Here is a 72,089-nt window from a genome sequence, read left to right on the forward strand (position 1 = left end):
AAACAATTTTGCTGTATACTTCTGTCAGATACTGTACACTAGCAAGACATACAATGCTTATCTGCATCCATTTAGGGCACTGATTATTACAATGGAAGCAAAGCTATCTGATCTCCAGATCCTTATCATCTGCTCCTTGCATCATCCTTATATAATGTGCTTTTGGGAGTTATTTCAGGTAAACAGTTTAAAGAATACAGTGGCTCAGACACATAGTTAGTAGCACACCTCCTAAATGCCCCTGTTTTGGAGAGGCAGTCCCTATTTTTGACCCACGTCACTCCATCCCTCTTTGGATCTTACATGTTCTTCTTTTTGGCCTTGGAAATGGATTTGCATTCAAAAACTTACTATATTGATCCATTAACTAACTGTATGGTTCCTAACTTTATCTGACACCCCAATTTGCATGGTATTTCATCATTTGGTGCAATTTGAATAGTAAACATTTCTATATTCCAATGATTTTTCTGCTAATATTTAAATTAAAAGCATTCAAGTGTATAGATAACGATGGAAAAATGGATCTATGACAAAATGAACCATACGTGTCCCTCTTTGACCATCCATAAAGTTGGGTGGTCTGCTTATGCTTAGTAGAGTTGAAATTGGCACTAGTGTATATCAGTAGTAAGCTCCACACTATTCTTGGACCAGAATCACCCATTCAAGTCAATGGGTACATTTAAAAATAAAAAAGGTGCTTTTTTCACCCCATTGACTTCAATGGGAGTGTTAAGTTCTATCAATTTGGCCACCATTAATTTTTGACATGTGTGAAAAATGGATGATGCTCTGATGCACATTGAAAAATGAACTAAATGTATGTAAAACGCACATACAGCCACAGTGAAATCGGTCACCTATTCACTGACCGAAATTGCACTTGCACACATGAATATAGCCTTACACTCTTAAAATGTTAGTGGTCATCATTACTAAGGAGTATGGTATGTATTGAGTAGTATAAAATTACTGTTCAGGTCAGTACAAGCAATATTCAGTTATATATGTATAGGACCCCCTGCTGATAAAAAGTGGTAGCCAATAGCTTCAGAAATGTGTGGGGGGAATTGAGCATCGTTATAGTTTACTACACAAATGTAGTACTATTGTCCAAGGTGCAAATTGTATTTCTTGGGCACCAATGAAAAATCATGTATCTAATACAATACAGGTGTATTCTTATGTCACAGGGGCATCTTTAGGCCTCCTCAGACAACCAACGCCCTAATGGAGCTACTACATATATACCCATTGTAGCTACACTCTTGACAATTGTCTTACTACATACAGTACAACGCAAAAAATAAGATTCTTCAGTGCTTATTGACCCAAGAAACATGTGAATGCCAAAAAGAGTAAATCATAGAAACAGGAGCTCAGACAGAAAGAGGAGCTCAAACCCACTATTGTTTATACTTATTTCAAAAAGTTGAAAAAATTACTTAGAAAATGTATCTAGAAGCAGTTGGTGCCTTACAAGTAAGATCTTTCCATCTTACAAAGTTTAGTCAAGTGCTGTATTGACTTGACTACTTGGGCTACTGCCCAACTTTATCTATCTTCAAGACCTACATACCCCCTGTATAACCATATAAGGCAAATAACTACGACAAGCATCATACAGATAGTTATTTGGAATATAAGCTCGGTAAGTCGGTATTTTTTTTTTTTAATATATTGTTCATTTACCAAAATATTTCATTGATAAATATACTCTTAAAGAAGAAAGAGAAAAGGCAATGAACCTAGACCTGAAAACCTCTGTGAACCAACACAGTTCTAATACCACATTCTTGCCCTTGCGTAAAACACTAGGGGTTTTGTATATCTGTTTCTTTAACAACTAGCTTTAGACTTCAATTACTATCAGGCAAGAAGAATTAATATAGACAGGGTTGTTTGAATTGCTTGTGAAATTTTGAAGCTCGGTCTCACGTATGTGTGTGGATTTACCCCGCACCACAAGAACTGAGTACATTTTAATTGGGACCATGTGTGTATAGACCATTCATAATAAGAAAGAACAATGTTAGTATTAGCATTCTGTAATTGCCATTAGATAAACCTTGAGAAAGTCAGCCAGTCCCGAAGAGCTTGCAGACATTTTATTAACTCCTGGCTGTTTTTTTTCCCCCTTTCTTTTCAGTATTTAGTGTTATCTCATTATTCCTTTAGCTTTTTCTGTATTTATTTGCATTTGTTCCTCTATTAGTTTTTTGCTGTATTTTTTTTATTTCATTACTTTTATCATAATAGGAGGCAACATTAACACAATACTCAATCCGTTAAACCCACACAATAACCCAGTCACTTAAAGCAATGGTGTGCAGAGAAAAGAGGGGGTGTCATAGAAAATATAAAAATGGACCCCTTATTTAGGTGCTGGATTTTAATACCCTGCCAAGAAGGTGTCCATCCCCGCCCCCCCCCCCCCCCCCCGCCCCACTCCCTTTCCATACCCCTTAGAAAAATTCCAATTGCTTTCAAGTAATTCTGAAGGGAATTGTTCATTGGTTCCAGCCACCTAGAAGAAAAGAGGTTGGGACCAAATATCATTAGGCCCCCTCTATCTATAGGCTCCATGCTTCTATGGTATGTATGCCCTTGGCTTAAAGGAAGTCTGTTACCAGCAAGTTATCGATAAACCTCTGCCAACAGTATATTGATGCTATGGGTCATATGCCTGATCGTAACTCCTATTTTTTCTGCAAGTGTAGCTTTTCAAAAGATATGAGCTTGTACATGTTCCCCGTGCTCTATGTAAATCATCTTTAATTTGTCCCATGGGTGGTCTTGCAGCTTATTTTTTTCCAGGCTGTCTGCTGCTTGGTTTTTCACTGCCCATTGCATATTTTTGATCATTTCTGAAATAGTAGCTGTAATAATCCCTAGCCAATAAAATCTGTAGGATCCAGAAAGAAACATCTGAGACACCACAGAAGGTTGTGTTCCAAAGTAGTGTCAAAAAAAGAGACAGCAGTGTTTTGACCCAATGGCTCTTATGGGTTCTTTGATGGAATAATTACATTATTGTACTGTGGTGCCAATGGCAAATTCGGAAGTGAGGTCGGTGAGACTTTGCATCCAAATATAATGCACATGGACTTCTTTTGGAGAAGAAAATGTGTAGCCATTAGAGATGAGCGAATCTACTCGTTTAGGGCGTTTTTGCACTCGAGCAGCGCTTTTTCCAAGTAACTGACTACTCGGACGAAAAGATTCGGGGGCGCCGGGGGTGAGCGGAGGGTTGAAGAGGGGAGTCGGGGGGGGGGGGGGAGAGAGCTCCCCCCTGTTCCCCACTGCTACCCCCCGGCGCCCCCCGAACCTTTTCGTCCAAGTAATCAGTTACTCGGAAAAAGCACTGCTCGAGTGCAAAAACGCCCTAAACTAGTAGATTCGCTCATCTCTAGTAGCCATGTCTGATACATTTTCCAACTGATAGATTTCAACTGGTTGGAGACCAAGAACTATTTCACATAATTTATAACAAGTTTACATTTACATTATGTACAAGAGTGTAGCTCTAGGGGGCACAGAGGTAGCAGTTACACCTGGACTCTAGTGTCTAATCGTACCCAGTGACACCTTCTGCCACAAAGGAAAACAGCAATTTTTTAAATGGCACATGTTAGGTGATTATGCAAAACCTAATGCAATACCCTTTTAATGTCATAATGTACTTTTAAAGGCTTAGCCACATGGGCGCATTGCAGGAAGGAGATAGCCGCACTTCAGGACAGAATTCTCTCTGCAGCGCCGGAGGAAAGAACATGTGACCGGCTTCATTGCCGGTCATGTGTTCTTTCTTCTGTTCTGTGGGGAGTCGTCCGTCCTGAAGTACGGCCGTCTTCTTTCTGCAGTAAGAGCACAGTCACACGGGCGCATCGGTGCCGATGCGCCCGTGTGACTAAGCTCTAAAGCAAAATTATATATTTTATGAAGGCAAACATAAAAGTATATTGCATGTATTAGAAATAAACTATGTGGTAGTTTTCCTATAAATACATTCCAAGTGTTCACTGAGGCCATTGTGTGGTAAAAATTCAGAAGCGCCTGTCATAGGTTCTAATGTTGAGCACTCTAGACCAGTTGATCACTGTTTCTGGTCAAACTGTTCCAAATAGTTTGGTTCAGTATGAATTTGAACCGAGCTTTTAGCAAAGTTCTAAACGAAACAGCATTCTACAGTTTTTTTTTACACAACAATAGTCTTGAACACTGATGTATAATATAGTCTGAGAGCCATTTTCAGTGTTATACAGGGCCTTTATGGCTTTTAGAAAGTGTTATACACCAGTTTTAAAGGTTTGGGTGAACTTCTGGTTTGGTTCAAAATAGTTCAGACCAAATTGAATTTTTTGCATAAGTTCGGCAAACCAGCCAATCTGAACTTTTCAAAAGTTTACTCATCACTAATAGGTAGACAGATTTCTATGTTGTTACATTCGGGACACTTACTGTATGTTAACAATATTTAAGATTCAGCAAATTTTTATTTGATATTTCTGACATCAAATGCATTGAAAATTTGAAGCTAAAGTTTGCTGCATCATGGTGTATAATGTGTTACATGTCCAGTTAAAGTTTGCTTCATATGTATTTAAACTTTTGTACTTCGAGTTTCAGGTAATATTGGAAAGCACATAGTTCAACTCTAACTAGAAAGTATATACTAGCGATAGGGGGTGCAGAACTAGCAGTCATGCCTGAGCCTTGATGTCTGTAGGGACCCAAAGCCTCCTCGCCTACACACAGATGCAACAAAATGACCTTGAGTGTGATAGCTTGGCTCAGAAAGTTATTTTATCTTGACCCATTAAAAAGCTATTGTTCTCTTACCTTAACACTACAAAACCCATTGTCAAGTGTCACATCGTGACATCACATTACTTTAAGAGTCAACTAAAGGCCCTTTTATATGAAATGATCGGTCACAAAAATGGTTCAAAAGAGCGAAAGGGAATGATGATCATTCAGTCTGAACAAAGCCAATGATTGAACAACGATCGATAAATTGTTCACTTTTTGTCTGTCATTCATTTTAAGTAGGCAAAAAAAGTCATCATTGGCTCATTCAATTCTTTCTTTTCCATGCTCCGATAAATCGTTCAGATTCCCACAACCAGAGGGAATCTGAACAATTCTTGTTTAGTATAAATACATGCCCAAGTGCCCCACGAATGAGAATTAGTTCGCTTCTCATTCGTTGTTCAGTCTCTGCATGCATAAAACTCAACAACAGATCAGTTCCTGAAAACAGGCAGTTGTTGACTTATGAACAGCTGCCTGTTCATTGCGAATGGAGGCAGGCGGGCCAGAACGATCCTCAGCCCGCTCGACCTCCATTCACTAGCGATGCTCAATGGGAACGATTATCGCTGGGATGACCTATCGGGAATCTATGCCTGACAAGTTGTCCCATGTAAAAGGGCCCTAAGGAAAAATACATCTGTAGGAAGACACTAGCATTATAGATACGTTGGGCTCCGATTTGCTGTCTAGCATTTTTCCCGATATGCATAAGATACAGTATCGGGATTGAACACCTTCTTGTTACAGTCTATGGAAAACTTACATATATCACTCTAAACTCCATACTCTACAAAATCCGAGTGGGTGGCAGTCTCCCAGGGAATAGGTGGACCAAAGAAGAATTTCATATAAATCTGTTTTGCTGAAACAATGCAACAAACATAGATCACAGAATCCAGAATAGGGCAATGTAGAAGAATTATAACCTGTCTGGTGGATTTTAGTTTGCATATGTTGCTCTTTTGAAAGAACAGGTAGACATCATTTCTTTTAGTAGTTGCGTTCCTCTGTCTTTTCTTTCCGTTACCAGATCGTTTTCATGCAATGCAAACTCCCTGCAGAGCTGTGCTAAATGAGACACACATGGGGGTGTAGGTTTTAATAAAAGAGAAAGCTTCGGAATGTATTTTTTTCCTCGCTGCGCAGGTTTTTTTTCTCTGCAGAAACATCTGTGCAGCTTCTGAGTGAGACGGGCTTGTGCCATAGAAAGACTGAGCCTTTGAGTGCAAACCTGTTGAAATATTATCAGAAGGCACAATTAAGGTTGAAACACATGAAGTAACCCAGATTTCTCAGGCACCGTGCCAAAGTTTACACACCTGTGAGCCATATGGGATTCCAAGGGGGCTTTCTTTATTTAACATTTACATCTCAGTTTTAAAAGCACTAATAACTTAATCCCTGAAATTACTTCGTATTGTGCTTATTGCAGGGAGATTGAATGTGGAACTAATCCTATATCACAGTCATTTCAGCACCGTGGTATTCTCTACAATAAGTCGTATGTGGCCTGTATTTAATCTACATTCACAGCGACTAATGCATAGAGTCCGAAAGAAGAATAGAGCTTATGGAAATGTCTTCCTGTTTGGATTGTGAAGGAACAGAAAATCTACACCGCAAATAAAAATCTGGTGATTTTAAAATATATCTGGAAAGCTGCATTTCCAGGACCAACCATATATTAAAAAAATGAATAGGGGCATGCAAAAGTATAGGTTGACTTCTTAGGCTACAACCCTTTCATAGCATGAGTGACCACGGATTCTAACCTTTGTCCAATGCTGAAATGAGCTAGACACAGAAGACTCATGCACATGTAAAGTAAATGCAGGAATCTATTAAAGTGGGTATGGGGCAACAGGACTCTGTTTTGCCTTCTATTGCCATGGCATTTTCTCCTAGTGGTAATGCTTAAGTTAATGCTGGCTTTTCGGGAAATATTGGAGAAGCTATTCCGACAGGACTATAACTTTACATATGCCTTATTAGTTGATATGTAAGCCACATGGGGTCCCCTGTTTAAGATCACCAAAGTCACTCTTGGTCTGGCGATGTATTAAACAGTCACCATTTTAAATGGTAATACGACATTTCCCCTCCACTGTAAAAGGAATGCATAGCTATCCACCGATTCTATGAGTGACAACCAGGCTCATAGGCTCGGGTGCAAAAGTTTATCTTGGGGCCCCCCATCATCTCTTAACCCCTTAACGCAGAGGCTTACCTTGAAGCTCCTGGGCTCCAATGCAAAACCCGTAACAGGGCCCCAAACTATAATGCTTTATTCATAGAACTGGGCTCCTTCTATGGAGAAGAGAGGCCTCATGTGCCCCCCAAGGCTCCTGGGCCCGGATGCAACTGCATCCTCTGCATCCCCTATAGTTACACCAGTGGTGACAACAGTTGATTGTTGGGACTTTCAGAATTTGGAAAATGCACCAGACAATAGGTGTCAATAGGAATCAATGACACTAAAAATTAACAACCCCTACTTAAAGGGTAACCAAAATTTCTGCAACATCTGACATATCATAGTGACATGTCAGAAGTCTTGATTAGTGGGGGGTGGGCAAGTGCTGAGACTCCCTCTGATTGCTAAAACAGGTACAGAAGCAAGCATTTAATCGCTGTAATCAATGAGTGGTGTACAGACTCATAAGCCTTTTCTTGAGCCTGTACAGCTCTTTGAGCACAGACTGAACACAGCACCTCATTGAGCACTTCTGCCCCTTCAATTAAGCAACTGGTGGGACTCTCAGCACCAGGACTCACACTGACAAAAATTTCTAACATGTTAGAAGTTTGGTGAAACTTCAGTTACACTTTATATATACACTAACTTTTCATGCAACTTATGATCATTTAACGGCCTGTGTATCATCAAACTTGTAATATACATCTATTGTTTTTCTTATTTTACCACTGAAAATTAAATTTAAAGTGGCTGCCACTAGGGGGCTCCCTTCCAGCACCTTTGCAATCCATTGCCTGTCATTAGGCTTTTAGCTTCTCTAGTAGTAGGGACATGGGGACACATCTAGTTACTACACGTAACAGAGGAGCGAGCACTCAGATGCTGCCTTGCTGCTGATTGGGGCAGGGCTATGCAAGGCAGTATGGGAAGTGTGGCAGAGGAAGTCCCAGGCAGCACAATACTGTCAGTATTGCTGCTTAGGACAACCTTTATCTGTAAGTGGATTGCAAACAGCAAGACAGCAGAAAAAAAGGAAAATCTACATGGAAAATTGAACTCATAGAGCTCAAACTTGGTGCAAACAGCAACCAATGAAGACTTTGCCTACTTTTGAAATTTTTTTTAAAGCTTAGGTATGCTTTAAATAAACAGAGGATGAACATTTTATGCATTTAGTCTTTGTAATCTACTGCCCCTACTTCATTATCCATTCTTGTGTAGAAGGAATAACTTCTACAAAGTTCGACAAATGACATTGATGAATACTAGATAGCAATTTTACAGAATAGTGCAAAGTTTGAAATCTAGAGGGGCTTACAGCATTTAATGACATTTAACATTTGATTACATTAACCCCCTGAAAGCTTAATCTGTGCAATGCACTCTGTTCTGGATGCATAGTCGCCCGCAAGACCAAAGAGCAATCATTTTTTTAGTCGGCTTCTTCTGCACAGGGCCAGATTTCTATTGCATAGATTCATTGTAGAACACAATTAGAAATCTATGGACTCCTATTGTAACTCCCATTGTCTGCATTCTCCCCTAGAGGCAATGCTTCTAAAGGAGAATACGGTGGCATATGTAGACACCAGACAGTGGCATACAAAGTGCCTACGGCTCCTTTATGTGGAACCACTGGGACTTAGAGGACTAGAAAGGAGCTGCGCAAAAATGTTCAGTGGAACAAGTTATTTAGCTTGAAATATAAATCAGTCAGATGTGCAATATTTTTTTTCTAAAGGTGGTCAAAATCTTCTTTTCTTCCTGTGCTCACAATGTCCTAGTAATAGACAGTAATAATAATTATGCAAGTGCAGACTGCATTGTTTACTGAAGGGGAAGGAGACATTTCAATGCCTTTGATTTCGCAGCCAGTATTACCTGTATGCAGCTACTTCAGTCAGCTTCAAAGAGTCTGAACATATGAAGCACTTGTATTCAGGCGCTTACAAAACCCTGAAGTATAATCAATAAGATATGTATTTGGAGTTAGGACACAGCAGCAAATTGGTGTATTTTTTCTATTCTGTTAAAACATAATGGTACAATCCAATATCCACGTTTTGGCCATTTTTTGCAAGCTCGGTGCACCTATTTTACAGAGACTACTGATTTTATTTATGAGCTGTTCAGAGGAAACCAATCACATTATACGCCGCAGAATAGATTACAATGGCAAATTAGGTTTTTCAGCTTTTTTGTTAACATTTTTGCATGATACATTCGTATGGTATTACTACACGTACAGATTAGTTAAAAGAGTATCAAAGTTTTTAGACAGAGATGCAATCATCAGCTCTACATGCTGTAATGTAGGTGCAGTTTTAGGGAGTCTTAAATACTATTTCCAAGTTGAATGTATCAAATTGTTATATTTATCCCATTTTCTGCTCAAGTAGATCTCCCTTCCTTCTTCATTTCTGCATGGATGAAAGAATTCCTACAATTGTGGATGCCAGGTAATGCTGGGAATAGTAGTTCTGAACAGCAGGAGATGCACATTTTGGACACCAGATGGAACTGCAGTGTCCAAGGAGCGGGGTAGATAAAGGCCTTGTCACGGGGCTTTACCATCTCCTGGGGGTAGCTCGGGACCCAACCAAGTTAGTGCTGGGGGAGGTCACGGGGGAAAGTAACTGGAGGTTACCTGTAGTCCTCTTTGTCACTCGTGATGCCACTGTTCCATCCTCTACAGTGAACCTTGACAGTAGAATAAAGTAGTCCACACACAGGAAAACATTCTGGACAAACCGGGAACGGTCGGAAATGTGCATTTACTGTAACTTCAACAAAGTCCACTTTGCAACAATGGTTTGGCACAATTACAACAAGAGAAGGTGGTGTGACAGTGAGGATTCTCAGGGTATTCCAGACAATCCGCAGTCCTAGTTATCTGTATGATCCCGCTCCTGGCGACTCTCTCTCTCCAACTCTCTACTGGTCAACACTCACACTTCTTGTGCCTTTCTTCTAGCCAAGCAACGGTCCTTCTCTCTCACTCAGTACTTAGTGGTAGCACTGGCATATATTGGGTAGACCTGTCCCAGGCCACGCAGAAGAGAATAGCTCAGCTTCCTCCTTTTACTCTACACAAAGAACTCTACACTGTACTGGACTCCTGTCTAGCATCCTTGCAACACATATATAAGACATAGTCACATGACACACAACATGATATATTTTCCAGACATAACCCAGACATTAATTCATTCAATCCTGTAGAGGTGTAATACACATAACTTCAATGTACTCCACAATTAAGACACTGACAAGACAATGGCACGAGACAGACATTCATTCGGAGAGAGCTGTCTGTGATTGGCTGAACACGTCAGCCAATCACAAACAGCTCTTTCAGCAGGCAGGGATTTTAAATCCCCGCCTGCTGATAGATCAGCACTAGAGAGCTGGGGACAGCTAGGAGAAGACACGGCTGAGCCCCGGCAGCCGAAGGGAGGTAAGTATGGATTTTTTTTGTTTTTTACAGCACTTTTACTTGATTTTCAGGGAAGGGCTTATATTTAAAGCCCTTCCCTGAAATCAATTGACAACAGCAGAATCCTCTACCGCAGCTGATGTGTGAAAACTGCGGTAGAGAATTGAAGAATTCCTCTGCTGCATCTGTCACAGATGTGGCAGATGTAGCAGCAGGGAATTCTTTTAACTAGCGGGGATGAAGGAAACATCTGCCTGCATGTGGCAGATGTGTTCTTCAACCCTGCGGGGGTCACGACAGCAACGGAGAGGTAAGTATATATTTTTATTTTTTTGCACTAAAATTTTTCTTTTTCAGGGAAATGCTTATATGTAAAGCCCATCCCTGAAAAAGAATGCAGGGGTGCTGGCAGAGCATTGTTTTAATGGAGCCGCCAGCAGCAGACACGGCTCCATTGAAAACAATGCACAGACCTGCATTCACGCGTGTTTTTGCACGTATGTGGGTGCGCACCTATGTACGTGCAAAAACATGCTCGTGTGAAGCCACCCCTCAGTGAGAATTCTCAACTGAATGGAAAAACAATGACTCCTTTTAGATGAGCCGATTCTCATTTGGACGAGCAAGTGACATCACTGCTAGCTTGTTCATTCTCATGCTGGCTTTTTATGCCTGCATCAAATGCATGACAAGCAAGAAGTGAACGATTCTCATTCATCGTTCAGTCGTTGACTCATGTTTAGACTGAACGATTATCGTTCACTTTCGCTCATTTGAATGCTGATCATTACATCTAAAAGCAACTTGTGTGGTTTCAAACATCATCGGCTCTATACTAGTCAAGGCCATTATCTCGAAAACTAGCAACCTTGGAGAATTCTCTTGCGCAATACCATGAATATACCATGAATGCTGAGATTGAAGAAAAACATCCAGTGAAAGGGAATCTTGTAGGCATAAATAACTTGTGACAAAAGGGAGCAGAGGAGGGTGTCAAGAATCGTTATAAAGAACAGGCATTGCACAGTCACTGGTGCTCCAACTAACAGGTTCGAATGCATAACTCATCATTCCTTGGCACAGATGGGCTATAACAGTAGACGACCAGTTCCAGGGCCATTACTAGCTAAGGCCTTCTTCAAACAAGCGTAATTATTCTCGTGAGAAGAGGATGCGATGCACTCTGAATGGAGCGCTATCCCATCTTCTGGCGTGTGGATCTGCTGCCAGCCCTGCTCATATTGGCGGGAGACTCACCCACACCATGTTTAAATAGGCGGGGCATTCTAATGAGTAGGCAGGCCAGCCTAATTATTTGCTGAGGTTAGAAAAATTGAAAATGTTTCATTATCTGTTTTTAATCAATGCAAACAAATTGGGTGATACAGTCCCTTTAAAGATTTAAAGGGATTTTCCAATATTTCAATAATCTGACAAATCATTTAGACATGTCAGCTGATTACACTGGTGGGTGCTCATAAACTGGAACCCCCAATAATGTATTTCATGCAGTAAACTGCTGATCCCCTTTGACTAATATCAATAAATGTTCAGCATGTACAAAGTGTTGACTTAGTTTTTGTTGCATGTGATATGTATGTAGACACACATATATGCCACGTTGTATTTCACGGATAATAAATGTCATTTAACATATTTGACGGTCTCATATTTAGGGATTGACAAAATCTGTTTTGTTACCTTGAGAGTTTAAATTAAAGAGGAAATAGCCATTTGCTGCCACCTGTCCTGAGTTCCTCAAACCACTTCAGATCTCAAATGACGTGTCTCAAACACATTTTGTGAGCATGCTGTTCTATTGCAGCGTGTCCTATCAAGATGCCGCTGCACATTTGACTTCATAGGGGAAGGGGCTTTAGTCTAATTGAGGTCTGGGAGCACTTTGGAAATGTTATTAAATGAAACAAAAGAAGTCTAGCAGAGTAACAACAAGGCTGCACCTGGTGTCAGGAGATAATTGTGCTATACAGGGGACATGCTAGTCAGTGGTACTTTGTTAGAACTTGATTTTCTTCCACTTACGCAGCCTTATCAGTCACTTCCAGGGTCAGGTTACCCAAATGACCAGTTTGTTGGCTTTGTCGCGAGGGGATGAAGTTACATTAACTTGAACGTTTTCACTTTTGTCTGTCTGGTATCAGCCCTCGAAATCTGGCCGACTGAAACTGTTTCTGACTGAGTGATATTCTAATGGAGACAAATTAGCATGATACGCTTGTTTCCTACTTGGCTATCTGGAAAGGATAAACAACGTGTACTTTGTTCCCGCTAATGAAATCCATCCAACATGTATCTTGGACCTCCTTCCAGACTGATGGCAGGCAGATTAGAACATGTGGCCACATCTGGATTAGAAGTACCCATTCCCCCTCAGCAAAGTTTAATAGGCAGGCAATAAAGACTATGTGTGTATTCACACCTTCACTGCCAAGTTTAACTTGTGTCTAGAATTTAAAGCATTTCTAATAGCCCTTTTTGTTTCAGACCTATTCAAGTCACAAACTGAACAAGGAAAATAGAATTTGACACTGTGTAGACATGTTATATAATAAATAGCTAAAAACAAGACCAAAATGACCTCTTTTACTAAATGATCAAAAATGAAATGTATTTACGTAAAAAAAAAAAAATTATTTATAGAGAGGGGGAAGAGACGGATTTACCTGATGCAAGCGGAGAGGTCCTTTTGTGGGGACCAGAGCGCTAGCACCTGCAGTCATGGTGAGCAATGAGAAAACCAACACTTCTTATGTCCCGCAGGGCATGCGATGGGTAGGAGAGTAGCATAAAAAAAATAAAAAATTGATATATGAACAGAAACGCATTGTATCTTAATCTGCTTCTTGCTTTGGATTAAAGAATTTTACTACTGAGCATTGGATTTCTCGCTGATGTGTTTTGTCTGAAGGGAAGGGTATTCTCTAACCAGGGTCCATTTCCCCTCCTCTTCATGTAAGTGGCATTATTCCTAATTCCTCTTCCTACTAACTGTTATGAGCGCAGAAAATTGTTCTATTCTTTGTCTTCACTTTTACTAAATATCCTATATTGTCTTGCTGTTGAGCAGTGGTGCACAACTTTTTCAATCTGAGGGCCACATTGTAAGATTGTACTACTTCAAGGGGCCGCAATAAGACTTGATCATTATGTGCCCTCCCAGAAATCTATTTTATTTGGATTGCACAAATCTTTGACTCAGAAGATACTATGTACAGTAATTCTAAAGAAGTGGGTCCCATGCTCCACAGATTAAAGGGGTTGTACAAAAATAAACAGTTATCCCCGATCCACAGGATAGGGAATAACTTTATAATCGGTAGGAGTTCAACCTCTGGGACCCCCACCACTAACAATAACTGTAATCCTGACTGTCCCAGCATGAATGAAGTGGTGGTCTCACATGTTGGTCACTACTCCTTTTATTTCAGTGATAGCACTGGAGATTGCTGAATACTTGTACTCTGCAATTTGCTGTGCAGTCATTGAAATGAATAGGGTGGTGATACACATCTGTAACCACCGCTTCATTCATCCAGGGACTGTTGGGACACCGTTCTCGAGATTGGTAGTGTTCCCAGCAGTTGGATCCACACTGATTATAACTTTATTCCGTGCCCCTATGATTTTGGTCTAGTGCCACGTCCTGATTTCACAAGACACATCGCGCTCCAGTGACACCACCTGATCCCATTCAAGGATCTTTGACACAACTCTGATCTCCTCAAGCTCTCAAATCCATTCAGGATTAACATTACCACCGCTGTAGGCTCCAATTCAATCTCAACAACCTTCATTGACAGGCTGTGGGATTCAAGTTCAGAGGAGGAGGATCTGTACACTGAGTGTCAACTGCATATATATATATATATATATATATATATATATATATATATATATATATATATATATATAATTCGAACACGCAAGGCCACACATTTGTCAAGCATCAGCTCGTATATTGCCATTATATAACTAGGTACGCTTTTGTAGCGCCGCCAGTGGCTGCATATTCACACCTTGTCATATACAGCTGTTTATATCTGAACATGTACATAGGGTACAATGGACTCTTACTCCTGTAGGCCCTGTGATCATCAGACACAGGTGATTGATTGCCTGAGTGACCAGCTGTGTGTATGTTTAGCAGGACGAGGTCCAAAAGTAAAGGTAATGTGGACCTCATGTGGCCCGTGGAAAACAGGCAATACATCCTTGGAACAGACACTCAAATTAAGCCTAGTCTCTAAATTCAAACTGCAATAGAAGGAACAGATTTCTGTCAAGGTGGCAAAGCCTACAGCAGAAAATTAATGTAATAAAATGATTAAAAGGCTTTTCTAGAACTTAAAAAAAAAATACACCTAAAATGGCATAAAATAGAGATAATAATGCATATTCACCTGCTCCTTGGTCCCTGCTGCTCAGAACTCAGATACAGCTGATGGGTGGTCATGTGTTATACATTGTGCATGGGACTGCTCAGCCAATCACAGGCTTCAGTGGCCAAGAGAGAATCATCAATGAAGTATGCGATTGCTGAGTGTACACGGGCACAAGGAACTTTATGTGACTGCTCTCTGGCTTCTTCAGCATTCTGAATGAAGGTGAGACAGTTCCATAGAAACTTTAACACTCATAATATCTAACAGAAAAAAAACGTTGGGCCAACTTCCATCAGATGCTGTTTTATGGAGATATTGTACCCTATGGGCACCATGCAACCAAAGTCTTCTCCAGAAGGGAAAGATAAGTAACATAGACAGGTTTTCATAGGTCTATAAACGTGGATCAGAAAGATCCACCCAGCCAAGCCAGCAACCTGCTGCACACTAATAAGGTGCAAAAACCCTTAAACAGTCTGTCTGTACATGGTTATCTTTTCCTTCTAGAGAAGATTTTTGCTCCTATTCACAGTCATTGTTACAAGGCTTGTTAAATGGTCTGACATTGATTTGAAGGAATGCTGCCTTCCAATAGGTGGTGCTGCAGGTGTATTGTTCCATCTTTCCATTTGCATACATTTCTCAAAGGAGCGTGCTTGGCCTTATAAGTCTCCTCACACCTTCTAGGTGCTCTCCATAAGGAAAAACAATGCCCTTCCTGAGCCACATCATAGCCCTTTTACCAAGTCAAGCCAGTAACCTACTGCACACTACTGACGGGTAAAAACTATGAAACAGCCTGTCTATGCTTGGTTAGCTTTTCCTTCTGACTTTGGCTCATATTCCCACTCATTGTTACAAGGCTTGTTAAAATGTTTGACATTGACTTGCAGGAATGCTGCCTTCCAATAGGTGGTGCTGTAGAGGCATTGTTCCATTTTCCAATTTGCATAAAAGATTGATTAATTACATATAGAATGCAAAGTTACTGCACAATTCAAGGCTTAAAGGGGTGACAAATTTTACATATATCCCCAATCCACAGGATAGGGGATTAAGTGTTTGACCACTGGGCATTGACTGCTGAACCACCACCAGTCATGAGAATTGGATACTGTATCCCATGTATGAATGCAGCAGTGGTTGAAGATGTGCACTGCCATTCCATTCATCCCTATGGGGCTGTTGAACATTGCTGAGCAATGTACTTGGCTTCTCTTCGGCAGTCCCATGGAAATGAATGGAGCATGCTCAGCTGTTGCTCAGTTCATACGGGAGGATACGGAATCTCCATCCCCTTGATCAATGTTGGTTGCAGTGTCAGACCCTGACCGATCAGACACTTTTCCCTTTGTTGGGTAAAAGTGTGAAACTTGACACAACCCCTTTAAATAGAAGAGTTAATCCTCATATGGATATTATGGCAATTTTATATAGTATTTGGTAAAGCAAACGCGCAAAATAGAATTCCCATTTCTGAGTTTAATGATCATATGCCACTAAATAACAAAGTACTGTATAATAACCAATTTACCGGGCTAGAAATGTATCTTCCTCCTTGAATCATACCACTGAAGAAGAAGACAGAAATAACACAAAAGAGTCTGTATTATTAGGAATAAAACCCTTCTTAATTGCAAAATCCTGGAGCTATTGATTGCACTAAGATGCATTAGGGATCAGTGTCACCCTAACCGCTAATGTCCAATGTTTAGTGAAAGAGCATCAAAGGACATTTTAATGTCATACACTTTCTCAGGGAATTTTTAAAGAATGTTTCTCATTGGCTAGCCTATGAGTGAAAAGGACAGCGTGCAGACAAATGTAGAAACAAATGGGATAACAATTTTCCTCTAATCAAACCCTACAAGAGATTGATTTTTAGGCAAAAGTTTACGCCATATAGATTTCTCAGCCCCACCGACATTTAAAAGTCAAAGTGTATGCCGCCTGTATGCATGAAGCCTGACATGATGGAATGAGGTGTCTCCAGTGACAAAGCAACATGGCCTGTATGACTGTCACATCTGAGAGTGCCTATTATAAGGCTACATTATAACAACAATTGCCTTATTATCCATCTCAAATCTGGAAGGAAAACATGTAAATAGCTAAAATCTATTTCCATCCAGGAATTGGCCTAAAAGTCCTCAAAGAGCAAAAGTACAGAGCAGCTCACGATGATCTCCGCTCATTACTCTGGTACTATTTCTAAGCCATCTAAAGGCGAGCTATGAATACTTAGCACATTTTTAAACAATACTGTTTTCAATTGTAAATGCTTTTTGTAGACAAACGGATAGATAAATAAATATGCAGATGCAATATAAGTTGCTCCATAACCAATCAAGATGATCTATAATTAAAGGGAACTTGTCACGTCCCCACAGCAACACAAAAAAAGTTATGGTGCTGTTAGGGAAAGTGACAGGGAGCCAGGTGATGTATTTTTTATACTCACCCCCTCCGGCCATCCAGCGGTGTTACCCTCTGAAGTCGGCACAAGGCACAAAAATCTCACTGTTTTCTGAATTCCATGCATGCTCTGTCCCATGCAAGTCTATGGGAACACTATGTTGATGGACTGCATTGAAGTGTCCAATTATCATGGTGCCACTGCCGCTGGTTTCTTTTGTGTCTTGGGATCGGTGCCAGGGAGACATCATTAGGTCAGTTTGGGATTAAGTGGTGCGTTTGCCAGCACACAGATGTTTCAGTCATTCCAGGTAATCAAGAGGTACATACTAGTAATTATTAAGAAATTATAGTACCAGTGTGTCTGGTGGTGCAATGCGCCACACAGCTGTGCTGCATGCACGTCACACGCACACAGCTCTACTACATGCACCTCACACACACACAGCTCTGGTACCTGCACATCACACACACAGCTCTGCTACATGCATATCATACACAAACAGCTCTGGTACATGCACATCACACACACACACACACACAGCTCTGCTACATGCACGTCACACACACACAGCTCTACTACATGCACCTCACACACAGCTCTGGTACCTGCACGTCACACACACACAGCTCTGCTACATGCATATCATACACACACAGCTCTGGTACATGCACATCACACACAGCTCTGCTACATGCACGTCACACACACAGCTCTGCTACATGCACATAACACACAGCTCTGCTACAAGCACGTCACACACACAACTTTGCTACATGCACGTCACACACACACAGCCCTGCCACATGTACATCATATACAGCTCTGCTACATACATTCTGCATTCCATACAACAGGGATCACAAGCAGCACAGCGGAGTGCTGCACACATGGATCACCCCCTGGTCATGTGACCCCAGACTCTTCCCACACAGGTCCAATCAATAGAAAGAAATCTGCCAGCAGCACAGCTTCCTCACCACAGTATGGTAGGACAGGTTTGCAATGCCCAGTCACCAAAGGATCCGATCCCAGGGTACACTTCATCCATAGGAAAATAGAAAGTGGTGACAGCATAGGTGGTGCAAATAAAATGTTCTCTTTATTCCTCCATAGCTTACATGCAACGTTTGGACTCAAAAATACTCTTTTTGAGTCAAAACGTTGCATGTAAACTATGGAGGAATAAAGAGAACATTTTATTTGCACCACCTATGCTGTCACCACTTTCTATCTTCCCACACATGTGACTGATCACATGCTGGTGACATCATCACGGCTGCTGTCCGGCTACGTGGTCGTTAGTATTCTATAGCAAATGAGGCCATAATCTGCACAGGGATGAAGGACCTGTGATGTTACCGGAATATCTCATAGATGGATCAGCACTCAGGAACTTAGTATCAAAAATAAAAAAATCTTTATTTCTCAGCACTGTGCTCTTATGCTTCGAGATACGTTGGCGAATCTCCATCGTGGTCTCCCCTATGTACAACAAACCACAGGGGCAGACCACCATGTAGATAACAAAGGAAGACTTGCACGAAAAATCTACCCCGTATCTTATTCTTCCGTCCAGTTTGTGGATGGGTAAAGATATCACCCTTGATGAGATTTTCTTTTCTGATCCGCTCTTTTCTCACTGTAGACACGCTAAAAACTCTTACTGTTGTCCTCATCCACTCTCGGCTTGATTATTGCAACTCGTTGCTGATCGGCTTCCCCTGCACCAGACTCTACCCTCTCCAATCCATCCTAAATGCGGCAGCCAGGCTCATCTTCCTGTCCAGCCGCTACTCGGACGCCTCTGCCCTGTGCCGGTCACTGCACTGGCTGCCCGTTAAATACAGAATTCAATTTAAACTCGCCACCTTCATCCACAAAGCCCTCCACAGTGCCCTCCACAAAGCCATCCACAAAGCCCTCCACAGTGCAGCGCCTCCCTATATTGCCTCCCTCATCTCAATCCATCACCAAGCCCGGGCTCTCCGCTCTGCTAACGAAACCCGACTGAGCGCCCCTTTAATTTGAACTTCTCATTCCCGCCTCCAAGACTTCTCCAGAGCAGCACCGGTCCTCCGGAACGCACTACCAAAGACTACCTGGTAATCCAGGACTCGCAGAACTTCAGGCGTGCTCTAAAAACGCACCTCTTCGGGGAGGCATATCGCATTCCCTAAACAAACCCCTCTGTACTCCGCCTGATAACATGCTCCCTGACCTACTGACTGCAATCCCTGCTAGCCATCATAAACCGCTTCTTCAGTCATATTTTTTCTGCCGTCATGCGGCCAAATATCTGACCCTTGTCTATGTGTATAGCACCCCTCACTCTCTACCTCGCCATACTGTGCACATCTGCAGCCCCTTTACCTTCTGTATCACCCCATTATCTGTAGTATGTAAGCTCGTTGGAGCAGGACCCGCACCCCTATTGTTTCCATCAACTGATTACTATGTAACCGTGGTTCTGTAATTTTTGTACTTTTGTCTCTCTGCATTCCCCCTGTTTATGTAAACGCTGCGGAATATGTTGGCGCTATACAAATAAAGATTATTATTACTATTTCCACATGAAGCGCAGCTCAAACAAGGGGCCACCGGTATGGTAGAGGTTTATAGTATGGTTTTTTAGTGTGGGATACTTTTAATTATTAGCCCCTGATGGCGGACACCTGTGCCGTATGGATCCGGACCTATGACAGCCTGGATGGTGGAGGAATGTCTGTCTTTATTGGTGTATTCTTTTATATACATACATGTGCTCTTTTTTCTTACTGCATGCTTGAAAAAGACTGCACAGAGTTCGAAACGTTGCAGTTCAGTGCTAAGAAATAAAGATTTTTTATTTTTGATACTAAGTTCCTGAGTGCTGATCCATCTATGAGATATTCCAGTAACTGCAAAAAGGGTCTTTAAGTCTGGACCTTGCTTCAGGATCATGCATCACTCCCTGTTTCTCCCACATGGTGGTTTTCTGGTGTGCTGTTGTCCAACTATCTATGATTTTGGACCTGTGATGTTGTCACCATCATGTGATCAGGGGCAGAGCATGTAACTCACTCACGGACACAGAGCTCATCACAGGTCCTGTAAGCATATGGCTGCTGTCAGGCTCTGCATGTTTTATGTTTTAGGACCTTTGATGACATCACTGGCATGTGATCAGGGGCAGATCATGTAACTCACTCACGGACGGACAGGTGGTTTTTAGTATTTTGATTAGAGACCAGTGATCAGTGGAATAATCAGATCATGTTGGGATCAGGCCAATTTCACCAAAATCTTTGTGAATCGGGATGGACGATTGCAACTCCTATTAAAGTCAATGGAAGTAAAAATTGGCTTCACTAACTAAGTGGGTTCCAGAAGATTCCCAATGCAGCCAAAGCCTTCTAAATTGCATGAGAATGAAGCCACATGTCTAGGGAACTCTGTGCTCCTCCCAAAAAATGGTAAAAATAGTGCAAAGTGGTGTGGGGGTCACTCATAGCATAAGGATGTCACTGTAAACAAAAGAAGGCCCACATGGCATCTCTGAGTTAAACATTACACCAATGGAGATTGCAGGTGTGTTGTATGTTTTAAAAGCTACGTCATAAATTTTCAAAGGACAAATTCTATCAGTTGAATAGAACACCCAAGCACGGGCCTTCTGCAAGAAGCAGATGTAGAGCTACCAAAAATTACGTTAAGCAAGACAGCAGGTGTGGTACTTGTTTTACAATCAATGTCATAAATTTTGCAAATGACAAATTCTATTAGGTGAACAATACAGCCAAGCACGAGCCTTCTCCAAGGAAAAGCTGTAGAGCTATGGCTGTTTCTTGGGCTTTAGAAAATCCTTGTTTTGTGGGAATGCGGAGGAAACATAGAGGAAGCAGGAGATGGAAAGCAGCAGCAACAACATCTTGAGCTCCTTGTGGAAACTATAGCTCTGTATTTCCATATTGACAGATTTTAAATTTTCGGGGATACTGGGAGGAGGAAACATGGTGGAAGCAGGAGAAGGAAAGCAGCAGCAGTTCCACCACCACCACCAGCAGCAAGACTACATTAGGGCAGAGTTTGCTCGTCATGAAAAAATGGGAGCTGTAGCTCTGTATTTCCATAATGACATATTTTTCATTTAGGGGTGGGAGGAATAGGAGGAAGAAAAATAGCGGAAACAGGTGAAGGAGAGCAACACTACAACTACCACCAGCAGCAGCACCTTGAAGGCACAGTGTCGTCTTTGACATAAGTCTATGCTCAGTCATATGTAATTAAAAATTGCCTGCATGTTAACTAATTAGCGGAATCTGCCATGGGCTGCAGACATCAGGTGAAATCCTGATTCATTTTTCTAAACGTCAAGTGATCCACATTGTCTATGGACAGGATCAGTTATCTCACCTTCAATGCCATGACTGAGTACATCCCTGCGAGAGCTGACATACTCTTGGACCCTCATAGTTAAATGCTGCCTGTGACTGTCAGTCCTACCCTGTGCTGTTGCTGCTGAAAAAAACCTATGCCACATCTCTGTTAGACTTCCCCAGCCACCGATGATGGTGCTGCTGCGGCGGCTTCCTGCTTGTCCGCCATGAGCCGTAGTGCTGCAAATCTATTGCAGATGCATCTTATCTGCTATGGAGAAATGCTCTGATCAAGCTGTTTAACAATCTATCCTGAACTGCTGCATTTTGTGGACACTCTAAACTGCCAGAGTGAGATTTGTCAATTTGGTCTTGTAGTGGGGATCAAAGAGGGTAGCCACCCAGTAATGCTTTGATGTGGGCTATGCGACAATCTTTCTGCAAGCACTGCAGCATAAAAGCACTCATTTGCCTAAAAGTACATAATGGTGATAGCCCACATTCTTCTGGGTCAAGTTTAAGAGTGTTGTCTGGTTGGTCCCGCCAACCATGTAGAATAGTTAGCGTTAGTGATGGTTGGAAGGAACATTGCATAGCCCCTTCCCCAGCCTCTGGACTTATATTATTCCCCTTCTCTTCCCCCTCTTCTTTTTCACCTTGCTCATCCTCCTCACATGGGTAGAGAAACATGTAGGAGAAGACGCCCTTCTTTCTTACCCAAAACCACTCTCTAAGGCCTCATGTCCACGGGGAAAATCAGGCCCGCTACGGATTCTCCATGGAGAATCTGCAGTGGGTCCCTCCTGCCCCGCGGACATGAGGGCTGAAAATAAGAATAAATAAGAATAAACTCACCTTTCGCCCACTCCGGATCCTTCCTTCGCCGCGGCGTCATCTTCTCTGCGTCACGGCCGGATCTTCTTTCTTCTGCCCGGCGGATGCGCAGGATGACGCCTGTGACGTGCCCCGCGCATGCGCCGGCCCGAAGAAAAAAGATCTGGTCGCGATGGAGAGAAGATGGCGCCGCGGCGAAGGGAAGAACCGGAGCGGGTGAGTAAATTCCGATTTTTGTCCCCCGCGGATCCAGACGGCTTCCATAGGCTTCAATAGAAGCCCGCGGGAGCCGTCCCCGCGGGAGACCCGCACGAAAATGGAGCATGGTCCAGATTTTTTCATGCTCCATTTTTTTTAAAATCACTTTTATTGACCATACGCGGGTATCTATCTACCCGCGGGTGGTCAATGCATCCCTATGGGGTGCGGATCCGCGGGCAGGAGAAGAGTTAAAATCCGCTGCGGATTTTAATTCTTCCTTTGCCCGTGGACATGAGGCCTTAGTGGTATCGAATAATAGTTAGTTGACTGTCCAGACATTTGGGAGATTGATATCCCTTCCTCTTGTGACAACAACACGTCATTGTCCCTGAGGCCCTCTAGTGTCTGTTCAGCAGGTAGACAACAGATATGGGCAAACTGATTAGTACATCATCACAACTGACCATTTTGGTTGCTTCTTCAAAGCAGGCTAAAACGACCCACGATCTGCAGCCACTCCACTGACCTCAATAAAGCTCTTGCTAATGGAATACACCATCTGGTACTCCATGATCGCTCTCTGCTGCTGGCTAAGCTTCTGCAACATATGCGATGTGGAATTCCACTGCATAGGCACATCACAGATGAGGCAATTGAGTGTTAGCCCGAACTCTCGCTGCACTCCGGTCAGACATAAGGTGGCTGGGTGTGAATGCCAAGAGTGTGAGTATAGTTTCCTGGCCTTTACAAGCATTGGATGTAAACCTGGGTAATTATTTAGGAGGCACTGCATCACCAGGTTTATCACATGAGCCAGGCAAGGTACATGTGGGAGATTTCCAAGGCGAAAGGGTGGCAGCTAGAGATGAGCGAGCATACTTGTCCGAGCTTGATGCTCGTTCGAGTATTAGGGTGCTGGAGATGCTCGTTACTCGAGACGAGCACCACGCGGTACTCGTCTCGATTAAACGAGCACTGACCATTGAATTCAATGGAGCCGGCAATACAGCCGGCTCTATTGAAAGCAATGGGCTGCCGGCGTACGCTGGATGAATTGTCGGGAAGAGCTTAAATATATAAGCCCTTCCCTGCAATTCATCTAGAAATGTGTAAAAATAAAAAATATATATATACTCACCTGGTCCCGGCAGAACGATGTTAGCCCATTGAATTCAATGGAGCCGGCAATACAGCCGACTCCATTGAAAGCAATGGGCTGCCGGCGATCGCGGGATGAATTGTCGGGAAGGGGTTAAATATATAAGCCCTTCCCTGCAATTCATCCAGAAATGTGTAAAAATAAAAAATATATATATACTTACCGGGTCCCGGCAGACGGAGTTCAGCGCGGCAGGCTGCAGTTCTCCTGAACTGCTCTGAACAGCTGTGAGTAGTATTCAGCAGCCGGGGATTTAAAATCCCCGCCTGCTGAATGAGATGCCTCTGATTGGTCACAGCCTGACTAATCAGAGGCATCCCTCACTCACACCCATTCATGAATTCATGAATGGGTGAGTGAGGGCTGCCTCTGATTGGCTCAGGGCTGCCTCTGATTGGCTCAGGGGCAGCTCTCAGCTGTCCCTGCGCTAAGCCAATCAGAGGCAGCCCTCACTCACCCATTCATGAATTCAGTGAGCCGGCTGTTACAGCTGTGGCAGAGGAGAACGATCTTTACGCTGACAGTGGGGGGGGGGGGGGTCTCACTCTTGCCGCTATTGTGGCTTAATAGTGGGACCTGGGAACTTGAGATGCAGCCCAAAATGTAGCTCCTCGCCTGCCCTATTCGTTTCTGTGTCGTTTCCATCACTTTCTTGTGTTTTGCAGATTTTCACAAATGAAAACCTTAGCGAGCATCGGCGATATACAAAAATGCTCGAGTCACCCATTGACTTCAATGGGGTTCGTTACTCGAAACGAACTCTTGAGCATCACTGAAAGTTCGACTCGAGTAACGAGCACCCGAGCATTTTGGTGCTCGCTCATCTCTAGTGGCAGCAGATTCGCCCAATTGTTACACATGACCTTACCCGGCTTCAGATTGTGTAGGATTAGCCACATGTTAGCCTGGGCCTGCAGAGGCATCAACTGCTCTTTGGTTGTGTGGCTGCGCTCCCCTAGACATGAGTTTTAGGACAGCATGTTGGCATTTACCACATGCAGTGCTATTTGGAGGCAGGGTTTTGTCACATAAGGATGTCTGTGCCAATGTGGAGAGTGTAGAAAGGTGGTATGAAGAGGTGGAGAAAGAAAAGAAAGAGGAGGATGCGAGGGAGAAGGCAACAGAGAAGGATGAATGTCCCAGAATTTTGAGGGTACTATCAAACGTGGGCCATCACTTTCGACTTCATGCTCCACCTTCTAAGAAATGGCATTGGATCTGCCTCACTACCTACAGATAGTGGAGCTGTTGCTTCAGTGGGAGCCACTTAAAGTGCCAACTTGGCTCGTCCTCTACTACCTCCACCAGCACTGCTAGCTGTGTAAAGCCTGTAAATAATTTGTAGTAACCGACTTTGTGACTTTGAACAATGTCTGAGACTCCTAACATACACTATGTCTTTTGCTGTTTCCCTGTTTAAATTTCTTGCACAATATCTCTCCGTAAGTGCAGACCACGTTTTGCACAGGCATATAATATATGTTGCAGCTTCTCTGACCTGTGCTCAGCCGTAAAATGTCCGCTGGTTACATTGTGCCTATGTTATGTATGGCTAGGTCATGTGATACAGGTGATCAATTAAACTGCTGTCCATATGCAAAATGGAAGACACATTTGGTGACATCATCAAGGTGCCCTGGATGGTGATTGATTGCGCTCTGACCTCTGTTTGCGAAATTTAACTTTCCCTCGATAAGTGTCAAAATCAGGTCAGACTTACCCAATCTGATGTGGCGAAAATCGGGACAACTTTACCTCCTTGCCAATCATGAAGAGCAATACTAGAAAACACTTCCCTGCAGATCTTTAGCTAAAGCGTTGGTTGGCATGATTGACAGCCCAGTCAGCCAGTATGCTATTTCCTTATGATATATAAACCAGCTCTTCCTTGCTGAAAGCATCAGTTATACTTTTAGTATTCTGGTCCTGCAGGACTATTAGCATACCTGTATCTTAGTATATCTGTCTGTTGTCAGTTGTCAGACTTAGTTGTCAGCATTCAGTGCTCTGTGTTCAGGCCTGCTGTAGTCCCAGGTCCAGTTTCCCTGTTCCTATTTGACTTCGGAGCTTGTCTTGTAGAAGCAGTGGGGTCGTCCCTCTAAGAACAGATGCTCCGCTTTGAGGTGGGTTCAATCAGGGAGGTTCAGGGTGTTCTGATCAGAAATGTACCCCTGTGTTCAGTCTATTCTTGCATCTAACTTCCATCAGTCTCCCATATACAGGCCTGTCCAAACTTCTCTGGTATCCTGCTCACCCCAGTTTCATCAGCTGTCTCGAACAGACGTGACACCAATGAATTAGATTTGAAAATCTTTACTCTTAAGGTGGCCAGACAGCTATTCCTCCTGACTCCCCATCTTTACCCCCACAGGACTGTACATTGGCCTTGGCCAAGTGTACCCAATCACTGCATTAGAAACACCCCCATAAAAACATAAGTTATTGGATTAAAACCCAACTTATCAATAATAATGCAATGATGGCAAACAAATTTTGATAACAATAAGTAGATAAATAAGTAGGTAAATACACAAGAGTGCAATATAAATATAGCAACGAAAATCGAAACGATAAGGATAATGACTATTCCATTGTTAAAGGACATTACCCGATGTGGGTTTATACATCTTAAGGACCATTTACACGCAACGATTATCTATCAAAATTCGTTCAAACGAGCAAAAGTAAGCAATAATCTTTACATGTAAACACAAAGCCATTGTGAACTATTCCTTCACTTGTTGTTTATCGCTGAGTTTCAGCCTGCATAAAAATAATTGCTAGTTCATTCGCTTATCATTACGTTTAAATGACATGCTTCAATCTTTCAAAGGACTTGAGGGGAGGGGTGATTGTTTGTCCAGCTAAACACAATGACTCATGAGGCACAATGACTCATGTGGCTTTTTCTTTACGCTAATGGAAAACCTCCTGGTCAGAGATTCCTTGCATAAACGCACGCCCGCCTAAATAAACATATAAGTGTTTACTTAGCTAATGAGGAAAATGGATTTCAAGCAACTATCATTTTAAAACAAAAGAATCGTTCATTCAATCAGCAATCATTGATTAAAAATAGGGCAGCTGTCCTGTCTATCCTTTGCAATCTCTAGATCAAGGAATGTAGGTTTTGTGAATCTAAAACTAACATTATTACTATTCAAGTGTGCCTAAAATGATCTAAAGGACTCATTGGAGCCATTCCAGAGAATAAAGACATCATCTATATGCCTCCCCCGGTAGAGGATCCAAGAGATACACGGCGATTCATCATCATTGAATACCATAGTGTCCTCCCACCAGCCCACGAACAGGTTAGCATAAGTGGGGGCACAGGGACTCATCATGGCTTTCCCTCTGAGCTGATGGAAGAACTTGGCATTCAATAGAAGTTATGATATTTAGTCCAAATTCAAATATACTAAAACAAAGTTGTTGTGTGCAGAAAACTGAACCCCACGAGACTGCAGAAAGTATTTAATAGTCTCATGATATAAGATGGAAATTCCATAACAAACATATTCCCAATGGAGAAAGGGGAATAGGTCACTGTCAGATACCTCTGGCAAAGGCTTGCGTCCTGTAAGAAAGAAAGATGGGGCATATTTAAGTCCAATATGCCCAGTCTTTCTTTACTGTGATATCTGCTGTCATGGAGGAGTCAAGATACTTACATACACATTAGATGATTAGAGTATGACACACAATCAGGTGAGGGGAACAGGAATGGATAAATATGTTTTTGCCAGAACGGCCCATTAAAATTGGAAAGTGACATTACAAAAAGTCTTTATGTAGCCCCAGCCTAATCTGCATAAAATCTGCACAGTTTTACAAATGTTTGCTTTACTGCTGTTCACTCATTTTACTTTTTAACTGTCTAAGTTTCTATTCCATTTTTCCTTTTAGATCAAGACATTAAATATTCACCCTGCAAGAATATCTACCTTGTAGCCCAACTCATTCGTACATGAATACCTGATTTAGACACAGTACCATAAATATAAATATTTAACCACAGTGTGTAAATAATGTGTTAAAATGGTTATCCAGACTTTAAAAATTCTTGGGTTATCCTCAAGATAGACCATCAGTATGTGATTGGCGGAAGTCTGCTGCCTGGGAACCCCACTGATGAGCTGATTGAAAGTACTGTGGTGCTCTTGCGAGTTCTGCAGCCTCTTCAATGTGTACATCTGGGTATAATCATGTGAGTACTCAGAATGCCGTATTTTATGTTGTGGCTTTTCTCAGTACTGGAAGCTTGTCCCATTAAAGTGAACAGGACGAGCTTGCAATACTCAAAATGGCACTATAAAAATACTACAAAAATTACTGCATTCAGAGTACTCACAAGAATGTACCCAGATGTAAACACTGAATAGACTGCCGCACTCACATCACCATCACAGCCCCTTCAATTAGCTGATCATAGAGGATCCCAGGTGGTGGGCCACCACTGATCAGATATTGATGGCGTATCCTGAGGATAGGTCATCAATTTTTAAAGCCTGGTTCACCACTTTAACAAACTGGGTAGTCATATCTTAGGTTTTTTTCACATTGCGTTGTTCGATCCAACTCCAGTTCTTTTAATGCTCTCCATTTCCCATGTAGAAAAACTGGATGGGGAGAAAAAGTAAGATAGAAGCAAGGGTGCTGCTTTTCTATCCAGAGTAAAAGACTGACAGGGAGGAAAACTATGTGAGAAGGACACCAAAGAGTTCTCCATCTCACATATTCAACTCAATGGTGCTGTCCAGGTTCTATCTGGTTTCCATCCCCATGCAGTTTTCTACATGGAAAACAGAAACCAGGACGGAACCATCAGTGAGTTCACCAAACATATTGTGAAACCAGCCTAAATTTCCACGGTTGCAGAGAATTTTAATTCAATCTGCATGGATCAATCAGACCCATGGCCCATTCACAACAGTACACCCTTGTGCAAAGTACTGAATGAAAAATATAAACATGGCTTTAGCTAATAGAGAGATGATCCAAGCAGCAGCTCCATCTATCAATGCACTGACTTGAGCATATAAGAATGGCTTTCTGCAGTAGGCATCTCATTTTAGAGAAATTCAGCATATATTATACTACTGTAGTTAAAAACTGGAAAAAAAACTGTATGTACACTGGCATCATGGCTTCCATTTAAAGGGATTTATTGGGACTTTTACTCTATTGATTGGTGGGGTCTGCTACTCAGGATCCCCACTGCTCAGCTGATCAATCAGCCTGCTATCAGTGCAGTTGAAGATCATCATCGGTGGTCAGGGTTGGAAGTGTAATATCCGGCTTCAGCCCCATCGAAATCAATGGAAGCAATGCCTCCTATTACACTTCCGGCCCCTCATTGCGTTCAGAGCTAGAAGTGTTAAGGAAGGCATCGTTCCTACTTACTTCGAAGGGAGAAAAGCCATCTGCTATACTTCCAGCCCTGACCACTGATGATTACACGGCCCATTGCACTGACAGCAGGTCAGACAATCATCTAATCGGTGAAGAACCCAACCAATGAACTATTTATGACCAGTCCTGAGTATGGGTCATCAATAGTAAAAGTTTTGGAACACCCCTTTAGGGACAAATGAAAAATATGTTTTGACCAGTGCTTGTTACAGAAAGCTTCCATTTCTTTTTACCATAGGATGGAAGGACGCAACAGATTGCACTTTTACGGCCATTAGAAGCAATAAAAGGAACATGTCATGACGCCAATGTGATCACAGCCTAATCTTAGTTCAGAAATGAAATACTGATTTTCTAAAGATTTTTCTCCATAAAGTTATCCACAGCCGATAATGTAACGGAAAACAGGACAGTTTGAGGACTGCTATGAGTAAAACTATTTGAAGGACCCAGGACTTAAAATTATCCAAAGTTATCAGCTAAAATAATGTTAAGTACCTTTCTTCTCCTCTTTAAGTGCTTATACAAATATACAGGTATAGATTGTTTTGACTGCTTTGTCTTTATAAACATTTTATCCAACTCTAGCATTTTCCATGTAATTGGTCGCTTTTTGGAACACTTGGAGTACTTAAGCAATCTAGTAATGAATTCTCTGCAGTACAAGTCTAGGAGAAAACATGAAATATTTTAACAAATTAGCGCAGTAAAGACATAACATCAACCATTAGTACACTCTTCACAAACGACACAATAATGCATTAAAAACAATTACACAACATCACATCTTTTTAGAGCATGCATTTTGTAACTATTGTTTTTACCTGAATTTTCCTATAGGCTTAACCCTTAAATGACCATGCTTGTTTGGCATTACTGATCAACTAAATTTTTATATTCTTGCCTGTCAGCTTCAAATTTTTTGGTATTTTTTTGGAATGCATATAAGTTACTGTAACTTTTTTTTCCCATCACGAATAAAGAAATAGTAATTGGAAGGGGGAATCCACCTTCATCATGTTGTAGTCAATCTTGATCGTGGCAATCAAAGTGCTAAACTAGGATTGAGTGCTCCTTTGAGCTCAGCTGTCATTAGACCACCAAGCACCTACCCCAGATTTACCTATCACCAAAGCTTGGTGGTTACAACATCCTAAGACAGATTCACAACACTGTCAGCCAGCACATAAAAGGGGGTATACAGTGGCATACACCATTAAAACACATTAGAAAACCAGTATTCAGGCATAATAAAGCATCTACTTCCTCAAGTAATAAGATATATACATCGTCAGGGTACCAGGTGTATATTTTCTGAGTACCACATATGCATTGGGGAAGTAGCGAAAAATTTGCCTTATGTGCCTAATGGGCCAAAACATCTAGACCTACCAGCAAAAAGGTAAAATACAGCTCAACAAAAATGTTGATCCACAGCGTTATGCCAAACAGCCAACCTCCAATAAGGGGAGTGGATGGAGAACAACATGTCACATGCACCCTTCCCCATATCAAATATTGACTTGGTGCCAAGATGGTAGCTTTCAAAATGGCTGCCATGTTGGACATCGCCCCTCTCAACTTTGCCCACTTTCTATTTGCAACATGCTACACACAGTATGGTATTCCGAACCACTGATTTCCACCCTGTACAGTATAATGCAATAATATAGTATTGCATTACTCTGCATGAGCTATTAAACAATCCCAAGTCTCCTGTGTGGACTAAAGAAAAAAGTTAAAACAAGTTAAATAAAGTATTTTGATTATTAGAAAAAATAACTAAAATCTTAAAAGTTTAAAAAGCCCAACTTTACCCAGTGATCACACCAGAACAAAATTGATGTTGCTGCATCCGTAAAAGTCCAATTATTAAAATATCACATAATTAAACATGCACAATTATACAATGACAAACCAGCTTTTTTTTGGTCACCCTGTCACCAGGAAAGTAATGGATTAAAAATTGTTCACTTCATAAAGTTGTATACATCCTAAAATGACAACAATTAAAATCTACAGGTCAGTCCACAAAAAAACATGCAATTATACTGCTGCATCAACAAAAAAAATTTTTTTTTTAAAGTAATGGAGGTTAAAAGATGGCAACAGACAACAATTTTTTAAAGAAGTACTTTTTCTTAAAGCAGTATTATATTAAAAAAACTAAAACTATCTTCATTTGGTATCACTGTAATTGTACTTATCCACCAAATAAAGATAACATTGTCATTAAATACTGCACTGTGAACACCGTAAAAACAAAACTCCCCCAAAAAGGATCAATTGTGGTTTTTGTCCATTGTACCACAATTTTAAAAAGTTTTCCAATACAATATATGGTATCTTAAAGGGGTTGTCTCGCAGCAGCAAGTGGGGTTATACACTTCTGTATGGGCATATTAATGCACTTTGTAATGTACATCGTGCATTAAATATGAGCCATACAGAAGTTATTCACTTACCTGCTCCGTTGCTAGCATCCCCGTCGCCATGGCTCCATCTAATTTCGCTGTCTTCTGGCGTTTTTAGACGCGCTTGCGCTGTGCAGTCTTCTGCCTGGTGAATGGGGCCGCTTGTGCCGGAGAGCTGGTCACCACGTCGTCATCGTAGCTCCGCCTGCGTCACGTGGTGCTGATCAGCCAATGAGGTGGCTGTATCGGCAGTGGAACGCGGAAGACAGAAGAAGAAACTCCACGGTGCACCATGGGAAGACCCGCGGTGCACCGTGGGAGAAGACCAGCGGCGCCATCTTTAAAAGAAGAAATGAAGAAGCTGCAGAACGCTGATGCAGGTAAGTGCAATGTGCTTGTTAAAAACTAACACATGCTTTCTTTTTCACAGGGCATAATGCTGGGGTCCATTAAAAAAAAAAAAATCGCTTTCGCCGCGAGACAACCCATTTAAAGGGGTTCTGACACAAATAATGTTTTTATGCTTTAGCAGCCATTGTTCCCTGGTCTGCCTAATGGACCCAGGGAACCCATGGTTTAATGGCTGCTAAAGCATAAAAAGATAATACTTACCTGTGCTTCTGTTGTTGTTGACATCAGGGGGGTCATCTCCCAGCAGGCGCTGTTCCTCCTCTTCTGTCTGCACGAGCCGCGCCGCTCCAGGATCGCGCGCATGCGCAGTGGAGAGGTGCCCTCTGACAGGAGTCAGGACGGGCTGCGTCTCCACTGCGCATGCGCAGCACTCCGGAGTTCAGCAGGACGGACGGGCCGCCCACAGCAAGCACTGCTTGTGACGTGTTTGCTGTGGGCGGTCCGTCCGTTCACCTCGGAAGTGCCTGACGGACGGACCAGAGCAGGAAGCGGTCTTTTTGACCGCTCCTGCTCTGCTTTAAAGGCACAGAAGAAGATGCCGGCTGGAGGGGACATGCCTGGCGATCGGGCCAGGCCAGGCAAGGTGAGTACAATTTTTTTTTTTTGTTGTCAGAACCCCTTTAACTAGTACCATGTGAAAATACAAAAAGCACATTTCACAAACAACAAGCCCTCATGTAGCTGTGTCACCAGAAAAATTAAAAAGTTGTGACTTTTGAACGGGGAAAAAGGGCTGCAGTTGGAAGGGGTTAAATATCATTTTACATATAAAGTTGCGATTTGTATTTTAGTCTGGAGTAATTTTCTGTATTATACACCAGAGCTACATTCCCATTTCTGTAGACTCAGAGTTGAATGGTGCAGCATCCTGTGTCCTGTAACCCATCTAGTCTCTACACCAGACACAGTACAGAGGATATAAAAAGTCTCCACCCTCCACCCCCCAACCATTTTTTTGTTAGTGGCTTGCGGCCGCTAATCCCGGGATTAGCCAGCCATCTCGTCCACATGGGACGGGGAATCCGCCGCGGCAAAGCCGGCGCTGTGACGTGGATTCGCCGGCTGCAGCATGTTCATTTTTTTTCTTCTTCCACTGCGGCTGCGCTCTCCTCTATGGGAGCGCCGGACACAGCGGAAGAGCATGCGGCCAGGCCACTTCAAAGCCCGCGGCTAAGTGCCGCGGGGTTTGAAGCAGCAGATTCCCGGCGGAAATCTCACCTTTTTTCGCTGAGGCCAAACCGCAAGATCTCCACCCGGAATCCGCCCAGTGTGAACCCAGCCTAATACTTTGTTGATGCACCCTTTGGTTTTATGACAACATTCAGCCTTTTTGTGTCGGTGTCTATCAGCTTGGTACCTCTTGACTTGGCAATCTTTGCCCACTCTTCCTTGCAAAAGTGCCGAAAATCTGTCTGTAGGTCAACCTACAGATCTTCAATAGGATTCCACTCTAAAAGATTTCAGTTTGTTTTTCAGTGAAATTGTACAGATATGGGTCACACTGAATGTGGAAGTAAATCTGAAATGACTCATTTTTGTCTAATTTTTTAACATGACAGAAACAGGGCATTTTAACAGGGATGTGTAGGCTTTTTATATCCACTGTATGTAATTCCCTAATGCATTATGATGGCTCCAAAGCAGGATATTTCACTTGAATGGCTGTTATGTAGTCAACAATCCCAGTGACTGAGTGTTGTTTCTTCACATCCATACATTTCTGCGTTACATAATGGAAAGTAACTGCACTTAACTTTGAGATGTAACTTTTCTAGGTGTTGTTGATACAAACTCTGATGTATAGAATTAGATTCACGCTATACTCACATTATATTTCAAAGCTGTTTCCAGCCATCTGCATTCTAAAATAAAAACTGAAATCAGCAACCATGCTTCTTTGCCGCCTAGTCCCCATTCCTCCCATTTAGTACCCATGATCAGTGGAGAAGCACAGAGGGGATAATGATAATAATCCTCTGTATCGAAGTACATGTGGACTAGGCTGCAAAAAGCATGGCCGTAGATTGATCTGTCAAGGAGTACAGGAATCAATATGGTTGCCATTTGGAACCGCTGTCTCCTACATAAGGTACTACAGGATGCTAGTCCAAAGGTTTTGTGCAATCTACAGAAAGACTTCTGATGACTAGAGATGAGCGAACACCAAAATGTTCGGGTGTTCGTTATTCGGAACGAACTTCCCGCGATGTTCGAGGGTTCGTTTCGAACAACGAACCCCATTGAAGTCAATGGGCGACCAGAACATTTTTGTATTTCGCCGATGCTCGCTAAGGTTTTCATGTGTGAAAATCTGGGCAATTCAAGAAAGTGATGGGAACAACACAGCAACGGATAGGGCAGGCGAGGGGCTACATGTTGGGCTGCATCTCAAGTTCACAGGTCCCACTATTAAGCCACAATACCGGCAAGAGTGGGCCCCCCCCCCCCCCTCCCAACAACTTTTACTTCTGAAAAGCCCTCATTAGCATGGCATAGCTTTGCTAAGCACCACACTAGCTACAACAAAGCACAATCACTGCCTGGATGACACTCCGCTGCCACTTCTCCTGGGTTACATGCTGCCCAACCGCCCCCCCTCCCCCCCACAGCGCACACCAAAGTGTCCCTGCGCAGCCTTCAGCTGCCCTCATGCCACGCCACACTCATGTCTATTTAGAAGTGCGTCTGCCATGAGGAGGAACCGCAGGCACACACTGCAGAGGGTTGGCACGGCTAGGCAGCGACCCTCTTTAAAAGGGGCGGGGCGATAGCCCACAATGCTGTACAGAAGCAATGAGAAATAGAATCCTGTGCCACCGCCATCAGGAGCTGCACACGTGGGCATAGCAATGGGGAACCTATGTGCCACACACTATTCATTCTGTCAAGGTGTCTGCATGCCCCAGTCAGACTGGTAATATGCACCTTAACAGTAACCGCGTTGGTGGTAATGTGGTGGTGACTGCGGACCTAGTAGCACGGTTGTATTTTGTTGGTTTTCGGAATGCGGCCAGGATTAAGTGGGCCGTGGCGGGGGGATGGTGTGGGGGCTCTCTTGTAGTGTCGGTAAAGGTGAAATTCTTGGACTGCCACCAGACGAACCAATGCAAAGGCATTTGCCAAGAATGTTTTCCCTGTTGGAGGAGGAGGGGGATGTTTTTGAGGCACTACGTGTCCTCTCCACGTGTCCGTGGTTATATGCACCTTAACAGTAACCGCGTCGGTGGGAAATGGCCTCGCCGCCATCATGTCTTTGGGAAGCCTCTGTTTCCACACCCCAGAGACATACCATTAGCAGCGGTATAGGCAGAGCCCAGAATTCGTAACATTTCAGCCGTAGCATTAGGACAGGCCCCACTAACATATCAGTAGCAGCATTATAGGAGGAGCGCAGTCTTCGTTCCATGTCAGCAATAGTAGCACTCAAGACAGGCCCCAGTAACAATTCCGAAGCAGCAGTATAGCGGGAGCGCAGTCTTCGTTCCATGTCAGCAATAGTAGCACTCAAGACAGGCCCCAGTAACAATTCTGAAGCAGCAGTATAGTGGGAGCGCAGTCTTAGTTCCATTTCAGTAGCCTTAGTATAGCCAAGGCACAAGTTACATTTATGTAGCTAAAGTGTAGGCCAACCCCACACACCTTTCTGTACCATGAGTGCAGGCGAAGAACATAGAAATTACTATGATTACACTGTAGGTGAGGGCCCCAAAAAATTGGTGTACCAACAGTACTAATGTACCTCAGTAAAAATTGGCCATGCCCAACCAAGATGGCAGGTGAATCGCTTTGGTTAATGTGGCTTAAGTGGTAACTAGGCCTGGAGGCAGCCCAGTGTAACGAAAAATTGGTTCAAGTTAAAGTTCCAACGCTTTTAAGCGCATTGAAACTTATAAAAATTGTTCAGAAAAATTATTTGAGTGAGCCTTGTGGCCCTAAGAAAAATTGCCCGTTCAGCGTGATTACGTGAGGTTTCAGGAGGAGGAGCAGGAGGAGGAGGAGGAATATTAGACACAGATTAATGAAGCAGAAATGTCCCCGTTTTGGATGGTGAGAGAGAACGTAGCTTCCATCCGCGGGTGCATAATACGTATTGCTTACGTATCGCTGCTGTCCGCTGGTGGAGAACAGAAGTCTGGGGAAATCCAGCCTTTGTTCATCTTGATGAGTGTTAGCCTGTCGGCACTGTCGGTTGACAAGCGGCTACGCTTATCTGTGATGATTCCCCCAGCCGCACTAAACACCCTCTCCGACAAGACGCTAGCCGCAGGACAAGCAAGCACCTCCAGGGCATACAGCGCTAGTTCAGGCCACGTGTCCAGCTTCGACACCCAGTAGTTGTAGGGGGCAGAGGCGTCACCGAGGATGGTCGTGCGATCGGCTACGTACTCCCTCACCATCCTTTTACAGTGCTCCCGCCGACTCAGCCTTGACTGGGGAGCGGTGACACAGTCTTGGTGGGGAGCCATAAAGCTGGCCAGGCCCTTAAAGACTGTTGCACTGCCTGGGATGTACATGCTGCTCGATCTCCGCACCTCCCCTGCTACCTTGCCCTCGGTACTGCGCCTTCTGCCACTAGCGCTGTCGGCTGGGAATTTTACCATCAGCTTGTCCGCAAGGGTCCTGTGGTATAGCAACACTCTCGAACCCCTTTCCTCTTCGGGAATGAGAGTGGGCAGGTTCTCCTTATAGCGTGGGTCGAGCAGTGTGTACACCCAGTAATCCGTTGTGGCCAGAATGTGTGCAACGCGAGGGTCACGAGAAAGGCATCCTAACATGAAGTCAGCCATGTGTGCCAGGGTACCAGTACGCAACACATGGCTGTCTTCACTAGGAAGATCACTTTCAGGATCCTCCTCCTCCTCCTCCTCCTCAGGCCATACACGCTGAAAGGATGACAGGCAATCAGCCGGTGTACCGTCAGCAGCGGGCCAAGCTGTCTCTTCCCCCTCCTCCTCATCCTCCTCATGCTCCTCCTCCTCCTCCTGTACGCGCTGAGAAATAGACAGGAGGGTGCCCTGACTATCCAGCGGCATACTGTCTTCCCCCGCCCCCGTTTCCGAGCGCAAAGCAGCTGCCTTTATGGTTTGCAGGGAATTTCTCAAGATGCATAGCAGAGGAATGGTGACGCTAATGATTGTAGCATCGCCGCTCACCACCTGGGTAGACTCCTCAAAATTACCAAGGACATGGCAGATGTCTGCCAACCAGGCCCACTCTTCTGAAAGGAATTGAGGAGGCTGACTCCCACTGCGCCGCCCATGTTGGAGTTGGTATTCGACTATAGCTCTACGTTGTTCATAGAGCCTGGCCAACATGTGGAGCGTAGAGTTCCACCGTGTGGGCACGTCGCACAGCAGTCGGTGCACTGGCAGCTTAAAGTGATGTTGCAGGGTGCGCAGGGTGGCAGCGTCCGTGTGGGACCTGCGGAAATGTGCGCAGAGCCGCCGCGCCTTTACGAGCAGGTCTGACAAGCGTGGGTAGCTTTTCAGAAACCGCTGAACCACCAAATTAAAGACGTGGGCCAGGCATGGCACGTGCGTGAGGCTGCCGAGCTGCAGAGCCGCCACCAGGTTACGGCCGTTGTCACACACGACCATGCCCGGTTGGAGGCTCAGCGGCGCAAGCCAGCGGTCGGTCTGCTGTGTCAGACCCTGCAGCAGTTCGTGGGCCGTGTGCCTCTTATCGCCTAAGCTGAGTAGTTTCAGCACGGCCTGCTGACGCTTGCCCACCGCTGTGCTGCCACACCGCGCGACACCGACTGCTGGCGACATGCTGCTGCTAACACATCTTGATTGCGAGACAGAGGAGGAGGAGGAGGAGGAGGAGGGTGCTTTAGTGGAGGAAGCATACACCTCCGCAGATACCAGCACCGAGCTGGGGCCCGCAATTCTGGGGGTGGGTAGGACGTGAGCGGTCCCAGGCTCTGACTCTGTCCCAGCCTCCACTAAATTCACCCAATGTTCCGTGGCCCTGCCCGCCTGTGCTTGTCCACGTGTCCGTTGTTAAGTGGACCGTGGCAGTAACCGCGTTGGTGAGGGCGCGTACAATGTTGCGGGAGACGTGGTCGTGCAGGGCTGGGACGGCACATCGGGAAAAGTAGTGGCGACTGGGAACTGAGTAGCGCGGGGCCGCCGCCTCCATGATACTTTTGAAGGACTCAGTTTCCACAACCCTATACGGCAGCATCTCAAGGCTGATGAATTTTTCTATGCGGACGGTTAACGTTTGAGCGTGCGGGTGCGTGGCGGCGTACTTGCGCTTGCGCTCGAACACTTGCGCAAGCGACGGCTGGACGGTGCGCTGAACTACACTGCTGGATGGGGCCGAGGACAGCGGAGATGAGGGTGTGGGTGCAGGCCATGCGGCGGTAGTGCCTGTGTTCTGAGAGGGGGGTTGCATCTCAGTGGCAGGTTGGGGCACAGGGGGAGAGGCAGGGGTGCAAACCGGAGGCGCTGAACGGCCTTCGTCCCACCTTGTGGGGTGCTTGGCCATCATATGTCTGCGCATGGTGGTGGTGGTGAGGCTGTTGGTGTTGGCTCCCCGGCTGAGCTTTGCGCAACAAAGGTTGCACACCACTGTTCGTCGGTCGTCAGGCGTCTCTGTGAAAAACTGCCAGACCTTAGAGCACCTCGGCCTCTGCAGGGTGGCATGGCGCGAGGGGGCGCTTTGGGAAACACTTGGTGGATTATTCGGTCTGGCCCTGCCTCTACCCCTGGCCACCGCACTGCCTCTTGCAACCTGCCCTGCTGATGCCCTTGACTCCCCCTCTGAAGACCTGTCCTCCTGAGTAAGCGTTGCACACCAGGTGGGGTCAGTCACCTCATCGTCCTGCTGCTCTTCCTCCGAATCCTCTGTGCGCTGCTCCCTCGGACTTACTGCCCTTACTACTACCTCACTGCAAGACAACTGTGTCTGATCGTCATCGTCCTCCTCACCCACAGAAAGTTGTTGAGACAGTTGGCGGAAGTCCCCAGCCTCTTCCCCCGGACCCCGGGAACTTTCGAATGGTTGGGCATCAGTGACGATAAACTCCTCTGGTGGGAGAGGAACCGCTGCTGCCCAATCTAAGCAGGGGCCCGAGAACAGTTCCTGGGAGTGTTCCCGCTCCTGAGCAGGTGTCATTGTAGTGGAGTGAGGAGGCTGGGAGGAAGGAGGAGCAGCAGACAGAGGATTCGGATTTGCAGCAGTGGACACGCAGAACTGCGTGTTGACGATAGGTTGCTCGAAGCACTTTCTGCCATCCAGGACAGGACCTGCTCACACTGCTCATTTTCTAATAACCGTCTCCCGCGTGGACCCATTAATTGGGCGATGAATGTGGGGACGCCAGAAACGTGCCTCTCTCCTAATCGCGCAGCAGTCAGTTGCGACACACCTGGATCAGGAGCTCGGCCTGTGCCCACACCCTGACTTGGCCCTCCGCGTCCTCGGCCGTGTCCACGTCCTCTAGGCCTACCCCTACCCCTCAGCATGCTGTATTACCAGTGATTTGATTTCACAGGCAGGAAATAAATTGGCGCAAGACTGCAGCCAAATATAATTTTTTCCCTTTTTTGAAAACGAAAGGCCCCACTGCCTCTAGTGAATGAATAATCTAAGTTTAATAACTGTGCTGTGTCCCTGCTAATGTGTCACAGAACGTGAGGGTAGCAGAGTTATTAACTCTGGCAGAGCAGGTATTTTTTTCCCAATTAAGGAAAGCAAATGGCGAAGCCAGGAGTAAAACGTAGCTGGGTGCGTCTGATTTTTAAACGTTGCACACGCAGCCGACACGTGTCCACCGCCCTTAGGACGGACAGAGGCAGGACAAATACAATTATTTTCAGTTTTTTTCCACCAAAAGGCAGCACTGCGTATATTCAATGAATAATAACTGTGTTGTGGCCCTGCCTACACAATTCTTTCCCTGCAGTATCAATGGAGGGTGCAATGCTCTGCAGAGGCGATTTTGAGAAGAAAAAAAATATGCAGCACAGCTAACAGCAGCCTGGACAGTACTGCACATGGTTAAATATGGCCTTAGAAAGGACCGTTGAGGTTCTTGAAGGCTACACTCACTCCTAACACTCTCCCTGCCTATGCAACACTTCTGTCCCTAATGCCGGGTGCAACGCTCTGCAGAGACGATTTTGAGAAAAAAAAAAATTGCCACTGCTAACAGCAGCCAACACACAGCTATCAGTGGCCCTAATAAGGACCTTTGGGGGTCTTGAAGCCTACACTAACTACCAATTCTTTCCCTACAGCAGCTCCGGTACAAACAGCACTGTCCCTCATCTAACTCACCAGGCATCTGAGGCGAGCCGCGGGAGGGGCCGACTTTTATATTAGGCGGACACCTGATCTCCCCAGCCACTCACTGCAGGGGGGTGGTATAGGGCTTGAACGACGCAGGGGGAAGTTGTAATGCCTTCCCTGTCTTTCAATTGGCCAGAAAAGCGCGCAAACGTCTCAGGGAAGGAAGTGAAAGTAACCAGAACACCGCATGGTGTTCGTTACGAATAACGAACATCACGAACACCCTAATATTCGCACGAATATCAAGCTCGGACGAACACGTTCGCTCATCTCTACTGATGACCCTTCTCGGTTCCCTCATATATTTGGAGTCGGATCTTGATCCAGTTTGGTATCCAGTGTCCGTCAGTTGTCTGTCTGCTTCTTTCATGTGGTCTGATGTATTCATGAGGACTATAGCACCATGCTTATCCACAGACTTAATGGTGATCTTTTTTAAGGGTATAGATTGCCCTTCTTGTTAGCGGCCCGTACATGTCAGCAGGTTTTGCAGCTTTTTACATTGCAGGGATAAGTTCCTTTTTGTGAGTCAGCGTGCAATGCACTCCAGCTTATAAAGTTCCTCAAATGAGGAGGTTGCCTCTAATATAGGAAGGATGGGTCAAAGGAATATGGTCTTCAGAAGGTCATTGTTGTGTAGGGTATGATGGAGTTTCCTTGCAGTTTTCCTTAGTACCTCTAGCTGTGAATTGTAGGTCTACTAGAGGTACACGATCCTTTCCTTTCTTCTCTGTGTATTAGAGTAGTTGATTTCTGTGTTTCCTGTTGGCTCTGGTGATTTGGTCATCAATTCAGGTGGAATGATCGCCCTGAGTTAAATTAAAAATGAGCTTTTAAAATAGGTTTAAATATTCATCTCTGTCTGTAGGGCTAGAGCAGATACAGTTGTATCTGATGTCCTGGCTGTAGGTGATGGACTTTTTAATGTGTTTGGGGTGGAAACTGTGCCATCTGAGGTATGTGGGCCAAGCAATAGCGTTTTACAGGGATATCTGTATTAAGTTGCTTAAAATGTTTACGGTGGTGTTCAAAAAGTTGATTTTTGCATATGAGTAGCTCAATGTCAGATTTATGGTGGGGTGAAATGCATTGACAAGGCAACTGTTAGGTGGATTCATAACTGGCTGAGTGATCGTACTCAATGAGTGGTCATTAATAGCTGCACATCCAAGCGGAAGAATGTATCAAATGGGGTACCACAAGGCTTTTTCCTAGACCCAGTGTTGTTCAACATTTTTATAAACGATCTAGAGGAGGGAATTGATTGGAAACTGATCAAATTTGCCGACGGCACAAAGCTAGGAGGGATAGCTAAAACTAGAGAAGAGAGAGAGACTATTCAAAAAGATCTAGAAAAGCTTGAACGGTGGGTGGCGACTAACAGAATGGTATTTAACAAGGAGAAATACAAAGTCCTACATCTGGGCAAGAGAAATTAAAAAAGCACATACAGAATTGGGCTAAGCAACAGCATATGTGAAAAAGACTTGGGTCAACTAATAGATCATAGACTGAACATGAGTCAACAATGTGATGCAGCAGCAAAAAAGGCAGACGCAATTCTGGGATGTATTAAGAGAAGCATAGAGTCTAGATCACGTGAGGTCATTATCCCCCTCTACTCTTCCTTAGTCAGACTTCATCTGGAAAACTGTGTTTAGTTCTGGGCACCCTGCTTTAAAAAAAAGACATAGACAAACTGGACCAAGTTCAGAGAAGAGTTACCAAGATGGTGAGCGGTCTTCAAATCATGTCCTATAAGAAACGATTAAAGGATCTGGGAATGTTTAGCTTGCAAAAAAGAAGGCTGAGAGGAGATTTAATAGCTGTCTACAAATATCTGAAGGGTTGTCACAGTGCAGACGGATCAGCCCAATTCTCATTTGCACAAGGAAAGACTAGAAGCAATGGGATGAAACTGAAAGGGAGGAGACACAGATTAGATATTAGAAAAAACTTTCTGACAGTGAGGGTGATCAATGAGTGGAACAGGTTACCATGGGAGGTGGTGAGTTCTTCTTCAATGGAAGTCTTCAAACAAAGGCTGGACAAATATCTGTCTGGGATGATTTAGTGAATCCTGCACTGAGCAGGGGGGTGGACTAGATGACCCTCGAGGTCCCTTCCAACTCTATTATTCTATTCTTTGAATCATGAAATTTTATGAATTCTTGTTCGAGTTGCTCCAGATAATTACGATGTCACCATATAGCGGAAATAGGCCACTGATGATTTCCTTGTGGTTTTTGAGGATATAAATGCCCCTTCTTTCCGGCACATTGATGTTGAATACTTCCTTTTTCTGCTTATCCAGTAGAGTTGCCTGTACCACATGTCTAAAGGAGGCTATATATTTGTGCAAAGTGGGATTACGACCAGGTGGTGGTGTCCAGTCAGATTTCTTCTTGGTCGCTCATTTCTCCTGTGTTTGGGTGCTCGAGAGTCCTATCTCCTCTTTGTCATGGAAGAACTCTTTCAGTCTTCGTTTCCTGAAGTATTCCTCCATGTCACTGCAGAGTTCTGTTTTATCAAGAGTTTAGTAAGACAGAATGTAAGCCCCCTGGAGAGCACAACGAGGTCCACAGCTGATTCTACCTGTGCCTGTGTCCTGATGGGGGGTTCTGTTCCATCCTGCCAGACTTGGGGTGTTCTTGATTCTATGTCACTGTGCTAAGGACTTTAAATCCCCAGAAATACTCAATATCTTCCTAAACATTTGCAAATTCTCTGTCTGTCACATCTTAAAATATTGACCTTTCAATGGCCAGGTAGATTTTGAAAAACCCAATAGTCAGAGCAATTACTCTTCTATATTTTCGGATTTAACATGATACAACTTGGCAGTTCAAAAATACTGTTACTTACACGGTTGCAACACATTTGCATTTCTCACAAAAAATTATCAACATTTACACCTCCACAGAATTCAACACCTGTTATATAGTTTCCAGTAAGCAAAAATAAGGAGCAAAATGTTTGCAAATAGTTTTTTCATCATTTTTGCCAATACAAATTTAGGCAAAATATTTGAGCTGAAATCTTCTAAAGAAGCTTAAAAGCAAAATGCAAATATTCATCTTTGGCCTTTCCCAACTATTGAATTTAGCTACTGTACAAATTTAGATGCTGCATTTGTTTGCTGAATATCCTTCGCACTTACTGTGTATCCTGTTAGCAAACAATATCTACTTGGCTTGGATTAAACTGAAGAAAATGCTCAATACAAAGCTACCAGCACAAGATGTATCTATAGGGCTCCAATCTCCAGCGGATGCCAGAAGAGTGTCCTTTTGTCTTTTGTTGGTCCAGTATACAGTAAGTCAACTGTACAGAAAAGCATACGATACAAAGGCAAGCAGTAAAAATGTTTTTTTGAACATGGGAGCCTCGGGGTGATATATAGAGTGGTATACATTGAAGGTTTCTATTGGTGGTTTATGTTAGGATCTCTTCTCCACGTACACCTCTGACATGAAGTGTGAATAGGAACATATAGAAGAAGACTGACGGCAGAAGAAGGACACATGGTCTATTTAGTCTGCCACTTGGGACACCCGGCAATCGCCTGTTATCTGGCTTGCTTTCAGTGTCAACAGGTTGGTTGTGCAGGTACAGCTACCATGGATTCAGTGGGAGCTGTGCATGCATTACAGAGGTGTTGCAATGTGTCCAGAGCTGTTAGCTTCCAGTTCAGTCCACATTGACAGCAGCAGACCCCCACCATTCAACTATTGATGTCCTATCCTGAGAAGAGGTTATAAATAATTCAGACCTGGACAATCCCTTAAACTCTAGTGGTGAAAATAATCTTTGTCACCTAGCTTTGAGAGAAATGGGTGAATAGGAATCACAGAAGGCAGAAAACAATCATAATTATCTAAAAAATTTCTTCACAGAATAGGATTAAAATATAACCTTTATTGATTCAGATTAAAACCAGAGCAATTTGGCAATTAGTGCCAGATAAAGATACAATATTGATGAGAGGGGAGCCCAAATATGGTCTCGTCGCTCCAATATCTCATTATAACAGGGATTCTTACCACCGAAAATAATGCTACACTTAGGAGATGCCCCTTCAGAGAAAGGCAGTCACCAGAAATGGTGTAGCCTCAGGGGTACCATCCGAATCAATTCAGGTGGAAAGGTAGAAGAACATCTATTATGACCCTAGAGACATCACTTATTGTGTCTCCCAAAGGCCACTTTACTAGATTCCTCTAGATTCTTGGTGGATACCTATGGTGGGTAAGCTGCTAGTCAGACTGAGTAATGACATAGCATGACCCACCTCGCAAAGTACCACCACATATCTAAGGACCCTCTTATCCTCCGTGGAGACTCAAAGTGAGTGCCAGCCCAACATATACTAACGAGGCTCACAAATGGGTTCCAATATTATGTCAGAGACTCTACCTATGGATATACAATCTCCACGTCTGACAAGCGGATTTTGACGCAGTTTAGAAATACCTTAATTCTGCCACAAATCTATGTCACGATGGAATATTCAGGTATATGTGAAAGCACCCAAAAGGTAAATTTATGTCAGTAGTAATTCTGCTACTTTTGCCTTCCTCTGGATCAACAAGGGGGTAAAGGGTGGGTTGAAACAGGCTGAGGCCTTAGTCAGACGGGCGTTTTTTGCCGCGATTTGCGGATCGCATGACGGATGCGCATCCGCAAATCGCGTGACCGGTGCGCGCAAGTCGCCCGCAAATCGCCCGAAAATCTGCTCCTAGCCGCGTTTCATTAGAAACGGGCCGGAGCTGTCCAGCGCATTGCATTCAATGGAGACGGCAATACAGCCGTCTCCATTGAAAGCAATGCGCTGCGGGCGAGCCCGGGATGAATTGTCGGGAAGGGCTTAAATATATAAGCCCTTCCCTGCAATCCATCCTAAAATGTGTTAAAATAAAAAAAAATTGCATTCTCACCTTCTGCCTGCAGCTCCGGGCAGCCGTCCTGCAGTGGGTGTGAAGGGGGTGTGAGTCAGACCTGCCCCCTGATTGGCTCAGCGCTGAGCCAATCAGAGGCATGCCTCACTCACACCCATTCATGAATTCATGAATGGATGTGAGTCAGACCTGCCCCTGATTGGCTCAGCGCTGAGAGGCAGCAGTCACTCACCCATTCATGAATTCATGAATGGGTGTGTGAGTGAAACCGGCCTCTGATTGGTCAGGCTGTGACCAATCAGAGCAGATCATTCAGCAGGCGGGGATTTTAAAGCCCCGCCGGCTGAATAGTGCCGAGAAGCAGTTCAGGAGAACTGACAGCGGCCGCGGCTGGACTCCGGCTGCAGCGGAAAGGTGAGTATACAATTTTTTTTTATTTTAACACATTTTAGCATGAATTGCAGGGAAGGGTTTATATATTTAACCCCTTCCCGACAATTAACCCCGCGCACGCCGGCATCCCATTGCTTTCAATGGAGCGGCTGTATTGCCGCTCCATTGAATTCAATGGGCAAACATCGTTCTTCTCTGCCACAGCTGTTACAGCTGTGGCAGAGAAGAATGATTTGTCTTCTATATGTTCTCAATGGGGTCGGCGCTGCTGCCGCCGGCCCCATTGAGCGCATATACAGAAGCGAACAGGAATCGCAGATCGCAGATAGGTGCGATCTGCGATTTTTTGTTCTATAATTTTTCGGACGAGCGCATAAAAAGCGCTCATGTGTCCGATACCATTGCGAAGCAATGGTTTTAAAAAATCGCCGGACGCATGCGCATGCGCAAATCACGGCAAAAAACGCCCATCTGACTAAGGCCTGAATTAGATGGACATTGTCTCCCTTCAGCCTAACATACTATGTTACTATGCAATTATGAAACGTTATTACATTTATTTTATTTAGCTCATAGACTGTTTTCTATCTTCATCCTGCAGTAGACTAGTCCTAAAGCATCAACAAAGGGTTAAGTTTAGGCATTTAACTTTATAAATGTCACCAGAAAAAAAAAATATTCAAAAGTTAAGTCATCAGGTGACACTGAGATTGAGTTATGGCTTCATTGTATCTCTAGTCAATGACCTAAGCATACATCACATGAACACATTTATAACAGTTTCTCATCCTTCATAATGAATGGAGCAGAACTGTACAAAGTGACCATCTCATCCCTCACTAGGAAATTAATGACCGAGATGGAGCAGGGAAGCAGTAAAAGTCACCGCTGCCTTTGTGAATCCTTAGCTACTTGTTACAACATGGCTGAGCTTCTGACCGCCCTGCATTGTTTTATAACCAGATTCACATTCCAACTTCCATCCAGTAAATGTAAAACATTGCAAATGGGGCCTACCCCCTGACTCTATAGCAATAATGATAATAATGCAAGTAAATCCCTGACCTTAAGAAGGTCTATGATATCTCATTATCTATCATTTGACACCTGCAAAATGTTCCTCTCTATTCGACTTTTGTTGGGTTGTGCAACCATATTGAATTATGTTTTATTTGGCTTGACACAGATCCACAGCAAAAGACCCTTTAATGTGAAAACTGGCTTCTATATGATGAGTAAACAGAATACATAACTATTCACGTCCTACGGAAATTTTTAGAGGCACCTAAGGAAACAATTACACCCTTTAAGGGTTGTACCAAGAATGCAAGTTATCCCCCGTCCATAAGATAGGGGATAACTTGCTAATTGGTGGGGGTCTCACCATTGAGACCCCATCGATCCTGAGAACGAGGGTCCTGTGTCCCCCGTCCTTCTCACTATACCGCTTTTAGTGAAGAGTAGTCTGAATGGAGCGTGGGTTGCGCTAGTACTCTAGCATGTCATTCACTTCCAGTGGGACTCCCGAATATCTGAGTTGCATCCACTAGGCTAGGGTATTTCCATCAGCCTCATTGAAATTAATGGAACACTGACTGCTCATGCTCAGCCAGCACTCCCTTTATGCTTACATCACTGCGAAGGAAGAAGTGACCCCCGGAGTGACAGACAAAATGGAACATGGGAGTCCCATTCTGGAGGTTGCTGAGGTCCCCACGAATCACCATCTCATTCCCTATCCTGTGGTACAACCCCTATAAATCTGTGTGCATAGATATCTATCAACTTTGCTAATTCTTGACAACATAAACTACATACAAGTCTATGGAATAAATAATATCCTTAGAGCCCCTTTGACCACATTTTAAGAATGCGGAGGATGTTGGATAATGGTAATCAAGGATCAGATGGTGGACTTCATAGGAAAGATGTATCATTTTCGCGTTTCATCCCATGTTATTTGCAGCATATCTCAGCCTGCCGGGCTATGTATAAATAAAAGCTCTGTGTCTCTCGTAAGATGTACTGCCATAACATCTACTGGAGAAAAACGAAACAATTTCAGACAATGTAACTTTTAGTTGCAGTGACTGCATGTTAAGCTGAGAGCCTAATCATCTCGGTGACCTTGATTGGTGAACTACAAATGCCCGCTCTGAAGAACAACAGAGACCTTTCCATGCCCAGGGCTTTGTCTTGATTGTATCTATTCCTTGAGGTTACTGTAACTGCTCTTTTCTAGGGGTAAGAGAATAAATAAAAAAACAAAACTCTACGCCGAGTTGAAACACTTTACTGAATACTCGAGGCCACCTCCGAGGCTTGTTACTACCATAAATCTATTAATAACATACAACATTTTCATTAAACGATGCACTCTCCAGCTCCGGGACAGACTTCACTTTTCTGTCCTGATCATTATAACTGTCCCTCGAGGGCTTCCATAACCGCAGTGTCTTCACAACACAGACAAGGCTATCTGTTCCAACATACAACATCTACTATGCTTTTCCCAAGAGTGAAGAAGACCTACTAACCCATGAGTTTATAAGGTACAAAAGCTAGTTATCAAATTCTTTCCTCTAGGATAAAAGCAAAACCTATTCAAAGTTCTCATTCGGGTCTTTGAAGATAAAAGAATTTCCCCAGCTGCCACAAATTGCAGGAAGTCTTCTTTATTGTAATACAATTATGCCTGTTTTTCAAAGTGAACAAACCTATCCTAATCTTGTTAAATAATTTTCTTCGGTCTGGATTTTTTTTTTTCCCCCTCCCATTTTTTTCAGGCTACAGCTGATTTGTGTGTTCTGCACTTCATGAAAGGATGGTCTTCATGGTATTCTAGCACCTTCGAGTGATATCATAGTAGCCCACTAGGGGTTAAATGCATCCACAGGAACTAAGCAGTCGCATTGACATTGATACAGTACGATCAAACCGTCCATGCTAATTAATTAGAGACAGTTACTTACACTGTTTTTATACGATTAGCATAAGATATATACAATGAAGCGCATAACAAACATGACAAATGTTCTACGGCGTTCTTCGTGTGCCTACTATTTTCGGAAGTATTAGGTTATATTATGTAGATACATGTTGTGACTATTTCTGGATTATTAATTCCACTAGAAGCTTCCACATCAATTCCTTAAGGTGCGTTATTTGATACTCTCTAATGAAATTAATTATTTGCATGGCTGTGTTTAGATTTATTTTTTAACAGCGGGAGATCTAGGAGTGAATCCTCATTGGTAGGAATAAATGTTCTGTTTGGTCACACCCTTGCAACTTTCTTAAATGCAGAAGCCTTGAACATAAGAAGTGAAATAAAAGTTGCGCTGTGTCGGTATCTCAATGCATGGTTAGGATACGGTGCAGACGAAGGAGTTAGGCTGGCGCCCAGGGTTCCGCTTTCCTGCTCTGTTTGGGGATCAGGAAAGGGGAATCCTTATGGCAGAATAGCTCAGTCTTCAGACAGCACCGACCAGAGTGTTATGAGGCCTGTTTGGTTTGTGCTCAGCTGCCCCGCTTTTGGTCAGAAGAAAAAATGTTGCATGCAGTGTTTTTTCTTCTGGTGTTTTGAGCTGGATCTGCTGCAGAACCTCAGACTGGTGGTTCCAATGCAGACGTGAAATCATCCTTACAAAAAAATACACAATATTTATTCACAAACAAACAATAATAATATATAAGGATATAATGGCATGACAAGAAAACAATCGTTTACTGTAGAACCAGCTGTCACTAACTACGACATACTAATTCCCAGGATTAACAATGTTTTATGCACAATAAGAAACTAATACTAGCAAACAGTATTAACAATGCAGTTCAAGGATCAGTCCAGTGGCAAAGAAAGACAAATCACATAAAGCAACACACAGTTTGTATTTTATGAATTAACACTTAGTGTGAACTGGTGAATCAGTAACACAATTGAGATGAGGTCTAGTAACAGTGTGACTTCAGGCTTGACAATGGTTAAGGTCTTCTACCTCAGTCCACTTTCACATACTCAAGTCCAGGATAATAAGTGTTCAAACCTGTCTTCAGTAGGCCTGTTGGCTAATGGTTGGTCCCAAGCAGTGTGCACACCTGCTCGATTGAGACCGGTCCTACTTACGACTGCGTTGCATGGGAGTTGTCACTACCATCAGCCCAGGCTTGTCTGCAGTGAAAAGCATGACTCTACTGCATTGTTCTCCTGGCTCTTAGTTACAGTCTGGCAGTCCCAATCTGACGCAGGCTCCCTCTCCCCTCACTGGGTCTCTCAGTCCTTTGGCAGTGTCTTCCATGCAGTACTCCTGCAGATCTTACACTGCTCCCTGATGCTGCTTTTGCACCCTCTGCCTTGAACCGGATACTCTGCGATTTCTTTAGGCAATGCTTACAGCAATACCGTCCCTGTGCTAGGAATGCTTTTTTATAGGGTACTTAAGGTGCTGAGAACATTCAGACTTCCATGGAGTTCCTGCGGCTGTGACATCACTAGTAGGGGTTTGCTTCTGGCGCTCTAAGCACCTTTTCCTCTCTCTCTCTTCCCACTCTGTGCTGCAGTACTTGCTGGAGGGGAAAGTTAGACTGCTTGTCTGAGCAGCTGTTAGCCACTACTGTAAGAGGTGGAAAGTGGGGCATCACTTCCCCTTTTACAGTTTCATGCTCCCATCTTAAATTACCAGAGGTACTGTCAGTAGACAGTGACTTTTACTAGCAAGATGCCAAAGAAAAGCTGGATTACATTGTATTAGCTTGTAAAAAGCAGACCTCTTAGGGGTGGGATTATACTAATGTGGCCCACATGGTGACATTTCAGAGGGTTCTTCGGGCATTTCTGAGCATATTACATAGCTTTTTCCACATAAAAACATATCCCCCATCCTCAATATATGGGATACGTATATGAATGCAGGGATTCTGACTATTGCGACAGCCAGCAATCACGAGAATGGGAGAGCTGTGCATACGCTTCAATAGAATGATGGTTGCAGATGACTGCTGCCACTTTATTCACTGCCTATGAGATTTAGAGGAGAAAGCAGTGGGAAATGAGATGGTGGTCACGGTGGCTTTGCTGCTTCTCTCGGAAAGTAAAACACAGTCTGGCACGGTGCTACACAGTGGTAAATTTGGCGGTTCATATTGTGTGCCACCTGCTGGGTTAGGCAGGGTAAGATGGTGACACCCCAGGGGGGTGCTACTGTGATAGACATGATGATTATTTATAAAATGTCTATCGTTTAATATAACCCAAATGTATTTTGCTATTGTAATGACTTTTAGCTCAGGAGTTTAAAGGACACACACACAATCTAATCATAGTATTTGCTAGACAATGGATGTCTGATCTAATGTTAGTTAAGTACATAGAAGTTACACAAGTTGCACAACCAGCTTCTAAGAGTTAAGGGCCATAGTCTCTGTGTATATCCTTATATCCTGTGTTTAATACTGAGTGTTTGTCTAGCCCCCTTCCACTCCTCATCCTGAAGCTAGGTAAACAATGAGTCATCACTACACGGAGATGACTTCAGCTAAAGAATACAAAGTCCATACTATGGCGGACGTGAGAGAGGGTGGGCAGAGAGGTGGGCAGAGAGGTGGGGGATTCTATATGAACCGACAAATGAGAATCTTATATGTTACTGATGTAATCTGTTGCACGCCCATTGAAGGGCGGTTGTCATGTGTTATAATAAAAAGCCTGAGCCTCTACACATGTTAGAGACTCTCCCAGTTTTAGACCAACATTGGTGTCTGATTCTGGTTCGATGATGTGTGCACACGATACTCAATTTGGAAGCGACAAAATACCCCAAAAGCCTGCTGGAGAAACCGTAATCCAGCACAATTGGCGTCTCCTGGGTGGACCGAGTTAAGAGATTTTGATTTCTTTCATTCTGGAAAAATACAGAGATCGGCAGACGGCACGCAGAACTCAGGGGCCCGAAAATCTACAGAACACGGTAAGATTGCTTTATGTAAATCTACCGATGTGATCTGGGTTCTGACTGCTTTTCTGCCTGTTCCTGATCCAGAGTGATAAATCAATGAAAGGCAGGTAATATAGTTCTTTCTTACTCGGAAAAAAGACCACCGTTTTAACCTGCTCAAGGGGTATTTTGTATGCTGTGTATATTATGTCTGAGACGGTTAAAAATTGTGTATACAAGACCAAGAGATAAATTCTGTGAGGGTTAATGTGTCGGGAGGGCGGACTCGGCTGTTTAAGTCTGAGGGAACACGCCAGTGACACGTGCTCCTAGGTAAAACTAGTGTGAGGTTAGGAAGATTTATGATACGTATACTTAACTTTATGATTGAGCGTGTTATGTTCTCATATGTGGAAAGGTATATACGTATGAAGTATAGTCGTGCTTTGTGACGGCTGATTTCTCCAGAATATTATTGAGGTTTTGGTCATTGAAAATAATCGTCAGTCTCTGTGTATAGCTAAAATGTCCTGTCTAGGACGTGTACAGGAAGTGCTCTTCGGGATTGCTAGTAGACCTTGGGTTGATATAAAGGTAGATGAGATATATACCTTGGGTTGATATAAAGGTGGATGAGATATATATATACCTTGAGCCGTTGTGGGTATTCTCCAGTAATCCCGTCTGTCTGCTATTATAGAAAGAATGTGCAGTGTTGATTATTGGGGGAGGGGTGCTGGTAAGAGAGTGGACTGAAGTTAAGCCACTAAGAGCACTTCTCAATTAACCCTTTCTGTTTACTTTGTCTTTCCCTGTGTTTTATAGAATTAATGCGTATTGTAATCTGAGTGGGAAAGAAGGGTTATATGGGAAGGATTTGAAGAAAGCAGATTTTACAAAAGAAACAGTACTGTGTGCAGAAACTTTGAATAGAATAGAATAAGCAGGTAGCATAAAGTTGAGCAGATTGAGAAGGTTCAGGCATAGACGCAGGTTGTTTAGAGAATGGGGAGCAAAGTGAGCAAGGACAAAGGTCATAGAGCTTGTGATTTGGTTACTGAACAATGGGAAAGGATCAGGAAAAGTTGCAGAAAGAAATGCCAGGTTATAGACAGATAAGATAGATTGTAGAAAGTTTTCAGAAGATGAGCAGGAAGCCTAGCAGAAAGAAATGTGTTTTTAGATTGCTAGAAGGAGGTATAATGTAGTTAAGAGATTGAAGAGGGGAAAGCATGTAGGGGGGGTATGTGTATTGCTTATGAACAATGTAATGTCTTTGTGTTGACTGCGGCCCCTCCCTGTAATGGCGGCCGTGCTTGCAATGTTTACAATCCAACATAGTGTGACTCTGCAGTAAATGTAGTGAGGCCTGCCCCCACCCTGAAGTTACTTCCCCCCATGTGCTCACTTTCAGGGTGTGTGATGTTACTTCCGGTCCCTCCCCATCCGGGACAGGACCTGGCCCCGCCCCTTCCTCCTCCAGCAGCCATCTTGCCTCACCTGGAAGTGCTGCTGCCCCTGGCCCCGCCCGTTCCTCCGGCAGCCATTTTGCCTCACTTGGGAGATTTGTAGCCCCGCCCCTTTCTGCCTCTGGCGGCCATTTTGCTGCATTTGGGAAGCCTATATTTCCCAATGCCACTGTATCCAGTGCTAACATCATGATTGTCTGAAGTAAGGTTTTGTTTGACCAGACTTTGTTACGCTCCAAGATGTGGCCACTTTGGATGTGTGATAAGTTCAGGGAAACAAACCTTTGTGGAGATGCAGCTTGGGACATAGTAGATGACTAAGCTGGTTTATAGTGCATGGAAGATTGGAGTTGATGCATGGGGGGCAGAGGCTGGGAATACATGACAGGGGACGCTCTCTCATGTTCCCAGGGGCTCTGTTTTCCACTGCCCGCTTCTCCAATGGATGCTCAGACAGATGATGTTATGGAAGGCTCCTACAGATGGAATAATTTCACTATAGTCACCCAGCAAACTTTTTCATGCAATTTGGTGAAGTAATTTTACTTTTTATGTGAAGAAAGAGGGACTGAATTGCCCAGAGTAGGATGTTAATTCATCCGTATTCTTTAGTTTTTTCTTTAAGTCTTTTGTATATTCTAGTGTCAGTCTACACTGAAGCTATAATTATATTCCGACAGGAGAGTAAAAGCTAAACGCTGGCCATACCCTGAAATACTATTACACTGGGTGACGTAAAATTTGAATCGTGTGGCGCCCCCTTGTGTTAAAAAATGCTAACTGCAACCTGAAGGAAAAAAAAAAAAAAAATAAAAAATTTTTGTAAGGAGATTTTCGCTCAGACTTCGCTGCATACAATGTCACCTTGACCTACAAAGTGCTTGTTTTTGTGCCTCTTGGTTTACTAGTTTGAACGCAATGACTCTTTTTCCATTGAGTATTGCGGTTCAAAAGGGGGGAGGCATAGGTGATCTGGGTCATAGATGATCTAGGTGTTGTAGATCAGCTATTGGGTTTGAAAAAAAATAAATAAATGATTTTGTGCTACAAGATTCCGAGCCATGTGAAATAGAACATCAGCACGATTATTTAGTACTAATACAGTAAGAAACTGCAGATATGCAAACAGTTACCAGAACCCCTGTTGATAATGCATATGTTGAGCTTTTTGCAGATGGTACCAGGGTGAGGATTGATGACTCCACATCGGATATGCAGTGGTCACACAACAAGATGTCCTAGAAGCAGAAGCTCTGCCTCCGCATGTCACAGTACAATAAGCGGAATGGAAGGCCCTCACTGAGGCGTGTAGAGTGGCAAGAGGTAAGACCGGCAATCCTTTACACTGACTCCTGGTATGCATTTGGCATAGCTCATGATTACGGCCCAATATGGAAGGCCAGACAGTTTTTTACCTTAGCAGGACAACCAATTGAGAATGGTGCAACGGTACAGAGTCGCATGGAGGCCCTACTTCTACCTGACAAAGTTGAGAGTTCGCACCGATTCCTACACTGGAGAGGCGAGAGACGACACCCTCGCTGACAGCGCAGCAAAGGCAGCGGCCCTCAAGCCGTGGAAGAAAGAAGAAAGGTACTGACAGCATGAGTCAGTGGTAAAAAAACTTTGGACATTGACAAAAATTTGGACTTTGATATGCTAAAGACTTTTACAGTTACCAGCCAGCAAGGAAGGAAAGAATAAATGGACTAATATGGGAGCAGCAGAAACAGGACAGTGTGTGGTGAACGGTCAACAGCACTTGCCCACCACAGTTCCTGTATCCCATGATGGCCCAGCTGATGGACGGAAAGACCCACCTAGTAAAGCAGTAATGACGACGACGCTTGAAAGAGGTTGGGCGACTTCTAGGTTCTCTGTAGCTGCTGCATCATTTGTCCGGTTTAGCATGATCTATGCCATGGGTAAGTCAGGGCAGAAGTAAATTTGCCACATCACACTTGCCGGGACCACTCTACCCATTTCAGGGATTGCAAATTGACTACGTTCAGCTCCCCACTTGTTGGGAAGTATGACTACGTGCTTGTTGTTGTTGATGTCTTTGCAGGTTGGAGGCCGACCCTGTTACCAAGGTAAACAAGTAGGTAACCGCAAAGAAGCTCATGAACGAGGTAAACTGTGAATATGGGGTACCAGAGGTGATTCAGAGTCAGACAGAGGTATAAACTTCGCAGGTGAATGTAACATGTCATGTCTGCTCTGGGTGTATCCCAGGCCTTTTACATACTGTACCACCTTTAGTGTAGTGGAAAGGTGGAGAGACGTAGTGGCACGCTAAAAAGTAAGATACTTAAAAATGACGCCACTTTGGAAAGACTGTCATCCAATAGCCTTATACAGTGTTAGATATGAACCCAGGGGGGATTATATATTATCTCCCTACGAGATTGTTTGGGCTAGCCCCAAGGCTAGGTTGTTACTATCCTCAGTGGTTACAATTACAATCTGATGTGTTGACTGAGTATGTGATTTCCGTTGTTAAAGAACTAACCAAAGCCTATGCACAGGTGTTCTCTTCCAGACTCAGAGGCAGACACTGGGACACATATCTTGCAGCCTGGGGATTGGGTGTGCATCAAGAAGTTCCCCAGGAAGCACGCTCCTGAGCCCCGATTTGATGGCCCCTACCAGGTGCTTCTGACTACTGCCACAGCTGTGAAACTAGCCGAAAGACTTACATGGATCCACGCTTCATACTGTAAGAAAGCTTCAGATCCGGGAGACCAGTCTTAGTTGTGCCAAAGACATTACTCTGGTTAGGGCTAGTGAGAGAGGAGGGTGGCAACTGGAATCCTTAGTCGGAAGAATATGGGGGTATGGTTACCTTCTAGTATAACTCGTCCAATGCTCAAGTAGCTGCATATTCCTTCGACTATTGTACTGTGGTCCCGTGTCTAGGCGCAAGATCCCACCGCAGGCCAGATTTAGCTCAGTCCAGCTGGTTATATGACTTATATACCCGGGGAATACAATATGTTTGCGCCACTGATAGCGTCTGGGGAGAAGACTGCCGTTATTGGGGATTAGTGGGATGGAACGCAGGAACAGACTAGTCCTATAAACCGCGAAGTGCCTTAAATAAGAAAAATAGGAGCGGGAAATCCCTAATTAGTCGTATAACCCTCCTTGAGAATAATAAGGACAGCAGGTATTGGAAGGCTGAACTTAGTATGTTGCTTGGTTTTAATGCGGTTTTTACATTAACCATGGGAGATCCAAGCCCGGGGGACGGGGAGACTTATAGTCTGGGGACATACCGGTACGGGAGGATAGATCCCTTAGGGAAGTTTAAAATAAGGGGTATGGTAGATGCAGCCGAATGGAAGCCTTCACTTAGTCCCGTGCCCATAATTAACCCCCTCCGCCGTAAGATAAAGACCTTGACGAACATGATGATCATAGCCGACCCTACCTTTGAGGACACCTTGACAGTAGCGACTGGCTACTCTGACCAGAATCTCTGGTTGGAGTTGATGAGGTACAATGCTAACAGGAGCAACAAGTCTAACTGTTGCGTGTGCGGTAGTGCCCGACTACACTCGGGGATGGTCCCCCTAAATCTCCCTGTAGATGCTGAAGAGTGGTTTATTAGTCTCTTCACGAACATTTCCGCTAATTACACTGTCCGTGAGAAATGGAAGAAGGAATACTCTATAACTACTTAAGTGTTTTGCACCGGAGAGAGTATTACTGACTACCCTGGAAACTACACCTGCCAGGCAAATAGGCAGGGTGGAGGGAGATTTTTGGGGAACTCACCAACGGGTATTGCTCCTCCTACAGTATGATAGGAGGGGAATAGATGCAGAATCAGGTCCAGTCCTTAGGAGACGTTTACTGGCTTTGTGGAGACATGAGGTAGAGGACCCGCCTGGAGGGTAATTGGACAGGGGAGTGTGCCTTAGTAAAGCCCTTATGCTCCTCCACATCCTGTCAGACACCAACGTTTCCCTTGTTTGAAAAAGATGAAGAGCCAGTTCCGATAATGCCAACCACATACGCTACCAAAGAAAAGGAGAAATGTACTAGTACTGTGCCTGCCCCGATCTCCTAAGATGGATTGTCAGTGGAATTCCCATTTGCCTAGGGATAGTGCAGAAGACCTTAGGTTCCGGCGAGGGCACACCCTGTGGGGTGTTAACTTGTACAGATAGAGGGTATGGATGCCCGGAAATGAGCCCAGGGAATCCATGGCCTCCCTCTGAGGTAAGGTAGGGATCCCCCCCCCTCCTAGGAGTAGGGACTTACGGGCAGTGGGAAAGCCCTGACGCAAGGGTGAGGCGACTTGGACGTGTTCACCATTAGGACTATCTCCAGGAGGGACATTGGTGTGGGTGAAGATTAGGGAGTCCCACGCCGTGCGTACCTGTGCACGCTACTAATATTGTAACATTATGCTAGAGCGAGAAGAGAGACCCCTGGTGGTAGTTTTGATCTACACGTGTACATTGACGTCATAGGATAGCCAAGGGGGGGTACCTGACAAGTTTTAAAAATTAGAGACCAAGTTAAAACTAGATTCAAGTCCATTTTCCTGATCATTATGGTAAATAAACGTTGACTGGATTAATTATGTTTATTATAATTAGTAGTGGTTTATAAATTATACTGGAGACGCCTTATAGGGACTAGTCGACCAATAGGACCTACCTCGACTATGACTTTTTTAAAAATAGAATGGCCTTAGAGACGACTTTAGCTAAAAAGGGGAGTGTCTGAAAGATGATAGGGGAGACTTGTCATACCTACATCCTAGACGACACGTGACCCGCGGGTAAAGACGCAGTTGCTATTAAGAAGCTGACCACACTAACTAAAAAGAGCTAACTTTTGGGACCAGCACTCGCCATGGATGAGCGGGTGGTAAAGGATCCTGGCACAGACGGGCGTCGCTGTTGTATGTGAACTGATGGTTACCTTTTCTGTTCTAGTCTGCTGTGTTATCCCCTGTGTCAGAGAGACCTGTGAAACTGATGCTGGAAAAGCCGCTCCCACCATGAGTTTGCTGGATGCATCCCCAGAAGGAGTGGACAAGTCCTACACCCCCTTGAAGACCCTAAAACGAACCTTCAACGCGCTCCGGTTATAGGCTCATGCGCAGAAGACTGTGAAAATTAGATAAAGAATTAGAGGATAGACATTTTAAGGGGGGATTGTGATAGACATGATGATTATTTATAAAATGTCTATCGTTTAATATAACCCAAATGTATTTTGCTATTGTAATGACTTTTAGCTCAGGAGTTTAAAGGACACACACACAATCTAATCATAGTATTTGCTAGACAATGGATGTCTGATCTAATGTTAGTTAAGTACATAGAAGTTACACAAGTTGCACAACCAGCTTCTAAGAGTTAAGGGCCATAGTCTCTGTGTATATCCTTATATCCTGTGTTTAATACTGAGTGTTTGTCTAGCCCCCTTCCACTCCTCATCCTGAAGCTAGGTAAACAATGAGTCATCACTACACGGAGATGACTTCAGCTAAAGAATACAAAGTCCATACTATGGCGGACGTGAGAGAGGGTGGGCAGAGAGGTGGGCAGAGAGGTGGGGGATTCTATATGAACCGACAAATGAGAATCTTATATGTTACTGATGTAATCTGTTGCACGCCCATTGAAGGGCGGTTGTCATGTGTTATAATAAAAAGCCTGAGCCTCTACACATGTTAGAGACTCTCCCAGTTTTAGACCAACATTGGTGTCTGATTCTGGTTCGATGATGTGTGCACACGATACTCAATTTGGAAGCGACAAAATACCCCAAAAGCCTGCTGGAGAAACCGTAATCCAGCACACTACCCACAGAGTCGGGTAGGAGAAGATGTTGTTTTCTCATGACGCCAGTCCATATATGGGTAGAGACCTGCTCTGAACAAAAATAATAATTACAAAAGGGGAGAAATAAATATAACTGGGCAGGAGGATCTCTCTTTCCCTGAAGCATGTAGTGTGGTACCTCAGTGCAGGTGTGAGGTAGGTGAAAAGGGATTCCAGGAGTCAGGTTGCAAAGTAAACCAAAACCGCTTTATTCCTCAAGAGCAGATGAGAGTTCAGGTTAAACACACTTTCAACAGTTCACATTGGATGACTTTGTGAAAAACAGTTACATTTGCAGGCATTAATCTCTTCTGCATTTTCCTCAGGGAATTGGTACAAAAAAACATTTGCACCCTCTGCTGTTCCTCCCAGCTTTTCTCCCTGGCCGTGCCTATAATTGGCTCACCTATCTCATGTTCGCTGCGTGTCCCACCAGGGACACCTCCAGTGGATAAACAATATCCTCCATTCTAAGCATAGAGACTACCTTTTGTTTGCAGTGAAAGCCCCTCCTAGGGAACGTTCACATGCAGTGAAATCTGCAAAAATTTTTGTGCTGTGGAATTTGATGTGGATCCGCATCAAAAATCAATGCCATTTGGTGCAGATTTTGCCAGGGATCCACTGCAGATTTCACCCCTTCAATTTAAGAGGTGAAGCCTGCTGCAGATTAGCACCAAAATCTGCCACAACAGTGTGGATTTTGACACAGAATTTGGTGCGGATTTCCCACTGTGATAAATCCGCACCAATTTCACTATGTGTGAATGTACCCTATGGAATGAGAGTTGAAATGACCTATGATTGAGGATTTAAAGAGAGCCTGTCAGCTCAAATAAACTGTCCAAACCGCAGGCGGCATATTACAGAGCAGGAGGAGCTGAGCAGATTGATATACAGTTTTATGGGAAAAGATGCAGTTAAACTTGTATTTCATACTTTTATATCTCTGCACATTTTGAGTTTTGTCATCCAATGGGCGGTCCTATCAGTGATGGACAGCCTTTCTTACATGTTTGCATACACAGCTAGCTGTCAAGCACTGATAGGACCACCCATTTGACTATTCAGCTACCTACACACGGGTGAGTGTGATCTCGGGCTGAATGCCTCCCATTACTTCTGTGAAATAGCGATCCTCCAGCACTGTTTTCCACCATGTTAGAGGATCGGCAAGTGTTTTCCATTGCTTTCAATGGGAAACCTTGCATTGCATTCATGTATACATTTCACACTCTGTGATGTCTTTTACTGTTCCACTGAAAACACGGTCTATAGGAAAATGTAATGCAAGAAACTTACACAAAATATCTCTATTATGAAGGCGCATGCCCCTTTAGCAATATCTCAGTCTTTGTATGCAAGCATTGAAAGTTTAACAACAGTCCAAGTCCATTGGGCCTAGTGTCCATCTATACAACAGGCCTGTTCCTTACGTAGTAAATTCCCTAATGAGTTGCACATCCTAAGTTAATGTTTAGGCCGGCCTCACTTACAATTCAGTTAGACAACAGTTGCTGTAGCAACTGACCCAGGCTGTCTAGGGTCAAGAGCATCCTTTCTACCACTAGTCTCCTGGTCTTGTGCAGCAATCCTATGCCTCCCCTGCAGTAGAGGCAGTGTTGCAGACTTTCCCTTCCTTTCTCAATCTCCGGTGTTCTTCCTGCTCCCCCTTGCGGGCAGCAGCTCCTGAGCAGAATTGCCCTAATTTCTTTCAGGCCTTCCAGCTCACTCTTCTCCACTGTGTCCCATAACAGAAAAGGTCGCTTTTATGACTTAAACTCAGTTTGACTAAACCCCGATTTGGGGCCATTTCTGACATGCAAGCTATTTTTCATGCAACTTTTGGCACAACTGTAAATCTATTGGAATAGTGACCCTTTAAGGGAAGCCCATCACACAACCAAGTGTTTAAAAAAAAACTGTTTGGGATTGATGGGGGGTGAATATAATAAAGATTGGTGTATTTCTAAAAATGTCCAAATTAGTTGATGCCAAAGGGGTTAAGTATATCTGTATTGCACTCCTCTACTGTGCATTTTTTGGAAGAGGCAGATAATGACTTTTTGCATATTTATATTTGTTTATTTTTTTATTTTGTTTCTTTGCATTTTCAATGATTTCCTTTGTTCCCTTTGGTTAACACCTTACAGGTGATCAAAGCTACCCTGTCAACTATGACCATGTACACTGGATTTTATTAAAATTGTGAAAATATAAGTATGAGTTTGCGATTAAAAAACCTGTAACAGTATAACAGCCTGTACGATTTTCTTTTGCATATGTTTTGATTAGGAGCTGTGCTTATTCTGGTCAGATCTTGGGATTAATGATGGCTAATTTGCCTTAGGTAGGTACGGCCAATGCAGCGAGCATCCAACTACCAGCCTTTCCATGCCATATGGGCAGAAGCAGCTGTTTCAATTACTTTCCGTGCCCAGATGTGTCAGACGAGACACCAGCACGCTCTGCGGGGTGTGTGCAGCCGCTCGGCAGATAATTACTTCAGCGGCGTGTCAAAGCATGGTGCTGTGTGCTGGAGAGAAGGGTTCTTTTTTCCTTTTTTTCAAGAGACACAGGAAAGCCAGCTGTCACTGGGCCTCTCGCTGATGTGAGGCTGATAATCAGAGACTAGATTGCTTCATACATGGCATTTTTTGGATGTATGTAAAGTGGCAAACTCAAATCAACAAAGAGAATGAGGATGCTGTCACAATGTCCTTTCCTCGAATGTCTCCACTCACAACTCCCTCTCCGCCGACAGTAGGCATCGCTGCTCTTTCAACACAGAATCTATAGCTTTTTTTTTTTTGCGTTTTTTTTTTTTTTTTACTTACAACAGCAGCAGGGACACAAAAATTGGAAGAAAATATACAGTTCTAATGGAAACATGACCAATGCAAATCATGACCCAGGACAAGTGATCACGCAATTTACAGTACATCATGCTGATTCTACACTGATTTTGCAGGTCCAACAATTTTTAATCATTTCTAGTAATGCTAGGCTATTTTTGGCATTGGCACTGTTAGTATAATTAGCTAATAATGGCATTTAATTATTAAGAAAATACCCAAGTGTTGGGGTGATTTTAAAAAGTGAATTCTAAAATAATGTATAAGTGAAAAAGTGAACTGCAAAGGTCATTTATGTCACATTCATGAAAGGGCTTGTCCCAGGGAGAATAGTACTGAAGACCTATCGTCGGGATAGGTCATCAATAGTTGATCGGCTGGGGTCCATCACTCGGGACCCTAACCGATCAGCTGATTGTGCACCCGCCGAAGACGCACCAATAATACAGTGGTCGGAGCGGAAGCAGCGGAAATTTCTACTCAGACTTCTGTGTAGTGGCCGGTATTTGCAACTGCAGGTACGGCTCAGGTTGATTTCAACGATTGGAGCAGAGACTTCTGCTGTTTCCGCTCTGACCTCTGTGTTATTGTAGCAGTGTCAGCAGGGGCGCACAATCAGCTGAGCTGTCAGGTTCCCGAGCGACGGACCCCAGCCGATCAACTATTGGTGACCTTTCCTAAGGATAGGTCATCAATAGTATTCTCCCTGGAAAAAGCGCTGCCATGCAAAAGCACGCAGCAAGATAGAACATGCTGCAATTTATTACCTGCATAGCATTGCATCGCAGTGCAATGCAGGAAAACATCGCTCATGTGCATGACCCTAATCAAAAGAATGGGGTTCATATTTGTGTGAGATTTGTGCATCTCAAAATGCTCAAATCTCACGCGATTTTAGCACCCATGTGAAGGCAGCCTAACGCAGTAAAGTGTACCAACTAAACATGGCATCAATTACACTAGTAGACAGGAGACATTTAGAAAGATGTTGAGCCATGCAGTCTGGATAGATCTGGATGCAAGATCTTGGGTGCAAATGGACATCTTCACCACATTCCATAAATGCTCAACTACTTTCATTTTGACCAGACACCCAGGCCATATCATTTGTAGAAAGTCTTCAAAATACTCCTCGAATCAATTGCGGACAACTTGGCCCTAATGGCATAGTGCATTATCCTGCTTCAATATCCCAACATTGTGAGGGTTCATGGAGGGCCGCAAATAGTCACCAAGCATTGAAACATAGTTCGCACCAACCAGTGATGTATTTAGGTGGACTAGTAGACCCAACTCATGCCATGAGTATACCCCGCATACCAGTATGAAACCACCACCAGCCTGCACCGAGTCTTGTTGAAAACAGTTTTATTGTGCAATAGTGTTGAAGGTATACCAAGAATTTTGCGATCAACAGAAAACATCCAACAAAAGGGCTTCCTGCGGATGTGAACCACTCATTAATAAAAGGGGTCAGTAGAGGATATCAAGAATCGTTTTGCCGGTGTACAGTCAAGCAAATTGCAGGCAAATACAATGCTGGAGCTCCAACTAATGTGTCCAAATGCATAACTCGTTGTTCCTTTGCATGGAAGGCTTATAACAGTAGATGACCTGATTGTGTTTGAGTTCCATTGCCCTCTAAGAGAAACAGAAAGCCTAGACTCCAGTGGGCAAAAGTGTCAAAAATAGGCTCACTGAGCAGTGAATAAACATTACTTGGTCAGATGAATCCAGATTTGTGTTGCATCATGCTGATGGGAGGTCAGAATTTGGCACAAGCAGCATGAATAGATTATCCCTTCGTGTTAGCTGTTCAGAGCAAGTCACTACCACCATCTAATTTGGATTGAAGAAGCTTCCTGTCCTCATGGGCCAAAATTCCTGCAGAATTCTGATTATGGCATAATTCTGATTAGGTAGTTGTATGGTATATTTAAAGTGGTTTTCTGTGTACCTACAATTAGAGTCATCATCGTGATAGGCTCATAAGTTTGATTGCTTTGGCTAAAAGTAGACACAGTATGTGAAAGAGTTGAAGTTTTGGTTTGTACCAATCTTTAGAGCTCATAATAGTGGGGTATTGCATCCCGTATAACCAGAGTTTAGTTTTTTGTATGGAGCATATTAGTAAAGTCAGATACTGGGGTAGAGTAATATCCCGTGTCGCCTACAATGTTGGGACACTCGTTTCATTCCAAGCTGTGATTCTTCTTTCTAACTTGTAAGAAATTCTCTTTAATATTGTATTCCTAAGCAGCAGCATCATTGACTCTTGAGCTGAGCTAGTGTGCGTTGCACGGTGTGTCCTGAAGGTTATATGTTAACCGCGGCCAGGCAACTTATCTTGGTCAGCCTTAGGCAAATGTCTTACCCAAGAACACACGATCCAAGTGAATCCAAAAAATGACAACCTTGAGAGCCGGTGGAAAGACCAAGGAATGAAAAGGTTCCTAGCACCGAGCCTCGGGGCCAGGGCAGGAATTATCTAATGTGGATGAATAGGTTAAAAGGATATCCACATTCTAAGTTTTGATAAATTTAGTATTGACAGGTTGAACAAGAGAGGTAGCCCTGAGCAGAAGCTTAGATTTAGGGCAGATGTCAACTGCAGAAAAACCAAGCTCAAAGCAGAGACATATGATTTAATCAGGGGAGCCTGCAGGCCACTCAGCGGCCGCATGATAAGAACAGCAAAATTAAAGGGACAATGTCATTAAAAGAATCTGAACCACAAGATACAAAGTTCTCTGGAAAGGATAGGAGGTATGATGATAATGTAGGGACTTTACAGTGTTACCGTATATAGCACTAATCTAAAAACATATACTATACAGAGGTAGATGTCAATATTATAGAAGTTATAGAGCATGAACTAGTAAATGGTAAACTTTCCACTATTCATTTTAATGTACTTTTCAAAAATATACGTAGATAATAAATACACTGTTACATCCGAGCTGAATGTGAAACACCTTGTCCAGATCCTGAATGGATGGATATACACACAATATACTAATGCAGAGAACAGAAAATATTATCACGAAACAGGAAGTTTGACCTAAACTTCTAATGCAATGAAACCCTATCTAAAAGAAGTGTACTCACCCTGATAAGGGTGACCCCACATTATGAACCAGGAGCAACACTAATTGGTCAACAGGGATAATGCTTGCTACAATGAATAACAATAGGTGTTAAACAAGCACACAATGAACCAAATGAAATACAAATGCTAGAATAGCAATTAGTCAGGAGATAGATATTACAACTCCCCCAAATATCCTAAACACCAAAGAGACCTATCTGACAGTGAAACTGGACAGGAGCCACCAACCTGACCTAAAACACCTTCACACCTGAAGTATAATGGGTGCCTTCCATGATGAGGAGCCAAAATTAATGTGTACATACAAGTGCTGATTGGCCAGCTTGGTCCACACCGTCCAGCTGACCAATCCATCTACACCCCCTCAGTGAAATGCTCATGATGGCGTTCAATGCTGAAATGATACTGAGCATGCGCTGGCATGCAGATTACGTTGGCCAAGGCTGACACACCGCAGTCCCGATCCGACATGGCCGGCGAGCTGTAACACAGTCATTGCCCTATTTTATGTAAGGATAAATTGTAAGAGCTTATGTAATGGATAACAGATAAAATCTGAATATTGCCCAGCTTGCCTATTAGGGTATTTGACCTTCACATAAATAGGTACTCATTCAGAGAATCCCCTATCAGGATAGAGAACTACTACAAAATGCATGTAAGGATGCCCCACTGTTTCTGCAATAGCTTTCATACTGCTGATCGGAGAGGTGACCATGTGCACTGATAAGACTATATTACTAAAAGCTACAAAAAATCTAGTTATGTAATACCTCTTAGGTCTATTAAGAATATTTAGCATTTAGTAAAAGAATTCAATAAAAAAATATTCTTATTATGGAAATGACCAATTTAAGGTATACCTCCGATTCTTAAACAACTATCAGGGTGTACGGAGCAGGAAGTAAATAGCTCCATACTCTGTGCAGTGGTCCAGTGTGGTATTGCAGGCCTGTACTCTTCAATTAGAGCTGTCTGCTTCCTGCTCCATACACTATGATAACGGCCCAGCAAACAGCTAAATCGCGAGGACCCGGGTGGCAGAGCCCTGCCAATCAGGTATTAATGCTCTATTCTAGGGTTCGGTCACCAAATATTTAGAGCTGAAACCTCCTTTAAGTTTCACTGTTATATGATTGATATTGTATTGGCAATTGATATACCTCCTATTCATCACGGACAACTGAATGGGTATACTTCCTATACTATTCTGTGCTCATTATTTCTCTTTGGGCGTTACCGGACATCATTTCTAGAGAAATGAAAAAACATTATTCCTTTGTCTTTGATTATAATTTATTATATATTACTGTATAATTCCAAATATCTAGAAAGAATAAGTGCAGTCAAAGTACGGACAGAAGAGCAAAGATGTCTTCCGCTCCAGCCCAGTACGTCTAGTATACCGATTGTCTGAAGTGTTCATCTTTGATACATTAGCAAGGCAATACTATGTGTCCTCCGCCAATTAGAATGTTCCCCGCGTCGCTTGTTCAACACACTCAGTACAAAAACAAACATGAAAATGTACTTAGATTGTGAAAATCTGAAATATGCAAATGTTTCCATGGCAATATTTAATTCAAGATCAATTTGTGGGCTTCTCTCATCTGTTGCCTGTGATAATGCTTTTTTTCCCTCTGTACTTGGTAGATCTCTCCATCCAAACATCTTTTGAGCGTTCTCCTTATTCTTCCAAGTTGAGTTCAGCACTGCTGACACACAGTAATCCATGATTTCACGGATATTTGTGTCTTTTGATTATTAAAATTACACATGAATGACGACCTCCCTCGTGCCCTTTAACATGGTGGTACGGTTTAAGAAGTTAATAAGCCTCTGAATCGACCCTTCACAGTCATGGCATTTATTTATTTTTTTTTAGTTTTACGGAACAGACGAATCCCAGAAATAATCAGATGGGGAGAATGTTCTTCTAAATTAGACCTCTTGTTTGTAAACTCAAAGAGTGCTAACACAGTTCACCCTCAGCTGTGCATGTCATATGTACTCTGCCCGCCAGAACTATACAGAGTGGCAGATTAGAGGGTTTTGTTCCAGACTCTTTGTCTTTCCATGTGAGAGAGCCTTTCATTGAAAGCCTGTGTTACTCTCTCTATATTTCTAGAATGCCGACATTAGCATCAAACTGCTAGCTGTACAAGTACTTTGATGTCAACCTCTGTGCCAACGAAAGACCCTTGTTGGTGGGTGACTAGCAAGCAAAGTAAGGACATGTGTGGGAGAGAATAAAAGCATGAACCTCTAGGACGGCATAATATGATCACATTCCTGTCTGTTCACTGAGCTTTATTCTCCCTTTTTAGGCTTCTGATCATGAAGGTTATGAACCAGTAAAAACTTCAGAAATGCCCACTGAAAGGGGTGCTTTGGTTAAGAATACCACTATTGTTCTGCCCTTGGTTTTAAAGAAAAAAAAATTCAAAGCAGCTCAAGTGGGTGTCAGCACAGAAGGGGCAGTGAGAATTTTCTGAACTTGGTACTTGACATTGTCTATAAATTTCCAGATTTGTAAAGAGCATATAATCACTGGGCTATATATGCAGTCTGGTTGTAAAGTGCATTAAAGTATGGATTTTTTTTCTATACTGTTTAGTTAGTTAGTTTATTTTAGAGTCCCCCATTTTTTAACTGATTTTTTGCCAGATATCATGGTGTCATCTTGGTTTTATCGGTTAGTCCTGGTTGAGAGTCTGGTCGTCTGGTGTTTCCTATTGTCCAGAAATTTGTTGTCGTAATCCCCGATGTCAAATGTATAAGTGGCCATCAACCGTCCGACTCTCTTCTGTTACGATCTGTGCTGACAACAAGCTTCATGTAACTAGAACTATCAAAGTTGCTGCTACTTTATTTGTCCGTGAATCAAAGATAGATCAATGAAGGAAAGCAAAAGAAGAGTGTCTGTCATCCATACTTGAGATTGGAAGAAGAGACTATCATCTGACAGCTGCTGACTTCTGTGGGACATGCATGTATACTGTATGACCACTCTTCTCAATCTGAAGGAGGGTGCTGCGTCGCAATTCTCGCTAGTCAAGAGAAGCAGCTGGACTTTATGTTGGGCTCAACATCCCTTTCTAATCATTCATCTAGTACTGTATTATACATTTATATCATGTGTACATTGGATATTACAGATTAAAGAAGTGTCACGTCACAGTCAGCGCATGATCAAGTCTCTGCCGCCACTCCTTTGTTTCTTTGTGTTCTATCCTGACTAGTTAGGGTTAACATCTCCTGTGTTTACTAGTTCAGGTTAATTAGTCCTGCAGCTGTCAGCGAGGTGTGGCTGGTGATTGACAGTTCTGTCAACCAAGTAGATTCTCCCTCTTCCCTATATAATCCAGCTCTTCCTGGCTGGGAGTTGCTGATGATTTTCTGTGTTCCCTGAACAGTCAGCCTGCTCAGAGCTCCTGTGTTTGGGTTTGTTGTCTGTTGTATCTGTTTGTCTGGTATTCTACTGTCATTGTCTTTTAGTTATTGACTGTCTCTGTTTGTTCCTTGGTTGCCAGCACTCTGGTTTCCTTCAGAACCCTGTTAAGTCCTCGTGGAAGAAAGTAGGGTCATCCCTTCCGGGACGGGTGCTCCGCTGCGAGGTGGGTTCAGTCTGAGGGTTTCAGAGTGCCCTGCACTGTCCATTACCTCACTTTTCTGTTCATCCTGCGTCCACCCACCGATATAGCTAGTTTACACGTCTGTTCTGGCTGTCCTTGTAGCAGGTTTCTGTTGGTAGTCCAGCACAAATGTAACAAGAAGAAGCTATGATTAGAAATATTTACTTTTTTCCAAAATAGTGCTTTTTTTGTCCATGGGCCATGTCTGGAATTGGGGTTCATTAATACTTCACTGAATGGGGATATGCTGCAATACCAGACATAGCTAGATGAGGCACTCTTTTTGAAAAAGCAGACACTTTTGCCTAATACTAGACAATCTCTTTTTTTTTAAAAAAGGTGATGTGGAGCTACATATTCCAGCATACTATTTTGAAGTTTAGCTTTGTCATATTACCAGTATGGAAATCCTGCATTTGACTTAAGAATGTTTGTGCCTTAAAGATGTACAGTATAGCTGGCCATACACATGAGACAATGTACATACAAATGGTCTTGATGTAATGGGGTATGAGGTGTTTGTTAGAATTCCAGGTGCAAATGTTTTTGTTTCTCCATTTTACTGTTTTCAATTATTTGTAAGATTCTGTGCCCCCAGGTATCGGTTCTCTGATGATGAAAGGTGCAGCGGAGGATGGATGGAGGAAGGTCGAAGCATTGCTGGACAATGTGGAAATTTATAAAAAGAGGAGATAACCAGAAGGGCATGGTGGTATTGTTACTGAGATTTGCTGAGCAGTAGGGAGCATGTGAGAATCTTGTTCCCGCTGGCTTCTATTCCAAAAAGAGACCAGGATTCATGAGTTGTACACTGTAGGCCAGAAAACTTTGCAAGGGAGAAGTTGGCTGTTGAGTTTCTATTCTTGCTAACACAACATCCAGAAATCAAGACTGGTACTAAACCACTAAAGTATTTTTTGCCACAAATAAAAGTTAATAGTTCCTGTAAAAGATGTGGTGTCCACCTCTTGATGCCAAGGCTGTGGCTAGGGAAGGCCCTGTCATAGAATGTTTGCCAGCTGGTTCCCAGAAACATTGGGGCTAGAATTGAAGTCTACAGTTAACCAAGCTGTCCCCATGGTGGTGGTAAGATGATCTTCGGTCCTGCCGGAGGTGCCCCCTTCTTCACCACCATCAACAATGACTATGAAAATAGATTACCAGAAAGAAAGTTTGTAAAAATGACTGCCTTAAGCTTGCCCAAAATGGAAAATAATTGCCTGAATTTGGCCAATGATCCTGTACACTTTTTAGAAGTGTACAGGATCATTGGCCGAATTCAGCCAATCATTTTTCATTTTGGGCAAGCTTAAGGCAGTCATTCTTTTCGAACTGCGGCCAATCACAGTTAAAATTTTCCAACTTAGCTGACTACATTTCTGCAGACAAAAGTCTGCCCATGACCATCTTAAATGTTCACCATAATTTTTTTTAAATGATAGCAGCCCAAAATGGCAGAAAATTGACCATTTTAGGTGACTTTTGTCTTATGTGTATGGGCAACGTTAAGGTGTAATGTCAAGTCTCGGAAACTCCATGTGGACCCCACACACAAATCATGCATTCATTTCTAGTCTAGAATCTGGGATGCCTGTTCACTCTTACTGCTTTAATACTGTACATTTAATTTTAAACATATTGTAATAGGTGAAATTGCAACAGTCCAGCTCATTGTCTGTATAGTTGACAAAGAATACAGTACCGGTAGTCAAAAAAACATTTTTCCTAGTGTTTAATTTCTTTGAAGGACATCTAAGTGCAAACTCTGATATCACCCGGTACAACTTGGATAAGATTAAAAAGGAAGGCACTGAAAGGGTGGAACAAAAATCACAAAATACAGCAGTCTTCATGGGAAACCCATATACTTTGAACCAGGGCTGTCAGTCAAATGCACCTCTATTCTCTAATGCGTTTCTATGTAACAAGATCTCCTTGTAGTTTACCATAATAAGACTAAGTAGGCTAAAATGTTGTCCTAGGTGTATATTAACATAATAACATCTGACAAAATAGGCATCTCTAAGTGACCAATTTCAGGCATTAAATAAGATAACTGCAGCCCCTACAATGGTTCCTATGCTTCATGACTATAGAGAAGGCAATGTAAAATTGAATTTAAAATTATCTCCTTTCGCACTGAAACATGACTGTTCCCTGGTAATTATCCAAGATAATGCCTGCAAATTTCAGCAGACTTTTCCTTTTCTAATTGCTAAAGTTCACTGAGGCTACCCACCAGACTGAGGTCAAAAAAATCTAAGGTACATACAACAATACAAGTCATTTTTCTCCATTATTGCATGAAACACATACTAGTTGTATGCATACAATGAGAGAGTATTATTACCTGAGTTTACTTTTAGCGGGATGAACGTTATTACCGTTGCAATATCTGTGATGCTATTTGCCCCGGACTGAACAATTTTTAAGCGCTTTACAAAAAAAAATGCAAGTGTTTTTATTGTTTTTAATGGTGGGGACCAGACAATGCTTTTGAAATAGCCGATTATAGTAAAAGTGGTGATAACTAGTATGTGTTTGCCCAAGGTGTTGGAGAGCACTACAAAATCTATTCCACAGAAGAGCTTAGATGATTCTGTCCCTATACTTTTATCACCTAGTCTAGAATATTCAGCAATGAACTCTGAAGATCCCCTCAGTGTCAAATAATAGGATATAAACAAGCCATACTTCTACTCAATATGCCACCGTGTATAGCCCAGGGCTAGATGAACCGATAACCGATGATACTGCTTATCATGATATCCTAGGCTTATATAGTGTTATCAAATTCCGTACCATGTTGCCACCAAGTAAAGCTAGATGTATGCAAAAAAGTAAAAAAAGAAAAGTGAAGAACATTTGAGAAGTTAATACAGAGGTATCTCAAGTTAAGACCCCCATACACATTAGGGAAAAATCATCCAAACTTGCCAATTTTGGCAGGAACAGTCAACTATTCTAAGTGCATGGTGGCCTTTGGACTCTTCCCTGACAGATAATGTTGGGGTAAAGAAAGATTAAGCATGTTTAATGTCATTGCCCGTTTCCACTGAAGATAAGTCACCATCAGCGCTTTTGGACAGTTACTTTCTCCACTCTGTCCATAGAAAACACATGAGTGCTTAAGCATACAGAGTGCTCAAATGTATGGCGGTGCCAGGGAAAATAGTGTAGTTGCTGGCGCTTGAAGTTGCAGTTATAAGTTCCAGCTACTACACAGGGGTCGGAAAACAGCAGCTTGCACTCTGTATCCTAGTGTGTAGTGGTGCCGACAGCAAACGCTAGATCAGCTGCTTGACTTGGGTCCTGATTGGCAGACCCCAGTCAATCAACTATTGATGACCTATCCTGAGGATTTGGTCATCAGAAGTATTCCCCTGGTAAACCCCTTAAAGTTACAATATTTTCAAGTTAAAATAGTAATTCTGGAACTACTGTATTTTTCTGTGTTTAAGACGCGTTTTTTTGACAAATATTTTGCTCAAAAATCGCACAACGTATTATACACGGGATGTAAGTTTTCATTGGAAATGATCCGACGAAAACCTATATGAATGTCGGCTACAAGGTACTGCTCATGGGTGT

Source organism: Eleutherodactylus coqui, chromosome 2 (genome assembly GCF_035609145.1).
Source record: "Eleutherodactylus coqui strain aEleCoq1 chromosome 2, aEleCoq1.hap1, whole genome shotgun sequence".
Classification (NCBI taxonomy): Eukaryota; Metazoa; Chordata; class Amphibia; order Anura; family Eleutherodactylidae; genus Eleutherodactylus; species Eleutherodactylus coqui.